The 70,485-nt window shown below is 40.1% G+C and overlaps 1 protein-coding gene across 1 annotated transcript; it reads left to right on the top strand.

Moving 5' to 3' along the window:
* Positions 1 to 11,506: 11,506 nt before the first annotated feature.
* Positions 11,507 to 56,171, top strand: emc2 (ER membrane protein complex subunit 2). The gene is made up of 11 exons (XM_041794338.1): positions 11,507 to 11,573; positions 12,385 to 12,498; positions 17,013 to 17,077; positions 22,134 to 22,219; positions 23,970 to 24,027; positions 30,001 to 30,086; positions 30,354 to 30,413; positions 38,389 to 38,470; positions 38,724 to 38,834; positions 43,798 to 43,902; positions 55,570 to 56,171. Exons 1-11 carry the CDS (start codon positions 11,534 to 11,536, stop codon positions 55,654 to 55,656), a joined length of 894 nt encoding a protein of 297 aa, XP_041650272.1. The 5' UTR covers positions 11,507 to 11,533; the 3' UTR covers positions 55,657 to 56,171.
* The last annotated feature ends 14,314 nt before the right edge of the window (positions 56,172 to 70,485 follow it).

Genomic DNA, 70,485 nt, shown 5'->3' with positions numbered 1-70,485 from the left:
AATGCAGGGGCAAATTGCCAGGTGGGGTTCAGGGAAATTTCCCCTCTTCTGCTTCTTGTATCCCCCCCTCTGATGACAAATTTTCATCTCTGGAATTGTTTCAGTTGCAGAGAATGCTGAAATTTGACCACCACTGTTAGAGAGTTGGATGCAATCAATTCGTGCAACAGTAGGGACGTTTTTTCGGATTATGGATCTGAAAATGGACCCAGTGTGACAAGGTCTTAAATCTGCTACCATATCATGGTAGTGTGTTTTATGCATCCTGCCTAACCTAGGATCCTTGCTGTCCACAGCTGAGAGGCAGAAAAGATGCAATGCATTGCATTTTGAAATCTCTACTCACAGTGGAGAAATATCTTGGATTCTGAATGTCTGATCATGTCAGTCATCAAAGATCTATTTTTGGCTAGTCTTAGTCTACTCTTTCTCATGGAACAAAGACTGTCAACCAACATTTTTAGTCATAGATTTTGTCCTCAAAATTGACACTGATTTAGCTGCCTGTCAATTTCCAATGAGGGCAGTATCATCAGCTAACAACAAAATGTGTTTAGATTAACTACTCAGTTATCGTCGTAGCGATGAGGGATGGGGAAATTCTCATTTATATCATGGGGCACTATGTTTGCCTTGCCCGAATTAAACCTAGCTACGATACTGGTTGAAGGTTTAAATCCAAAATTCAGTCACACATCGACCTTTTGATGTGTGAAACACATCCATCTGGCTTTCAGGTTAACATATTCGACTAAGAGGTGTAAAATTTGTTACATCAATGCATGCCAAATTCTCTTTAGGATCAATTCTCTTTAAAGACCCTTTAAAGTGAAATCCAAACATTTTTTTCTAAACACACTAGATATGTTGGAATATGGTAGCTGTAAACATGTGAAAACACTGAGATCTACATGTGACTGAATTTCGGATTTAGACCGTTAGAAAGTTGCTAACCTCTTTCCTGGCTGGGTTTAATTTGAGCAGGGCAAATATGTGGGCTGTGGGAAATAACCCCACCCTTTTAACACTACATTATCAAATCACAGAGCAGTTCATCTCAGTACAGTGTGTTGTTAGCTGATGTCGCTGCCTTTATTGAAATTTAACAGTCAGTTAAATGTCGTTTTATGTTCATTGTGAGGTAAATTTGCCAAATCTGTCAGCCACAGTGGTCTAAGGATCATTTCAAGAATCATAACGGAGATTTGAGCCAAAAAGCGGGCTTTGCCTCTTCTCTGGCACAGAGCCAGGCAGCTTTGTTCTGATCACAAGGATCAACGTAAGGTCAAGGGGCATGCTAATAGAGTGAGTGCTCTTCTCTATTCAGGCAGTTGCATTTTTTTAAATCTGAGAGGATCATATTTCTCCTGATTGGGCGTGGTTTCAGCTAATTCAACAGACACGCCCAACCCATGGCAGATTTTACTGCCTCATTTTTCATGATTTTGAGGGGTAATTTCATTAACTTAGAGATGTCCCATTTGACTGAAATTTGAACTAGGGGTTAATAACACATTAACCTGCCATACAACAGACTTAAAATAAACATTTATTTTCACTTTACTGGGTCTTTAATTAGGTTGGGTGATTGTTATATCAGATAAGGATGAAATGTTCTGGAGAAGCAGAGAAATGTGCTCAAGGTAGGAATCCAGTAAAGATATTAAACCTTACATGGACAAGTTTTTCTTCTTGAATTAACATCACTTAGCTACCATGTACAGTAGCTATACAGGCTGCACTCAACTTTTTTTTTTTTTAAAGGAATCTTTTGTCTGTCGTTGTAGATCCTTGTTTAAGTCAAATAAGAGCAGACTATGGCTATTAAAACCAATCTGGTAACACATAATATACTACATGTGGTAACACTCCAATCCACAATAAGCAATCAGGCTACTCTACGAGGTGTCGGGGGAGTAATCCATCGTACTGCATGCTTCATACTGTGTGAGTAACATCAATTACCAGCGTGGTGCTGCCCCGACATGAGGCTGAATATTGTTCTTGGCACGGGAGCCAAAAGAGAGAAGAGCAGGAGAGTGAGGAAGCCTAATTGTGATGTGCCATAATTTCCCGCTCCAGGCCTCTCACTCAGGATATGGGTGAGGTCAAAGGTGCAATAGACGAGTCCATCAGAAGCAAAGCGTGCTTGAGTCATCTGTACAGAGTTATTGGCGGTGAGGTGAAAGCAACTTGGTCAGACAGGGGACCTAATCAGATTTCAAAGTAAACACGGTGCCGTCGGCTCCAGAGGGCTGAGTCCAAACATTGTTGCTAATTGCATCTGTCTTCATTTTCCGCAACTCACCATACAACACCAACGAAAGAGAAAACTAGATGGAACAGAAACTATGTCAAAACCACAGAAAGCACCTCAACCTTACCTCAGTTTTTAGCCCATAACTGTTCATTTTAGGGATTGCCAACTCTGATTGCTTCTGTCAGAAATCAAAATATAATGCCTGTGAAGTGTTTCTACTGGAATATTTCTCTTTTTTTCAAACATGGAGAATGAAGGGGAAAATATATATACGCTTGTCCCATGTGCCATATGTGGGGGCTTCCAGAGCATGGAAACCTACGTAAGCACCAGTCAAGTAGCACAGTTTGGGTTTTCAGATGGCTGCAATAGATCTCACATATTGTGACATTTCTGTACAAGAGAGCCGCTCCAAGTTAAACAGGCGCCTCATGTCAAGAGACTTTTTTTCACCACCACCACATCCAGCTGCATCTCAAAGTTACAGACAGCTTGTTCACAGAGTGCTTTAACCATCATGTCCTGAAATCCCAGGAGTCACAGCTGCTGCGTGGTGTTTATTGCAGGTCACTGTTAGGGCTCTGGCCATCACTGGCACCTTGGCAGATGGGGGAAAGCCCTCTGCCCCAAAGGACAGTGTAGGATTGTTTTAATGTGGTTTCTTTGGTATTTTGTGCTCCGGCAAAAATCCAACCACATATCAACTGACTGCCATCTGCAGACTTGAAAATTACAAGTACACAGTTTGACTTAGCTAAGTGTAATCTAAACTGTACACAGTGTTGGTATTTGTTATTCTCTCATAGAGAAGATGGCATTTTATCGTTCCCTTGGGAACTCGATAATTACCTCCACCAAAGAGGTTATGTGATTGGGTGGGTTTGTTTGTTCGTTTGTTATTTTGTTCGTTTGTTAGCAACATAACTCCAAAAGTTATGGATGGATTTTCATGAAATTTTCATGAAATGTCAGAAATGGCATAAGGAAGAACTGATTAGATTTTGGGAGGGATCCAGATCATCGTCTGGATCCAGGAATTTGTTAAAGGATTCTGTGCTATTGGGAGATAGGGCTGCTCTGTTGCCACTTTACACCAGGAGATGGCAGACATAAGTAACTTATCCAAAGTTTTGGAGTTTATAGAGTTTGAAAGACGCACGCCCAGTCAAGGAGACGAGTCAGAGCGTAACAGAGAGAAAGACAACGAATTGCAGTGAGAATACTCACAATGCTTGGAGGAATAGAGGAATATTCACCCTCTGCCATGACTTTCAGTTGTCCAGTGAGACCGTGAGTGCTTCCACCATGACAGTCCACACGTAGCAAAGCCAATGCTTTGCCTCACCATATCTCCACCCCACCGGGGAGGGAGAAATCAGCGAATTACATTTTGGGAGTGATCCGGATCACCGTCTGGATCCAGGGATGTTTTTAAAAGGATTGTTCACTGATGGGAGATAGGGCTGATGGCGGAGGTCTGCACTCTCTGAGTGCTTTTCTAGTTATTAATGATACCAGGCTACAACCCAATATCCAAAAAAGTTGGGGCATTGTGTAAAATGTAAATGAAAACAATGCAATAATTTTCAGATCTCATAAACCCATATTTTATTCACAATAGAACATAAACAGTATATCAGATGTTGAAACTGAGACATTTTACCATTACATGAAAAATATCCCATCTTGAATTTGATGGCAGCATCACATCTCAAAAAAGTAGGAAAGGGGCCATGTTTACTATTGTGTGGAATCCCCTTTTTTTTAGCAACAGTCCATAAACATCTGCTAAGTGAGGAGACCAGTTACTGAAGCTTTGAGAGAGGAAGGTTGTCCCATTCTGATCTGAAGAAATTATTACGTTATTACCTCCGCCAAGGAGGTTATGTGATCGGGTTCGTTTGTTAGTTTGTTGACAACATAACTCAAAAAGTTGTGGACGGATTTTCAGGAAATTTTCAGGAAATGTCAGAAATAGCATAAGGAAGAAGTTATTAGATTTTGGGACTGATCTGGATCACCATCTAGATTCAGGATTGATTCTGGATTGCAGGCAGACTAGTTTACATTCAGATTCTTCTACCACAAAGCCATGCTGTTGTGATAGATGTGGTATGTGCTTTAGCATTGTCTTGCTGAAATATGCAAAGCCTTACCTGAAAGAGATGTTGTCTGGATGGGAGCATATGTTGCTCTGATACCTCTGTATAATTTTTCAGCATTGATAGTGCCTCTCCAGATCATAGACTGTAAAAAGAACTGGACAAAGCCTGTGTAATGATAGCCGTTTGATTACAATAGGTGGACTCAAACAGCTTTTGAAGCCAATCCGCGGTAGCTTCCATATTGAAATCGCTGTTTCAACTGAACTTTAGATCAACCTAATGGCCCGCCCACTAACTCGACTTCCTGTCAGCTGGCTAGCTAGCATTCTGGTTGACAGAAAGGTAGCTTACGCCTGTCAAGCTATCTGTCAATCAAATAAGAAGCGCCAATCAATGAGCAGTGAGGTTTTTCTTCAATATAATCGAAAAGACTGTGGTACAAAAAATTCACCCCCTGTACAGTTAGAGGACATGAAGACATTAGCTAATGACACATGTTTCATTCTTTGAACCAGACTGTAAACCTGTTTATTTCTAGTGTAAAAAAACAGTTTTTTACCATGTGTTTATGTACGTTACTTCCTGTGTTCCTGCAGCCAGCCTCAAGTGGACACTCACAGTATTGCAATTTTTTGCACTCCTGCATTGGAGGTTGCCACTTGGTCCAGATGTGTAAACTACCCACGCCTTAGGCATTTATGCAACCCCTTACCATCAGTGATGCAGGCTTTTGAACTGTGCACTGAGAACAAGCTGGATGGTCCTTCTCCTCCCAAGGCTACAGGACATGGCATTCATGGTTTCCACAAAGATTAAGTGAGTTGACCACAGAACAGTTTTCCATTTTGCCTCAGTCCATTTTAAATGACTTTTGGCCCGGAGAAACTGGGAATGTTTCTGGATCGTGTTCAGATATGGCTTCTTCTTTTCATGATTCAGCTTTAACTTGGATTTGTGGGTGGCATGGCAACTGTGTTAACAGAATGATTTCCTGAAATGCCCCTGAGCCCCGAATCATGCCTGTTTTAAATGCAGTGCTGCCTGAGGGTCAGAAGATCACGAGCATCCAGTATTTCCCTGTAGCCTTGTCCCTTGCTTATGGAGATTTCTCCAGATTCTTAGAATCTTTTAATGATATTATGTACTGTAGATGGTGAGATATTCAAAGTCTTCACAATTTTATGTTGAGGAACTTTTTTCTGAAATTGTTCCACAATTTTTAAATGTGATTTTCTGCAGACTGATGAGACTCTGCCCATCTTTACTTTCTCTAAAATGCCCCTTTCATTCCCAGTCATGTTATTGACCTCATGATAATTAACCAAATTACAAGTAAAATGCTCCTTCAGCTCTTTTTCATTAGTACCACTTATTTTTCCAGATTTTTGTTGCCCCATCCCTACTTTTTTGAGATGTGTTGCTGCATTCAAAAAGGGCTAATATGTTTCATTAAATGGTAAAATGTCTCAGTTTTAACATCTGATATCTCATTTTTTTGTGAATAAAATAAGGGTTTATGAGATTTTCAAATCATGGCATTCTGGTTTTATTTACATAGTACACAGCACCTAGACATTTTTGGATCAGAGGTTCACAGAGTTAAGTGAAAATCTTCTTTTTGGCCTTTAAATTAGAACATAAAAAACAACAACAAAGTATGCATAACAGTAGGTTATGTGCAGTGAGTGGCACTGGATATGACATCAGATATCTGAAATGTCTCGGCAAGCAAGTTTGTGCTGAGCCCACACCAACAAGTATGTAATGTGGTAAGAAAGAAATGTGTTAGCAAGCATACGCAGGGAGGGGATGAGATTCACAGAGGCTCCTGAGGGAAATCAGGATATAATGGTCAATGTGCTTGGAAAGCACATTTCCTATTTTCAGAGGAAACTGATAGATTCAACTGTCTGTCTTATACCCAATACTTAGAAGGAAAATAGATCAAAATGAATGAAAGTGGTGCATCAGGATGGCACCTAAGGATTGTAAATGTTTGCTGTAGCTTATGAGCCATCAGGATGAATTCTGCTGGATGCTGTTCAATGATATAGATGAAACTTCACACTACCATATTTACTGTGTTCCCAAGCCAGACCATGTTGAATTTTCATAAAAATAAGAACATTTTATGTATAATGTTATATCTAATATCGCTATGGCTGTAATATAGAATGATTTATTATGTGTTTGTTAGAAACTACATTAGATGAGGAAATTGTAATCACAATATTGTAAGAAAAAGATAAGGTGATTTGACTATTTTCAGCCCTAGTTTCCATAATTTTCCTGTCATCAACAATGTCACGATTTTGTTTTTCATTGTGAAATACACCTGACCAATAACCCTGATACAACACATAATCATTTTTGCATGAATTTTAATTCTTGATCAAGAGTGATGAGTGCAAAAGGGCCTTTAGTTTTAATTTGAATATTTTTATTTTGTTGTTTAATTAAGATGAGGCCAGTTAACCCAAGTTGGGTTTTTTTTATTTGTTGGCACCTGGAAATACCCAAGGGGGAGAGGTGGAGGGATGGGACTAGGCTGGGACTACAGAGAAGCCGGATGGTTGAGGAAAAGGATGTGAAGTTGTGGGCTCCTCTTTCATCTTCTTTAACCATGCTGGTTTCCCTTAACCTGATCTAGTGTCTAAATTTTGTACATTTTGATTGCTCCTGTCTTGTCTAAGAGACCCCCCCCCTGCTGTTTGATGGCGGATGAATCAGGACAGGTTTCCTGTTCCTGGATGCTAGTGGTGATCTGATTGGTGAGGAGGATGTTTCTCTCTCTCAACCTTGAGCTCAGCTGAGAGCTTCTTGGTAAGAGAGGTCTCCTTGTCAAGCTGAGCTTTTAGTTCCTCAAGCTCCTTCAAGTTACATGCCTCCTTCTCCAGCCCGACTTTGTTTGAGATGTCCAGTTCTTCTGCAATCTTCTGACACATGGTGTCCTGGTCATCCTTCGAGGAACTAATCTGGTCTATTTTTTGATTCACTTCTTCATCCTTCTCTGGGGGAATGACTTTGGAGTTCTTAATCTTTCTTATCTCTCCCTCCAAGAGCTGGTTTCTTTCTCTCTCCACTTTCAGTTCATCATCAAATCCTTCTGCATGGACTCCTGGAGCCCTTTCAGCTCCTTATTCTCTTCCTGCAGATCTTTCTGGAAGCTAACTTGAATCTTCAGCTCCTCAGTCTTCTTGGAGAGGGCTCTCTCCTCCCCAAAAGCTTCCTGCTGCAGAGTGTTGATCTCCAGCATCATTAAACAGAGGGCACCCTGTTCACCCATCTGGCTGAAGATGACCTGCTGGTACTCCCAACACTCTGTCAGCTTTGGACTTCATCTCCTTCTCCAGTTTGACATTTTGGAGATTGAGCTGTTGTTTCAGAGCTGGGACCTCAGTATCATACTTAGACGTCGCATTTTTATATGGTACTTTGAGGTCTTCTTGGAGATTTTGTAGCTCCGTAGCCACCTGACATTCACAAGGTAAAGGCCTCTCTCAGCCACTCAGTCAGTTGTATCTGGACTGGAGTTCACTATTGAGCTGATCCAGTGCCATCATCATGTTCGTTATGTCCTGCTGGTGTCCAGTCTCTGCCATGTTCTGTTGGAGGGCAGCATTTTCTTTGTCCTCCCCCACTTTGTTTGCCTTGGACTGCACTTCAAATCTCAACTCCTCCATTTGTTTTAAGAGCTCTTTCTTCTCTAAGTGGGTCTTATTTGAGATGTTGACTTTCTTAGTCATCTCCTGAGTGTGGTGTTTTCAGCCCTCAGGTTTGAGATGACTGATTCATCCTCCAACACTTTGTCTGCAGTAGACTTCATCTCAGATCTCTGCTCCTGCAGCTCCTTTAAGAGATCCCTCTCCTTTTCTGAGTGTCTTTTCTCTAAAGCTTCTTCTGTTTCAATGTGGTGCTCTGCCCAGATGTAAGCAACAATGATCTCGGAAGCTTGTCTTCCTTACATACCTGCCCAGAGAGTGAATACAGGAATTCAGATAATTCACTCTGTTTTGCTTCGATGAGCGTGGGGCTTATAGCATACAGCTGCTCAGCTACAACATGTGTTCTAACAGAGCACAGGATTGTTTTTTTTATGTTGTTGTTGTAGCCTACATTGAATCCTCCGAGGGCCCGTCCAGCCAGTGCTTTTTCTTCTAGCGGCGCATATTTTCAATTCAGAATTGTGCAATCCAACGTTATCAGCATCCTCGGTGAACAAAATGACCTTAATGTCAGCTGGTTTTGTCTCCATGCTTAAAGTGCTCTCATTTATAAGACCTCTCAGGCCTCCACAGTTGCATCCTTCACTGTAGGGCCTGGTGATGTGATGTCTGTTTCACACGTCTTGTATATTCCTAATATTAGTAGTGTTGTACTCTAGACCACACTATCAAAGACCAAGACTTGCCCGAGACCAGAGTACACCGAGACCAAGACAAGACCAAGACATTTGGGGGTCAAGACCGAGTCAAGACCAAGACCGAGACCGAGTCAAGACCAAGACCATAACAATCCATTTTAAATTACCATGACAATGTTGAACAGTTAAAGAGCATTCTCTCTTTAATTTTAGTTTTCTTTTGAATAAATTTGACATACAAAAACAAGGTGTCTGCATCTCTTTCAAAGCACACCATGCAAAAATCTCAAATCTTAACAAATTTGTTCAACTAACTTCTTGGAAAAAAAAAATCCTTGTATGTATTTAAAAGCCACTGACAAGTTTGGAATTATTTCAAATATCTGAAAATGAGATGTTTATCTACATTTGTCAGGTGAATGAGGCCAAATGTAAATGTTCAGAGGCATTTCTGACTAAAAATAAGATGGACTGATGTCCAGGTTTTTGCAGGTGTAACTATTTGTTGCTTTAGCAAGAGCTTCTCCTTGTTATCACATTAATGAAGTCCAAGAATAGTGGATCAGTGCTGGTCTCGACAGGCCTTTATGGAAAATCCCAAGTCTGGCCAGTCTAAGACCAAGACAAGACTGAGTAAGAATGCTCTTGAGACCGAGACAAGACCAAGACATTCAAAATGTACTCTTAGACCAGCCTTAAGACCAAGACTGTTCTGGAGCACTACAACACTAAACATAAGTAATAATCATGAAAGTAATAATAATAGATTTATTTATGTGATGCTTCAAAACAGTTCTAAAGTGCTTCACAGCATAAAAAAGCAGATGTACAATAATAATTAAGACAACCGAATTACGACAGTACATTAATAAAATTAACAAAACAATCAGTCAGGAAGATACAGGTTAAAACCCAGATGAAAAGTAAATTAAAACCTGTCAGACATGACAACAACTCAGTTAAAACTTAAACCTTGTGAAAATCAAAAAATGAGATTAAAAGCTCATTTATGCTCTTTGTTTGAACAGGTACGGACGGACCTTTCTGTCTGTACTCTGCATTCATATAGTCCATTTTTTTCTTCGTCCTCTCTCTTGGAGCTTACGGATACGGCACAAACGTTGCAATCCCAACTGCCAATCGTGGGACAATGTTGAGCAATGCAGCCAACAGTTGAACCCAGAGTACCAAGACACAACAAAGAAGAAACATTTAAAAGAACTTAATCAAGTTTTCTGTGGAAATATAAATGAATAATGGGTGTGTTATTAGAAAATACAGACATGCCAATGATGCTAGCTCACCTTGGCACAAAGACGGACAGCTACAAGAGCACAGCTGAGCTTTCCATGTCTTTCCATGTCCACTCTAACATAATAGATGAATGTCAGTATGAGGATATTGATGCTTGTAAAGGTCAAATGGCACAGATCTATTTCCATCCGTGTGTAGAGCATAAAAGGGCCTAAAGTCGGTTAAAACTCAGACCCAGGTAAAGCACACTTATAATAATATGTTTTTACCAAAGAATAGGGCCTGTCTGATCTACTAAGGAAGACTGTCGGAGCGGGGCCCTAACTGCAAAGACAGATCTCCCTTGGTCCTTAGCCTGGACGGTGTAACAGTCAGCAGGCTGTTGACTGAGGAGCTTAGGATTCGACCAGGCTCATAAGGGAAAAGATCAGCGATTTACGTGGGGGCCAGACCAGAGAGCGCTTTAAAACTTATCATTTAAATTTCAGAGTCAATTCTCAAATTAACTGGGAGCCAGTGAAGGCGGGGTACAATGGGAATGATATGTTTTGTCTTTCTTGTTTTTGTGAGGAGTCTGGCTTTTGCATTTTAGACTAACTGTAATTTATGCAGATTATATTTTGACAGGCAAGAGCACAGAGAATTATAGTATTCTAGTGAGAATGTAATGAAGGCATGAGTTATTGTTGAAAGGTGATTTCTGAGAAGCAAGTGACTCATTTTTGAAAGTTTCCTGGGCTGATAAAAACATGACTGTACAACTGAATTGATGTGCTTACTCAGATTGTGGTTATTATGAAAAATCACTCCAAGATTTTTGCAAATGTGGGAAACATTTGATGAAAGATAATCATGGTGCTAGGGTGTATGGACATTTGCAGTGCCTGGGTCTATATGGTAAATTCAGTTTAACTTCAGTTCATATTGAGCAGTAAAAAAAGATATGGGACATCTGGCTGGCTTAGAATGAAACTCTATGATTACTCTTGTGTTATTATTATTCTTTTTTTCTAGTTTTTCTTTTCTCTATTTCTTCAATTTGTCTTATTCTATTCCTTACTGTCTCTTGCTCTCTTTGTTTTTTATTAATCATTGCTGTCTGTCTATTCCTTTGTAAAGCACTTTGGGCTACATGTCTATGTATGAAAGGTGCTATACAAATAAATTTGAGTTGAGTTGAGTTGAGTTGAGTTGAGTTGAGTTGAGTTAGTCCACTTCATGAGTTGAAATAAACTTAGTGTGCCTTTGTTTTGTGCATTTTTGTAAGGTTTTTTTCCCACTTGCCCAATTCAAATCTCCAAATTTTAAGAATTTATAAATAAAATAAAACAGTTAAGGACTACTGTAAAACTCATTCTCCCCCTTCTTCCTTTTCTTACAATTATTATTGTAATTTTTATTATTATTATTATTATTATAAGTGAAGGTGTGGCAGTAGCCAAAATGAAGCATGGCATTTTAATTTATTTTTTTTTTTAAATAACTGACAGGCACGCTCACGGATGACAACTCTATGACGTAGGCACGGCGTATGTTGTCAAAAGAAAAAAGATGGCGTCGGTGTCAGAAATGTACGATGTTGGATGGGAAGGTAAGACTAAAGATAAAACAGGTTATCCACTCTTGTCATCGACATATGGCTCCAAAAACAATACTTCAGAGCTTCTCTGTGCCATGTCACTTGTGAAAGACTAAAAGGAAGTGTCGTCACCGGCCAAGACTGAAATAAGTCAGCGTGACAAAGAGTTAGCTAAGTCTGGTTAGCATGGTTAGCTCATCGTTAGCTGACTTAGCGAACTGCTCTGTAGTTCATTCATACGAGCCTCACGGCTTTGATGTCAACTTTGTATATAAGATGATTAAGTTACATTTGATTTTAAGCTCTTGTAATTTTGGTCTGGTTCAAGATAATCACTTAGCCGTTGCTTGTTAGCCAATAATAAAAGGCAATAGCGGCTTCGGCTAACGGTCGTCATATGTCTTCGCTGCAATGGATGAGCTGTTGAATTCACCTAATAACACTGTACTATATTATCATTGAGCTTTTAATATCACTGCTGTTTTTATTTCACTCGTGAGAGAATTAGCAGTAAAAACACCACTGTGTGGCTAGTTCGTATGCATGTGTAATATGGTAATCCAAAAACGTGAATTAAATACATTTAGCGCTACTTTAAGGATGTCTCATTAACACATATAACTACATTTAACCAGTCAGAAGGAGAGATTTTGGTTAGTTTAATTCAGCGTGTTTGAATAAGCTGCATGCATATTGTTTCACACTACCATGGCTAGATTCTGTATCGACAGTGAAGAGGACCAGATTCGTCAAATCATGTCCCCAGTGTTTGCTGGTACTCTAAAACACGCCCTCATGCTTTTTGTATGAACTCTGTCCACAGAAATGAGGGACAAGCTGCGCAAATGGAGAGAGGATAACTGCAGAAACAGTGAACAAATTGTGGATGTTGGTGAAGAACTCATCAGTGATCATGCATCTAAACTGGGAGATGACAGTAAGTGTGCCAAAACCACTAAAGCCTTTACAATGTACATGTTAGTTCTCAAAAAGTATTAAAAGTTGTTTAGTTAATTTAGCAAACATTAAAGAGAATAAGGCCCTACATTTTGTTATATTTGTAAAATAAGGTTGTGGGCTTTTGTTTTTATGGTTGTTTTTTAACACAAGTGAGATTCTGATAGAACTCCACCAGATCTGACGTCAGTCTGCACGCTTGTTTGCGGTCTGGCCTTCTGAGCTATCTGTGCATCCTTAAATCTCTACTTTGTCTCTAGCTAGCAAATTAACTGTTTGATCAAGTGATGTGTGCATGTAAGTGATAGGTTAGCAAGTTTTCTAAGAAGAGGTTAGAGTAGAAGGTGTTGCAGCTGAGACTAAGGCCGATAACTGTTAATATTTTATCTATAAGAAAACTCTATTTACATAACCACAGTAACAAATACTACCAGCATATCCTTGACTTTATTTTCTTTTATCTTACAATCTGTACAAAACACAAATGCAGTCATGTCACCAATACAACTGAGTCTTAAAATAGATTGAGAGGGTCTTGAATATGGCCGTAAAAGTTTTAGTTCTGATGTCAGATTTTCTGTGTATACCTTACCTACATTATTTTCTGCCTAAGTGCTCTTAGATAAACGTAGTCAAACTCACTTTTCAAGGTAAAGTATAAATTACTTTGATATGACAACAATGAGACAGCTCATATTACTGTAACATTATAAAAGCAAATGATAACAGCAAAGAGTTTCTGCTGTTTAACACCTAGTATCAAAAAAACCCCTCTGTATAATCAGTCAGACTGATGTTATTGACTGTGAGTTCATATGTACAACTATGAGAGATACGGCTGATCTAGGTGGGTGTTTTGCTTCCAGATACATTTTTCCCTCTCCTCCCGTCTGTGGTATATATTTTCCTTTTGGATACATGTCTGAACAGAATCTTAGGTTTCCTGTGATGTGGAAAAATGAGATGGACAGTCATGGCTACAAAGCTGAGAATACAAGATTGAATAAGTATAACATGTATTTAGAAGATTTCAGAAGGAAAGGTAAAATACTTAACTTGGTGAAACTTGGATGAGCATGAAAGGAAGCACTTTCATATTTTTTGGTTTGGTGTCCTAGATAGTTGGTAAGCAATGTCATGTGAAATAAACAAATGGAATATCAGTTAACGCTGCGAATATCTTTGAAACTTTGATTACATAATATCAGAACAGGGAGGGGAGTTTTGAATAATTTCAAACCTCAAAGAACAAAAGGGGCTTATTTGTCACAGTTTGTGATCAAGATGTTACATGATACACTGCTGTCCTGAAGGTTCAAAGAAACTTGGTTCTTCCACTGGGCTTTGCAGGACCACCTCCTCAGTCTTGTTTTTTGTCTTGAGCTTGTCAGTACCCTCTGTTCTGGTGGCATCAAAACAGTGCAGGTTTAACTGTCAGCAAATATGGTACTAAGAGATTGCTGGTTGTCTGTAACTGTTGTTTTTGTCCTTTATTTGATGTCCAAAAATTAAGTAGTAATCTTAACTGGTTTATGATTTGTGTCGTTTCATCTGCTTTGCTGTAATACTCCCAAACATCACTTAACTGATGTGCTTCTTAGTTACCATTCTGTTATCAAAGTAGGTCAAATAATGTTGACAAAAAGGGTAACCTGTTTGCAGTCACATGATCCTGATGATGCACAAAAGAGAAATGGGGAGGACAAGAAGTGAAGTGAAGAACACCAGTTTATAGTCAGTGGAAATGGAGGAACTTGTGTTAAAAGCTCTAAATTGACCTGCATGCTGCTGTTGTCATCAGAAAATTTCTCTATAAAAGGATGCACAATATTGGAGTTTTGCTGATATCTGCTTGTATTTCTAAACTCAATTAAGCTGATCCCAATACAGACACATACACACATTTTTTAGACGTTAAAAAAAAACCTCAAGTGTCTCCTGTGCAAAGAGAGGCTGAGTCAAGCAGAACTGAGGAGAGCGGGGAATTAGACTGTCTGGTCGTTGTATTATGTTTGGGTTTTCTGGCAAAATTTTAAGAGTTAATGGTGGGCCTCCTTTAGAGTGTGGTGCCCTAGCAGCCACCTATACCTGATGGTACAGCTGTACATTTGCTAGTATCTAAGGCTAATTTATGATTTATACTTAAGATATTTGAAGCTAAAAGATTGGCTGTAAATAGCAGAATTTTTCATATATGGTGGTACTGATATTTGACTAACTAATCTAGTATCTGCAAAAAATTGATATCATAGCAACAATATTGTGCATTTCGATCGAGATCACAGCTGACTTAGTCCTGCAGACCTCGTACTACTCGGCTAGCCAGATGAAAGAAGATGAGAGTTGTACTGAGTTCAGAAGCTAGCTTCCTCCATTTAATGGCTTTTCTCCCTCATTTTATCCAAATGGTGATGTAGGCCTACTATCAAGCCAGTCAGTAAGCTGCTGAGTAATGATGTGTCTTTCATGAACAGGCCAATTCAGTGAAACTGCTTTTATATGAACCCTAGGAGTTGGCTCCCGTTTGAAAGCTGGTCTACTTTTATCATTACACATTTGAAAATCTGAACTGGTTGCTCTTATTACTGGGTTGAGCCAAATGATGATTTCTAAAAAGCGATGGAATTCCCATCCAAACAAGTGGGGTTGGTCAGACATCGGCTTAAGAGACACAAGTACGATCAGGGTTTACTGTGTTAAACTGTGTTCAACTGTACTAAACCAAGCCCACATCTATTTTAGGAATATTCTGAATAGGTATGCAGTTACTGTCAAGTAAAATTCTAAGCTTTGTCACTTACCTTGATTGGATTGTTTTATATATTATATCATGACTGCTCTGTCCTGCTGGATTAACACATTAAACCCGTCCCGTGTGTCATTATCATTCATAAAGTCTTCAAAAAGAGGGAAAACACTTTGCATGCCATGATTTTATTGAAACCAGCTATTAAATTGGCTGTGAAATGAAAAGAAAATTATCAAAACATGCCTTGAAATCATTAAAGTCAAAGAAAACTAAAGCCATTTGTTTGTTTTGGCACCACTACCCAGTTTTTGGGTGGAGCTGGTTTGTAAAATTATCCTCAATTAACGAGGGTTGTTCATTTGGCGGAACATGTCCCATTGGATTGTCCAAACTGTCTATCAAGTTTGTTGTATTTACTCAAATAATTGACTTCCGCAGCCAGGTGATTAGTCAGTATGTTATAATGTTACAGTTGACTTAGTGTAAAAACATTTATGTTTTTTTTTAGCCAACCACCAAGTGAAACGTTTTAGAGGTTACTCTTGGTAATGATGGTGCTCAACATGCCAGTTTCTAAAAGTGGTGTTCGTGGACAGACAAGGTCGAAAATATTCAGACTAACTTTATATTTTAATCAATAAAATACTCACAACAATGATAATAACAATAATAGTAACTCAGGAAACTAGACGGTCATCATGGACAGTTTGATACGAATACAACACCACCCACAAATTTCAAATCAAATTTTAAAGAACTGACTGATTTTTGGAGGACTCTGTGGATTGAAAATGTAAGCAACTTCTAAAAAAATCCCTTTAATTTAAACACAAATCAACAATTCTGATTTATTAAAGCTGTTCCGAACCTCTGTGTAACCACATCTGTATTGCTTTAACATGACTCACTGGTCTAATTAATGTGATATATTGCTTATCTTGGAATTGATGTATGCATATGGTTTTGTTTTCGGTGAAAACAGACACATTGTGTTGTTAACACGACCACATTTAGCTGTTAAATCTTTGTCCAGCATGTGAACTAGAGTAACTGTCAACATAGTCACACTATGCTGAGTGAGAAACAGCATGACATGTCCAGAAATGTTTGTTCAGAGAATTTAGTTTTGTTTATTTGAAGACTTTGCAATAAAGTTAGAAACATTTATTTTACTAATAAGTAGGTTTCCTCTCATTTAACTGTCCAACCTGTGACTCTTATGTTTTTCCCTCCTTCAGAAATCACCTTTTCCATGTCTCAGTTGTGATTTTAAAACATACTTTCCTATATAATGTTACATTTAACTTCCACAAACTAACATTATTACTGAGATTGAATCAGTAATTTATGACCTTCTTTCTCTGAAGAAATGAATAACATGACCATAAAGCCTTTCGCAAGGGTGTTTACATGCGGCATTTATGATCGTTGTATTACTGTAGTGCTTTTTAAGTTCCAAATTTATGTATGGTTTTAACAAGAAAATTATTGAATCACATTTTCCATTCATAAATTGGTCAATGCAGCATACCATAATTTGATAAAAACAGAAAGTTCCTGAATGAAGTCCTGAGCTGTTTAAGCACATAGTGGAAGTTTTTGAGTAAAAGTGCAGATGTCGGGGACACACTGTAAGCCTGTATGTCAGCTGTACAGATCAATATATCATTTTTTCATGTTGTAGCTGACAGTTAAATGGAAACCGTGGTAACACAGTCCTCTTTGTCTGTGTCTCCTCTGCCCAGTATGGATTATTTATGAGCAGGTGATGATCGCAGCGCTGGACTGCAGTCGGGATGACTTGGCTCGGGTGAGTTTTTACCGCTCTTCCTCACACACCCAAAAGCTTCAAAAGCCATCCTTCACTCTCTCAGCCATTCCTACTTTGCTTCACCTCTTCTGCCAAATGTGAAAATCTGATTTTTATTTTGCCAAATGGTATAAGTCTGTCTGTACTTCGGAAAAACAATTTGCTGAAAGTTGGAATTAGACAGTGCAGCAAACGAGTGAAGAAGCATGCTTCAAGTGTTAGCTGAACTTGGCCCTCTGTTATGGAGTTAAACTGCTTTTTCCCTCAGAGTTTATTTGCCATGCTCAAACTTAATTTGATGTTTCTGGGTTTGTGTTGAAATATTCACGCTCTAAAAATGGTCTGATCTGCAAGGGATGAAAAAGTCAAGAAATCATGGCAATTGAAAAGGTACGTCTTTAATCAGTATGGATGAAATGACTCCCTTGGCAAAAAAGAATGACTCATTGATTACAGAAAAGGCAGAACTCAGTCATTACAATTAGCTGTCTGCTGGCTATCCTTTCAGCACCGCTGCCAGGCTTAAAAAAGCAGAAGGACCAGACTCCAGCTGATGGATAGTGCAAACGATACAAACCACACTGCAGACTTTACCCATCTTTTTCAGACTAATACTGAATGTGACTGTAACCATTCCCCACCTCTTTCCTGGGTTCAAGCTAATACCAGTGCAGTTTAATGCTGAAAGAGGCAGCTGTTTACAGCCAAAAGTATCCTGTTACTGCAGTAAGGACTGAGGTACAGTATTATCAGCAAATACTCAAATTTAAGGCCACATTTACCAGACAACTTCAGCCAAACATGGTAAAGCTTGGTTGCATTTTGGCTGTTGATTTACACAACAGCAGTGTTTTTGGTGCTTGAAGATGACATTTAAAAAAAAAATAGTTCTTGGGTGCTAGGGTAGGAAATACGTCCACTACAGCTTAAAATGCAACTATTGATTTCGGCTAGTACATGTTTATTGACCAATCCGATAGTGTTTGGTTGAACTTTATATTTTGCTTCATTTAGCCATGCTAAATATTAGTGCTATAAATGGAAATCAATTCTTCTTTGCTGCCAGAAAACACTGCATGCACAAGCTATCATTTTTAGAGCAGCAAAGAAGAACCAAAGGACCCACTGCAGCAGCAAAGAATGGTGGCTGTGTGATATTTTTTCTCTGAGAGTGATAGTTAAAAAGCTTTTCAGACCGGTGCGGTCGTACACAACAAAAAGTTTTTCAAAAGTTAAATATCTTTTGAACCATAAATATTGACACTATTGATGCCTTTGAGTTCCTTGTGGCAGCCTTTTCAGTGAGCCTGGAACTCGTGTGACTTTTCAGGACTTTAATGATTAAATCCTAGTTGTGTAAACATAAACCAATATCAGAGTTTCCCCTACCATTCTATTAGTGGGGGCGCCCCACCCCCCAGCGGCACCCCCCCACCCCCATGGCATGTCTAATCAATTTTATTTAATTGTATTTTCTATATAGTACCAGATCACAACAGAAGTCATTTAAGGACATCTCCCATATAGAGCAGGTCTCTTCTTTCTTAAACAAACTAAATAGCCTTATTTTATTTATGGTTTCCATGAATCTGTTTAATTTCTGAGTCCTGGTTTTCTGCTCATTCTGACTCCATGACCATAGCTGAGCAAACCCACACCCTCACTAACCAGAGAGCCCTGCCCCCTCCTCTCCATGTCAGAGCTGAGGTCTAATGTTTGCTAGAATGCTTTGACTCCGTATCATGAGAGAGTTTTCCAGTGCATCTGTTTTATCCTCTAAAGTTGTGTATGAACTGATGCTCCGCTTGTTTTACGTCTGAGAGGGTTAAATGAGCACTGGATTTCGGCGTAAGATTGCAGCAATTGCGCACAATTTATGCAGGAAAATCCTGCAATCCCCCCGTATAAAACGCTGCAAACAGACTGGGGCTGGGTATTGTTAAGAACCTCACGATTCGATTCGATTTCAATTTGCTTCGGTATTGATTTAAATGCTTTGATGTCGGTTGAGTAAGAAGTAGAAATACACAAGTAACCCACTGACAATTTTTTAAGAATTATTTTCATGCCCATGTGAACATATGTAGTAAGTCATCTGACATTTTTGAGCAATAAAACATCTAAAAATAAATATTTGACCAAAACAATAACTTATTTTTGCATATAGAGTACAAAAGTACAAAACATGACAGTTCTGTATAAACACTGAAAAAGTAAAGGGCATGTAAACTTAAATAATATTTCTTTCATCTTGGAAACTGTGATAAACCTCACATAACATGGTTATGGTATGTTGTTGTTTGGTCGAGTGCGGCCTCCGTCCATACAGTGCGAATCACATGCACAGCAACCCCCACTGGCCAGGAGGTGAATCGATTCAGAGGATTTACTGAATCGATATTGAATGGGGGGGGGGGATATTGCAATGCATCGATTAATCAATATTTTTACCCACCCCTAAAATGGACAAACCAGTGGGAAACGTGGTTAAAATCAGGGACAGTTGGGCTCATGTCTGCACCAGCTCCCTCTTGATCTTCTCACCACAGCAGGCAGAAATACGTACGGTCCCTTCACAGGTGTGTGGGGGCAGGTGTGCTGTGAATATTGAAGGGGGTAGATCCTGTAAAGACTATGACTGAGCGGCTTCTCCGTGGGTCACCTGACGATCATTTTAAAACTCATTCATCTGGGATCAATAAACTGGTGGACGATCCTTTTGTCATTTTTTTCCTCGTGTGCATGTTTCTCATAGTGCTTTACGCTATTGGTGATATTTTTAATCGTTATTTATACTCTTAAATTAACCTCGTTGACATGCAGATAACGACAGAAACTCTTCAAATTTTATAAACAAAGGAGTGTTGACAAAAGATCACAAAGGCATAGAGACAACAGGAGGAGACGGAGACATGCAATGTGTGGATAATAATAGTGAAGAGAGAGAAAAAGAGTAGATAAAGTCAGTGGAGGACAGTCAGCCATCATAAAGAACATTTACCAAAATACATAATCTTACCTATTATAAAATGTTATATGTTGAAATAAACGGTTTCCTAAATAATTTGTTGGTTATTTATTTGTTAAACCTTTCAGATGTCGGACTCATTTGCATGTGCCTTTTTGACCGCATAGGTAAAGTTTACTCTTAATATTGGTATGAAACAGTCCTAAAGTTACTCCTGATGTGGCAGGAAGGCAAAAAAGTTGATTTCCAACCCCGTCATTCATACATGCATAAATAAATAATTAATAATCAACTATTATCACATAGGATCTGGGAATGTGAAGCAATGTTCCATGTGCAGATAAAGACTGGACTTAAATATTAGGCTATTTATTTTGGCATTGTGCTTCAATGGTGAGCTCTTTTGCTGAAAGGTTCACGTAATGGGGAGTGTATAAAAAGTTACAAAAAACTTCAGTGCCTAAAATAAACAACAAGCATTGATTAACCTCATTTACATTTCAATCAAAACCAGTAAAGATAAGTTTAAATGTTTTTAAAAACCCTCAATGGTTTTAATTGTGCCTGGTGTGGCTGCTGCAGGTATGCTTATGAATACACTTCATAATTTCTCATTATTGATCTACAGAAAGAAGAAAGAAGGATTAAAGTGTTTTTAAACTCAAGTTGTGGAGGATCAAATGACAGCTAGCCACGGTGTGAAAGTCTTTATGCCTCAGCACATATGTGTGTTCGTCTATTGCCAAATTGGCCTGACATCATTAACGTGAGTTTTTTCATCACCTTTAAAGCGTCTTCACACACAGGCAGTGGTGCTGCCTGAAAGACAAAGGCCCGTTACACAGCACTGTCATCATGACGGTAGTTAAAGCAGTCCTATAGCTGTTTTTTAATACCCTGGGATATGGTATTACCATTTTACCGCCCATTTCTATGAACTACTGATGGTGATTTCGGGCAGGATTTAGATTTAGATAAGTCTTTAAAAGGAGACCAAACAACTCAGAAGTGGTAGCATGATGTTTTTCTAATCACTTGACTATCTCAACATGTCCTGCAATGTGACTAGTCATTTCAAAGTCATACTGCCAACTACTGGCTTGGTGTGTGTAATGACTTGTCATTAGTCTACTTTTTTACCTCCGCCAAGGAGGTTATGTGATCAGCAGGGTTTGTTAGTTATTTAGTTAGTTTGTTTGTTAGTTTGTTTGTTAGCAACATAACTCAAAAAGTCATTCATGGATTTTGATGACATTTTCAGAAAATGTCAGAAGTTGCATAAGGAAGAACTGATTAGATTTTGGGAGTGATCCGGATCACCATCTGGATCCAGGAATTTTTTAAAGGAATCTTTACCTTTGGGAGACAGGGCTAATGACGGAGGTCTGTGCTCTCTGAGTTCTTTTGTAGTTATGTCTATGTCATGAGCAGTGTTTAAAAAAACAGATATATTGTTCAAAGCAGTGTTTACCAACCATTTTTCCTTAGAGCCCCCCCCCCCCAACTACATGTACCTAAGAAAAGTGACACCTACCCCAGGACCCAAGATAAAACTCTAAAACAGGCCTATGCATGCTTTTCTTAACAAAATACCTTTGTATAAACTACTTAATAACTGCTTTATCGTTGTTTTAGTCAATATTAACAAATCTAGTTTGGGCAGCCTCAGAGCAGACAGAACCTCGCGCCCCCCCCTAAGATCTTTGGCACATGGGGGGTCCTGGGCCCCAGGTTGGGAACCAATGGTTTAAAGCATGTGGTGTCAAAAAGTATCAAAGTATTTTAAATTTCAACAACCTTAGTGTGCATTACGCTTGTAATCAAAATGACCTTATCTGAACACAATACTTTTCTGTAAATGGAAGAAAATTCAATTTTTTTGTTAACATGGCCAACAGTGAAACTAGTCTTGTGACAACTTTTAAGTCAGCGCTGACAATTTGTTTAGATAAAATCCTGATGAAATCTGAGATTTTTTGAGACAGGTGGTTTATATCTGGGGAAGTATTTGTGTCAGAGCAAGAATGTATCAACGTTACGTTACAGCCAACTGTAATTGGTCTCTCTTCTCTACCCACATCCTTGCAGATCTGTCTACAGGAACTGAAGAAGCAGTTTCCAGATAGCCACAGAGTGAAGCGATTAACGGGCATGAGGCTGGAAGCTTTGGAAAGGTAAGCAGATGGTTCCAGAAGCCCCTGAAGCAGAGGAGTCAAAAAACAGTTCAGCCTGAAAGTCATGCACTCTCTGTGTCATTCTTTTTGGCTTAGGGGGTATAAACTGTTAGCACATCCTCAGCGATAATGGTCTGGGTGTGTAAGTACAGCTGTGTGGGGTAGGTTCTGTTTATGTGAGATCACCCTGGAATCCTTTGGGGAGAAGAGGAACGGGGAGAAGAAAAGTTCATTGCTGGGTAGCCTGTGGCCCTTCAGCCTGAGTTAGGGATTCCCAAGGAGGAAGTGGTCAGAACCCACTGTTATTCTGGGGGTCCCTCAATCTTCTCTGGTTTTTCTTCCTCCCTTGTTTCCTCATTTTGCTACTCTTCATCCCTCCGCTGTGCTTTCCTCTCTTTGCCCTTCCTATTTTGATGCATTCTTTTCCATGGTACAGAGACCAAAGCAGGAGTGGGATAATGCCTCAGTGCTGTAAATATTGACATGTCACCACAGTGCCAACATATTTTCCACCACTTTTTAGTGATGGGTTTACTTTTGGACCTGCTGTTTTTAAAAAAAGCAAGAAAAAGGCAGAAAGAAAAACAAACATGGAGGATTTTAACCTCCCCTAAACTAAAATAAGAGTGCTTCAATCTGTTTACTATCTCACTTACATTCCCCACCCGGCTCACCATTACTGGTTTATCGGTTATGTCAGAGTTTATGTGATAATGAGAGTGATTGCTTCGGCACTGTCAGATTAAATAAACGACACACAGGGATCTAATTGGCAGCAGACAGAGCTACACTTGAATGACACAGCTTCAAACAGCCTGGCCCTTCCCCTCCACATACACACCAACAAACACCCCCACACTTGGTTCTTAAATAAATAAAGTGAATCAAAGTGGCTCGTGAGTGCTCGCCTGGTGCCATCTGAAATCTCCCCTAAAGTGTGGCTGAGTAATAAAGTGAATGTGAGGGAAGCAGCGGTGCTGGAAGTGGGGCTTCTCAGAGCTAATGGGAACCAGAGTTGCTTCTGTCTGTTGCAGAATGTGGGTGGAACACTTTCTGATCACTGATCCCCGCCTTTGGCTGCTGAAACGTCAGTGTTGCAGATTGCCGCTAATAGAAAAAAGTTCTGAACTCATTCTTCAGCGCCTGATTTGACATGACAAGTGAAGTGCACATGCCTCCTATTCCCAGATTTCTTTACCGGATGATTTGATATTTACAGCTCATAAATTCTCCCTTTAAACAGAATCATGTGGGCACAACCCGGCAGTTTGAGGCGCGCCGCTCTGGATATTGTTGCTTATCAGGTTCATATGTCTGTATTGTGGTATCATGTACGAGCCAAGAGACAGACAACTGAACCAGCATTTTAGCTTCAGATCTGGACAGATGAAACAGCAGCAATTAAATTTTGTTTAAAGGTGAATCAAACTAGATACAATCAAAAGAAAATACAATCTTCAAAATAGTGGGCTTTGTTTGTATTGATTTCATGACTCATTGTGAAGTGATTTAAGTGTCTCACAATGTCTGCGTGTGACCAGTAACCTTGACTTAAATGAGTGTTTATTTCTTCCGTCAGATCACCGCTGATTTCTGTACAGCTTCACTGTAATCACAGGAACCTGCCATGCTGTATACACAAACTTGATTACCTTGAACTTTGTTTGATTTCCCCACCACCTAATTTCACTCGACTTGAGACTGGGATTGGTTAAAAAACAAATGTTTTCTCTTTTCTCTCTTTCCAAAGGTATGACGAGGCCAACAAGCACTATGATGCCATTCTCCAGGACGACCCAACCAATACGGTAAGACTGAGGAGTGGGGAAACAAAGGGGAAAGCCCCTCTGCTTAGCAGCCGCGGTGCTTAACTTTGTGGTCTCAGCATTTCGGAGGGCCTTAAATCTACAGAGACACTTTGGTGTTAGCAGTGTGAGTTTGCTCAGTTTAACTCCTTTTGGCCTCTCTGACCTTAACCACAGTGCTGATCAACCTATCACCCACACAGCTGAAAGGAGGGGAGAGGGCTGGGCAGCTGGGGGTGATTTATGGTCTTAGTCAGTGGCAGGCATGTTTGGGGGAAGTAAAGTGTAAATAAAGGTCTGGCCTTTGAAGAGGTGATTTACTGGACCTATCAGACCCTCACCCTTAGTGAACAGTGCTCTACTCCTGATCCACCTTAACTTAGCTGTCTTTGGCTTTAGGTGCAGACAATGCTGTGTGTTTTATGCTGTTAATATACACACTAGAGCTCTCTCGTTGCTATCTTCTCTTCAGTTCACTCTTCATCCCTGCAAAATGACTTGCAAAAGCATGTATCGCTAGTGTTCTGCCAATCCCACACCACCAACCCAAAACATAATGTACCTGCTGTTAATTGTTTCCATAAGGACTTGCAGCCATTCAAGAAAATAAATCTTGTTAAGGGCATTCAAAAGAAACCCTCACCTTATTTATTTTGGCTGTTCCCTTCACCCCTCACCCCAAAGATGTTCAACAAGTTTGATGTGCCGAGCGAACACATGGGTTGCTTTAGATGAACCAAACATTTTGTTTCAGTGGAAAAGAGAGAGAGAGAACACATTTATGTTTCTGAGGCCACGTAGATAATCTTCACGCTGTAGTTTACCTGTTTTCAACAGCTCACTGCAAACCTGTGTTTGCAAGTTAGTCTTTAAAACAAGTCACATCACTGTTTTAATCTGGAGATCCCCTTAGTATTTTTTATCAGTTCAGGCTCAAAGTCTCAGTCATATATTCCATCTAAACAGTAACTCGCAATTCCCACATTTAACACCTGTGCCGCACTCCGCAGCGCCATTCTTTTGCTCCTACCAAAGGCGAGTAACCTTGCACACTGGAACCTTACAGCCAGTGCAGACTATGGATGTTCCTAAGCATCTATTTCCCTATTTGGCTAAACACTCATTTAAATTTCATTTAACGAAGAGTCTAAATAGGAGAAAATCCTTAGAAAACTGTCAAATTCCTCACAGGGTCATTGAGTCAGCAGGTGTGATGTTAGCCTAATATACTCTCTACAGCGTGGCTAGCATTAAATGCTAGTGCTGCCCGCCTTCATTCCTCTTTGCAGATTAATATCGTGCTTTGATATTTGGCCTCTTTTCACTTTTTTTTTTTTTTTCACTTATGAGTAGTTATACGTAAGCTTAACCTTCAACAGCCCACCTACCACTTTATTTCCATTTACTACTACTGTCGTACCGCGATCTTCCTACTACACGCTAACCGCTTAGCCACTGCTGAGCTTCTCATGTTTTTATCCGGTGAAGTGCCAGAAAGGAAGGCAGCAGCCATTAAAGGTGCAGTGCGTAGAAGTGAATGGGATATAATGTTTATGTGAAGCACGTTAAAATAAGTGCACAATCATCCCCTTAAAACTTTCGTTTTCTTTTTACAAAATTAGAAAAAAGCTTTCTAAATTTACAGTACCGTGGGTCGCGCTCACAGAGGCTGACATAACCAACCGCCATGTTGTCTACGAAAACGTTTTGGGGACAGAAAGAGCGAAATGCGATTTTTAGATATGAACCTGCCCGCCGGTCCTGAAATCTACCTGGAAGGCAGGTGGAGAAGAAGACTGACCTTTAATCTATAAAAATAATGGTTACAAAAATGGATGAATAAACCCTCACCTTGTCACTGCTGTAAATGATGTCCAGCTCATCAATGGTTTGCTGTTGTAGCTCTGTGACCCACTGACCTCCCGCTGGCCTCTTGCTTGTGCTGCAGGATGAAATACAGTATTGATAAAGTGATGATTTACTATCTGGAGTCTGTGCACTATGGGGGGGTTTGCTTGGCAGTACAATTTGGCAGCTGATCGCAGCTTGACCGTTGTATGTACTCTGCAATAGCATAAAGTCACCGGTACCGCTGCTAAAGCTAAGTTAAATCAGTGCTACAAAAGATACTCTCTCACACACACACAGTTTAAGTCTGTAGTTGTTGTTTTCCCTGCTTATTGTTATTGAATTTTTTTATCTTTTCGTGAGCAGTAGGACACAACTCAATAAAAGAGGAATTAAACTTATAACTAATGAAGTGAACACAGAGCCCTTGTCCTGTGATCTTATGCTCAGACATTACTTTAGTATGCAATCACAGGTTTGTTTTAGGAGGAGAAGACGGTTATAACACCCGGATGTGCATTTAAATGCATGATCACTTTCAGTTGTCTAATACCATGATAAAATACTGTTGAAGGGCAAAAAATACAGTGATGTGATAATTAGCCATATCGCCCAGGCCCATCCTTCATATTTTTTTGTCTTTTTGTATCATGCTAGTTTCAGAGTTTCTGGCTACATTGTCCAGTGTGTGCATTTCAAGGACTATAATGTTGAAGATACGGTTGAAACCGTCCTTACGTCTGTGGTCTGCCATGTTTTTGAAACGAGTCAGTATTTGAAAATAATCTGGTGGGTAGCCAGCCTAATTCAACATATTTCAGCTAGAATGGCAATTTAGAGACAGTGCACCAGAGCACATGTAGAATTTATCCCACTGTGTCTTTACACTAAAAATGCTGATGCAGCCATACAAATGCTCCAGGAAAAAAACCTGAAGATTTGCTAACTGGCTTCATTGTAGTTTCTCGGTGTAATGATATTTGCACAAAAGCCAACAACCTCAGAAACATTTGTGTGAACTTGAACTTTACTCAAAATGCAGCAGGCTGATTCATGCCATGTCTGATGAGGAAATATCACTGATGATTACAGTGAATTTTCACAAAAGATTTGTCCAAGTCTCGCTGTCCAAGACAAGATTAAAGAAAACCCACAAATCACAATATTTCCTTGTTTACTGCTGTTTTATAAACAAAACAGATGTCTCCTCAGCAAGTTTGTTATTTTGATTTGCATAATCCCTAGCAAAATTTTTGTCTTCGGGATGAAGGGAATTTTATATCAGTGTATCCCAAGGCACCTCCCCACCATGGCACAAATCTTCTGGGGATTCAAGGGCCATCCTGGGAAAGGGAACGGTCAGTTTCCTGATCTCTACATCTCTACATGCTGGATCCCGCCACCCTACCACCCATAGGCTGTCAGTCAAACCAAGGGCCGGGACTGGAACAGAAAATAAAACACAAAAACAAAGACAGGTCCTGTGTCCGTTGGATGTTAACCTTAAACCCTTTTCCCACAATACGTGTCCTGAGTTGCTTGGGTGTAGCTGCAGAGGGTGGAGTGGTGACATGGTGACATCATTCAGGTCACCTGTCTTGAATTGAGAGCCTTCTCCTCTTTACCAGCATACTCTAAAGAATCAAGCAGGGGATGGCTTGAGAAATGGCGGAAAATTGGCGACCACAAGGAAGACTTGCGAGGCATCCCAGCATGCGAAGCAGAGATTGGAAACTGAGCTGTTGTAATTACAGGCTGTGGAATAGATGTGGTACCCATTAACCAAAATTGTTGAATCAACAAAAATTGCTCAAGGATTTTTTTTCACCACGGCGGTGTCCAAAAAATGTTTCAAACTCTTAGCCCTTCCATTGCTTGTTATGTTCCAATACCTACAGCAATGATCTGGCAAAATTCTTGTCTGTGTGCGTAAAGGCATTTTTCTTTCCACCTTTAGATTTCATCTTGTGAATTGATTTGACTATGACATGCCAAAAACACTTGCATATAGTGTATTACCAACAAGTCCTTATCACAGCAGCAGGCTGATTCGGTAATATGAAATACCAGCAATCTCATTTTACCCTAATTGTTTATTATAAAAAACCACATATTTCTCAAATAAGCCGCTGGGGTCATGTAGACAGCCCCTGAGGTTGACCCACGATCAAAAGCAATTACAGACTAGATTATATTTGTGCAGCTAATTCATCTGAAACATAAGCCCCAGTGCAGGTTTTTGACCACATAAAAATTAAGTATATTCTCCATTTAAAACATTCAACGCCATTAGACATCAGTTTGCATTGTAAAAAAGAAAGAATAAGGTCTGTTTCATAACAGAAGACCATTGAAATGTTCACTCTCATGAATACTTTACAGATGTAAAACAAACCTTAAAAGTGTCAAAAGTTTGATAGTTGTCAGTGCTGTCTTTTGCTCTTCCTCCTGTCTTTCTGTTTTTCTTCCAATGCATTTTCAGAGTAATAAGGTATACTTTCCTTGAAGCAATGTTTCATATTATAAAGGAAGGTTGTGGTCATAACCAAAGGCCAAGGGTGATGTAAATAATCCAGTCCTCACTTTTGAGGTCTCCTCACAGCGCTAATTAAAAAAGAATCACGACAACAGAGGGATCAGACCCACTGCCAGGTTTTTCTGGCTCATTAGTCAGAGAAAGGAGGAGGTTTGGAATTGCTTCTTGTTTAATAAAGTGCTGTTTGACTCTCCGGGCTACCAACTTCCATATGTTCCTCTCAGCCCCAAGTGTTCTTTATCTGGGAGAGAAAGTAAGAAAAGCTGGGAGAGAAAAGAGGTGGGTGTGGCGATGGCAGGAGTGCACAAGTGCAAAAACCCGAATTCAACATCACTGAAGGGTTTAAGGTTTTTTCTGTTTCCCTTTTTGTATTGGATGAGAAAGTTTCCCACATGCTTGTAATTTAGTCTAATGTGAGGATAGATTCCTGAATCTCACATAGCATCAGTTTCTGGTGAGATGCAAAGTGGTGGGACCTTTTAAAGCCAGAGGAAATAATGAGTTGACCTTTCACTGCTCCTTGTTGTCTGATAACTTGACATAATTTTTAATAATTTTCCTAGGTGGCTGTTAACACTCCTGCCTTTTAATGTTTGGGAATAAGATTCATTTTGGGATTGAATAGAATTTGCTGTTAAAGATCTAGTCATGCTACTGTCTTCCTCCAGGAGGCTAAAATATTGCATGTCAGTTGAGTCTGCAGAGCCTCTGCAGGTCCCTGTCCCAGCATGATGGATAAGTGGATTTCTTCTTATGGTGGTGTCAGAAGAGGCCCCAATTTACAGCCCCTTAGACATGACTCATACACAGCCCTCAATGGCTTTGGTTAGACGTGCAGTAGAGGAAGCCCCACTCAATCAAGTGCCAGTCCATAAATAAAATAGACTGTGGCAGGGCAGTGCACGTCTAATGGAGCGGCAGCCTCCTGTTAGGGTTTTCACTTACTACCAGGAGGAGGAGGAGGGCTGGCGGGAGTAAAACATTTGGAAAAGTCAGAGAAGCAGGAGTAATACTTTCTAATTCAGATTGATGAGAATCTAATCCACCTTAAGGTCACTTCAACATCAAAACGAAGCGGAAAGCAATTTTCAGCTGATGTAAGATGGGATGGTGCAGTGCTAAATGCGTGCTTTGCCGGCAGGAAGACAGGCATCTGGGGTTTGGGGGAGTGTGCCATTTTCCCCACTTGGTAAGGGGATGACTCACCATTTTATCTCAGCCACTGAGCTCATTCAAGCTCTCAAACATTGACTCATAATGTGTGTCCATCTCCTGTTGGACTTTAGCCACTAACTATTTCCAATTATGTCTTTTTTGGCTCATTTCATTAAAATGTCCCAGGAATGATACAAATAATCTTCAGGAAGTTAAAGTTGGTCCCTTAAGTGCTGCTTTCTTTGCTTTTCTTTTGATTGATTTTTATCATAATGCATCAAAGTGATGATAAATCTCAAATAGATAAATCATATTGTGTTGCACATTAAAGACACTGATGTGGACTCTTTAACTCAGAACTCTTACGCCTCCCACCTGCTTTCAGGAGAATATTCAATGAGCTGAGTTCTTAATCCTGTTTACTTTCTGCTCCACAGGCTGCAAGAAAGCGAAAGATCTCCATCCTTAAGGCCCAGGGAAAAAGCACCGAAGCCATCCGGGAGCTCAACGAGTATCTTGAGCAGTAAGTTTTTTTTAGGAGTGGGAGTGGGTCAGACTCCTCCTCTTCCCCCCATACCCTGGCATTTATTTTAATTAAAATCTAAGTTTGCTTTCAGTCAACTGGCAAAACTTGTCCATAAAGTTCCAGTAAAAACTTTCTCCTACTTGACATGGCAGCCACTGTTTTTGCAGTAGATTATTCTGTCATGGTGCTAATGCTTTTTATGTTTAAAAAAAAAAGTTTTTAAATATTTGAGGATGAAAATTGACTTTAAGTCTGTGTTTACAGGTTTGTTGGGGACCAAGAAGCGTGGCATGAGCTGTCGGAGCTTTACATCAACGAACATGAGTAAATACATTAATCTATTTACTTTCTTCTAAAACCCCTCACAGTGTGAAACTTTTTTCACTTTGCAAAGCTGACACATAAGCCAGATTCCAACTCTGTCATCAGGCAGATCCATCTTGCAAAGCTTCAACGTTACGATAGTACAAGGTCTAAGAACAGACTGGTCCAATCAGTGCCATTTGAAGAAAACGTGGCAGTACCTGTGGGCGGGTTTAAGTACATTGCTAGCTGGTAGCAATAGCTGCTACCAGTGGTTTAATATATTCAAATACACTCCTGATCAAAATTTTAAGACCAGTTGAAAAATTGCAAGAATTTACGTTTTGCACTGTTGGATCTCAAGAAGGTTCCAAGTAGAGCTTCAAAATGCAAAAAGAAGAAATGTGAGTGAGACAAAAAAATATTTGAGAAAGCAATTTATTGAAAACAACAACTAAACTGAAATATACTGTTCGTCAGCTGATCAAAAGTTTAAGACCATAGCTAAAAAAAACCCTGAAAATCCTGTCTGGAACTGATGTCCATTTTTGTAAACCTCCCTTGCCATCCATCCCCAAATGTTCTCAATTGGATTTAGATCAGGTGAACACGCAGGATGGTCCAAAAGAGTGACGTTTTCCTCCTGAGAAATCCTTTGTCAGGCGAGCATCGTGAGCTACATTGTTGTCCTGTTGAAAAACCCAGTCATTACCACACAGACGAGGGCCCTCAGTCTTGAGGGATGCCTGTTGCAACATCTTCACGTAGCCAGCTGCCGTTTGACGCCCCTGCACAACCTGAAGCTCCACTGTTCCATTGAAGGAAAAAGCACCCCAGATCATGATGGCGCCCCCTCTACTGTGCTGCATAGAAAACATCTCGAGTGTGATCTCCTTGCCATGCCAGTAACATTGGAAGCCATCAGGACCGTCAAGGTTACATTTTTTCTCATGAGAGAATAAAACTTTCTTCCACCTTTCAGTGTCCCATGTTTGGTGCTCCCTTGCAAAGTCCAAACGGGCAATTTTGCGGCATTGAAGGAGACGAGGACTTTGAAGATATTTTTTGTTTTTTAAGCCCTTCCCTTGCAGATGCAGTCTGATCATTATTGGGCTGCAGTCTGCACCAGTAACGGCCTTAATGTGGTTCGAGGATCGTCCCGTGTCTTGACGGACAGCCAATCGGATCCTTGCTGGTGCAATTTTTTTGGGTCTACCACTTCACTCTTTTGTTCCATAACCCTCAGGATCTTTTAAGAAATTCAAAATAACTGTCTCACTGCCTCCAACCTCAGCAGTGATGGCGCGTTGCAAGAGGCCTTGCTTATGCAGCTCAAGAATCCGACCACGTTCAAAGACAGAAAGCTTTTTTGCCTTTGCCATAAGGAGGTCATGACAGTGTGACTAACTGACAGAAAATGACATTGAATCCACATTTTTTGCGCAGATTTTTGGCTTTTGGCTTGGTTTTAGACTATTGATCAGCTGATGAATAGCCTATTTCAGTTTAATTGTTGTTTTCAATAAATTGCTTTCTCAATATTTTTTGTCTCACTCCCATTTCTTCTTTCTGCATTTTAAAGCTCTACTTGGAACCTTCTTATGATCCAACAGTACAAAATGCAAATTCCTGCAATTTTTCAACTGGTCTTAAAATTTTGATCAGGAGTGTGCATGTCCATACCTCACTTGGTGTCCGTGTAAGTATGACATCACATCGTAGTCTCTCGGTGTCATTTTGGCTTGCCTTCTACTTCCGATCTTATTATATTGACTCTTACAAAAAAACACAAAATACTGGACAGCTCACTGTGTTGCTTTCTGGTCATACTGGGCACCTTCTTATGAAACACTTATATGAACACCAAAGCAAAGGCAGAAATCCCAAGATGGCATAAATCAGTTAATGCTTCATTGTTTATGTGGTGAAAAGGCTGGCAGAAGGAGATGGATTTTCGAACTGGCCAATACATGAGCCATTTTCGTCAGCTTTCTTGTATATTATTTCCTTCATTATTCTTTGTTGGGGACAATAGCATCATAAAACGGACAGTAACTACTTGACGTTGTCCAGCAGGTTTTGTTTTTTAAACCAAATGCAGCGTGGAAGCAAATCAAACCACATAAAAAATTCAGCCCCAAACTGAACCAAGTCCTCTGGACTGTCAGGTGTGACAATAACCTTAAACCTTATAGTTTTACATTTATGATAATAATGGTGATTTATATTTTCTCTATTGTTGTTTCTCTGGTAAAAACAGTACTGTAGGGCACATATAAAGACCCTGTTTTAACATGAGACATCACACCTAAGTTGGTGCATCTACAGATGGGATATGCTGGTGGGTGTCTTTCACATGAGCAGATGGTGGCTAGAGCTAAAAGTTCTATACAAACATACTTAGGTGACCCACCCACTATATATATTTTTTCAAGATTTATTTGAGCTTTTTTGCCTATATTTTAGAGAAAGCACAGTGGATAGAGTCAGAAACAGGAATGTGAAAGTACAGAATGACATGCAGCAAGAGAGCCACAGGCCAGACTTGAACCCAGGCCACCTGTGAACACGGGTGCAACCTAACCAGTAGGCCATCTGCACCTAGACCTCTGTGTTTTCTATGTGTGGGACACACTGATAGAATGACACTACCTTGCACACACTGTGCTTTGCAGATTGCAATTGCAGATGGTTGGATTGGTGACTACAACCTACTGATAAAATATTTTATATTAAAATCCCAAATCAGGGATTGGTCTTCTCTAGAACAGATGCAAATCTAAGTTTGTACATCTTTGTGGTAAACTTGAAAAAGTGAAATGACCTAAAATCCTACAACAAATCGTGTACCTTCTAAGAAGAGAATTTAAGGTGCATCAGCTATTTGCCAAGTTATTACAGTGTTACCGCTTCCATTAATGGTAGATGTTTGTGAAAAAAAGTAGAAAACCAGTTCTTGTGTCCACTAAGGCAGCTGCACGTAAAAGTTTGTCAGTTTATCAGTGCTTTTTGTATGAGACTGATGGCTTGATCTCCACGGCCCTGCTGGATGGCCACAATGGAGGCAGTGAGATACCTAACTCAGTCAGTAGTCTGAATGGAGCCCTGTCAATGTTTGTCACATAAGAGTTGTTTAATAGGATTTTAGTCTTAAGCCTCCTCTCCTACATTTGAGAGCAGAAAGAGCCGCTAGCTTCCCACTGATATCTCAGTTGCCACGGAGAACCAACAGACAGACAAGAGCAGTGTTAGAAAAAATAATATTGTTTGTGTCACCCGTTATCCCTCCTTAATTGTCTAGGGCTCAAGAGTTAGTGAAGCAGTCTGCTGTAGGTGTGATGTGCATGTCTATGTGGGCACAGAGACCCTAAGGCTCCTTGGTTGCTCTGGTACAAGCCCAGTGGCATCAGGAATGTGTGGCGCGGTGAGAAGGCTACTTATTGGATATTTCTCGCTTTTGTCCTGGAGGCTTTATTGCTGTAGTAGCCAGAGGAAATCCAGGGGTGAGCGGATTATCTCCCAGCTTATCCCAACACTTCTAATATCACACCATTCACTCCCACAGCCCCTTATCTACAGGCGTGTCAATTTCTTTTCTTTGTTTTCTTTATTTTGGGTTACAAACTCCCTGTTTCCCCACCTCCTCCTCTTCCGGGCGGCGCGGCATTATCACCACGCTTTTCCAGAGAGGATGGAGCTCAGGGGCAGAGGGAGAGAGCACTTGCTGTGAAATTCCCAGGAGAAGGTGGTGGCACCCCCCCAGCCAGTGAAAACAGAGGGTGATGGAGAAGTGAGGAAGACAAATAAACTCTCCTCCCCTCACTGCACAACACCCTGGGAGCTAAAAATAAACAAAGCAGTGTGTCTCTCTGCAAAGGCTGCTGCAGGCATCAGTGTTAACACATTAAAAAGGTAATTAATGACCTCTGAGTTGACACTGTTAAAACAATCCTAATGCTAGTCCTGTTTAGATAAGAGACTATTTTGCCTGTGTGTGAGTATTGCTCATAGCCACTGTAGGAATGTGCTGCTGGCCCTTGTTCTGCTCTGGCTTATGAGACAGTTCTACAAAATTGGACCGGTCATCCAGAATTACAGGATAAATAGTAAAAAAAAAAAATTTCAAACATACTTTTGCACAGTCTGAATCCATTTTTGTCTTATATGCAGTCAGAATGTGGTATTAAAATGGGATAAAGCCACTGCTGATGGTTTTACTAACCTCCAAAAGAAACAATTCTAACAGTCTCAGTATAATCGCATCTACAGCCTCACTCTAGCACTGTGGTGAAGAGTCAGCTTGGTGCTCTTTCACTTTAGCTCGGTGATGGCCGGGTGAGATGGGATAGAGGAAGAGTAGTAGAGGTAAGGGTCTGGCTCTGATACAAGACTGATGGAGCAGACTCTGTTGCAGGCCACGGCCACTGCTCAAGCACATCTGAAAGTCTTTATACAGAGGAAGTAGTAATTGTAAGCAGCCCCCCAACCTTCCAAGCCCTCTGATCTCCTCCTCAACTCAGCCCCTTCCCCCTGTTTATTTCTTACTTTCTGTCCCCACCTTTCTTTCTTCCTCCTGTGCTGTTAATCTTGTAGCTAGTTATCATGGCAGACTTGAAACAAATTCATCTTCGTGTTGTGGTGGGCAACAGTTGGGATTTTTTTATTCCTGCAAAAACTCTGCAACAAGAAGTAAACTTCTACTCAGTCTGTTGTTTAGAAGGCCTTAGACTCAGCAATGGTCCTTTGCTTTTTCTTAAACTTATAAAAGTCAGTGATGCTCAGATTATTAGTGCACAATGCAGTAATTTCACATTGGTTTTAGTAAGTATCACCCAGTTTGACATGTAGAGCTCAGTTGCAGATGTTTATCTGTCATATTGAAATGCAGCACACCTGACAGCTGATTTAGAGAAGAGATTTATTATTGGGCAGCAAATGTGAGTTGTTGGACAAACCAATCATTTCTTGTGGTCAAAGAGGAGAGAATGATGGCATTTTGGGAGTCTCAAACCAAAACAAGCAGTTAAAAACATTGTTATCAGGTAAATTGCTATATAAAACACTGATATTGGCCCTGGTTTTACAATCAGAGTAGCTGATCCAAATTCTTAAGCTCTGCTAAAGATCTTATACCTTTGCTTTGTGAAATTCAGTAGGAAGAATAGTGGAGCAACGAGACCCACAAGCTTTTTATCCATCTCGTTAACTTCTCCGTGTTGTTTTTGAAAAAGCCTCTGGATGTGTAAGCAGACAGCGTTGAAGAAATTAACAATGCTTATACATTTTAAAAGCTACATGCAGATTTGAAAGTAGAGAACAGTTTAGGCTCCATTACAACATCCCATCCTGTGTTTACATAAGCTAGTCTGAGGTTCTTCACTGATGCACATGAATGTTGATTTTGCATGAGTAATATCTGCACCAGGTATCTATTTAGGACTGTGATTTATTCAAGGCACTTGTCTTGAATCATACATATGAGGCATTCTTAAAAAAATCACTTTTTGAATTTGCAGTTTTTTGGAGTATTTATTTTATCATTGCAAATAGAGCTGCAACAAATGATTATTTCAATCATCGATGAATCGGATGTCATTTCTGTTAAATTAAATAACGTGAACATTCTATAAACACAAAAAAATGATAATAAATGATTTAAAAAATGAAAATGATATTTTTTATTTTTTTGCCTCCCTCCTTACAAACATACATAAACACTTTAAGATAATACTAATGACAACAGCCTGGGGATATGATTTGAAAGAAAAGCTCATATAGCGGGATACTGCTTTTATTAGTCTTTTGCAATTATTTTATCCCAGAGGAGCCACAGGTCAGCCCTAGCCTCTTAAAGTTATTTATATGATGATAACACAAACATTTGTCATTCACTCATTCAACAAGCTCACGTTAGTTCTCTCCTCTCTGTCACACATACAAAGACACACACAACCAACTGCTCCCCTTGCCCTGTGACTGCAGCTCATGCTTTTTCTTCCCCTCTTCTGTTAAAATTTTAGTGGACATTTAGGACACAATCATGGATTACATGAACACTGGACAGTCCAGCGCTAATGTTTTAATCCAGTCTCGTATCGTTGCAAAGTTTCGTCAGAGTTTTTAAGACAACAAGCTATTTTTAGATCGCTAGTGTCTCATCTCCATCATGAAACGTGGTTGATGATGAATATATCTACTTCATTTTTCTGTTAATCATCAGATTATAATCAGAGGAGTACTAAACTAAGTGAAAGTAAAGTTTATCAGCCGCCTGCTTGTGACATAAACAAGTGCCACGCCAAGTGACGCCATAATCGCGCGACACAACAAATCGATACATAAATTTGTTGCCAACACTTTTAATTATCAATTTTTATCGATTTTATCGATTCGTTGCTGCAGCCCTAATTTCAAATCAGAAGGTATAAGGCTATTAATTTCTATGTTGCTTCTTACTTTGCTTCATCTTTTGTTTTTCCTTTTTTCTGTCCTTTGTCTAATACACCACAGGCTGCTCCAGCTGTAACAGGTGGTTCTAAGCGACAATAAAGGGAGCAAACAATAAGCTGCACATTTGTCAGTTAAAAGTAATAACTTAGGGAAACTTAGAATTTATGATTTTTTTTAGCCACAATGAACAAACCAATTCGACTTTAAACTGAAATACAAATTGAACCATGACCTCTGCAAATTGTGTAAATCTGTGTTCCACTTGTAATAGCATATCAACCTCTGCTGTGACTGTGGCCCTTGTTTACAAACAGCACTGTATGAGAACACCTCAAGTCACGTACTCCTCTTTTGTCCATGGCATTTTCATATTTGTATCGGTATCTCTCAAAACGTCATACAATTAAGTAAACAGATAAAACATTACTATGGTGAAGCTGATACATTTTTCATACACTCTCTTAGAGATCAGACAGAGGTCCTACAGAAACTGTTCACATTGGTGACCAGTAGATTGTAGCTTTCTGTTGTCCTCATCTTTGCTGCACAGCTGACAGCATTAGCTGCTTTGCTTTGTTTAGTTTTGTCCCTTTTCTCTGTTTGTTTACACTTGTGGTTATACCACCATCCCTCAAAACACGAGCTGTGCAGAAATTCCTCATAGTGCTAATGAGCTTGAAATACATCCAGACTGCCTAACCTTTGTCTTTATATTTCTCTATGCTATGCACAGATCTGAGGACAAATATGCTGGACACAAACATGCTTGATTATTGTCACTTATACCACATCTAGCTGTTTGCGCCAGAATTAAACTGATATCCTGTACTAGGACTGGATCAGCACATCCCTAGTAAAACAGCTCTAGAGAGTGATCTTAACTGTCTCTTACTGTGTACTGTGCTCTTAGACTGTGTGGCCTAATTTCATCTTGGTAGATTTCTGTGTGTTTTGGCCTCTGTTTTGCTAGGTGCACAGATGTTTTATGGCTTTGCGTTCAATGATATACTGTATCTTAGCTCTTCTTGGATTTGGTCTGTGAAAGGGAAACTGTGCATTAGAATTGGAGTGGCAGCAGATTAGTGTGAGGTCAACAGCTCAGCAGTCTGCTGCTGAGAAGTGATCTCATCTGAGTATAGGCACAGTTTGCCAGCTCTTTCTGTAGTGCTGACCTCAGGAAGGTAGTTAACTACACATTAAAGGCTGAAAAAACACACAGACAGACAAGATTGATCTTCAGTGTCCCCAAAGGAGGGAGAAGAACCACAGAAGATAGCCTTTTACCTTTGCCAGCTGTCTGGGCTGACTAACCTTTACTGTAATGTAGTAAATAAACTTTATGTAATGTGATGAATCTTTACAGATCTCAGGAAACCATGCATGTAATCGCATGTAAACTGACCTGCACCCTGAGGAGTCGTCAATACTAATTCATACCTGCAAATTTATTGGGCATGGATGTTGCGCTTCACAGTTGAGCAAGCTAAAGGATGACACGACCACAGCTGTATCAATCTGCTTACTGTTTTCTTTGTCGTTTCCACAGCTATGGAAAAGCTGCGTTTTGTCTGGAGGAGCTGATGATGACCAATCCTCACAATCACTTGTACTGTGAGCAGTACGCTGAGGTAGGTACCCGCCTGGATGTCAGTCATCAAGCATGGGGGCAAACTGTGGAATAAATGTTAGCTCTATGTGAATGGTGCCTCTCTTTAACACTGAGAGACACCGACACGAACCAAACGTCATTGGGAATACAGGCTCATGAAAGGAGATGTGTTTACATAGGCTTGTCATGTACTGCTTATTCAGATGTCTTACTGTCATTGCAGAGCTGCCCTTTAGCACAGCTTATTGGCCGTGTTTAATGCCTCCTCACAGGTGAAATACACCCAGGGGGGGCTGGAAAACCTGGAGCTGTCCAGAAAGTATTTTGCCCAGGCGCTGAGGCTGAACAACCGAAACATGAGGGCATTGTTTGGTCTGTACATGGTGAGTATTGCTGTGCATGGAGAGAAAGTGGGAAAGACAGAGGGAAAGAGGGGGAAAAAACAAAAACAGAAGAACCTTTTTTGTAACCCTGTGGTTTGTCAAGGTTGAGGCTGGCCACTGAGTGTGTCAAGGAAGACTGTACTCTCTCCCTTTCTCTCCCTCTCTCTCTGTGTATGTGTAATTGTGCTTTTGGGGGGAGAGGAGAAGGGGCTCTCAGACAGGTCAGCTCACTGCTGACTCAGACGGTGAACTCCAGTATAGGAAAAGTCTGCCCCTAAGGAGCTCTTTATTTTCATAATAATACCCCTTTGGTGAGACTTTTTTATGTTTATGACTAAAATAAATAAAGAAGTCACGGAGCGAAAAGGAGAAAAGCGCGAGAGTGCAGTTCAACTGCTGCAAGCATTTTGTCACTGGTAAATTATCCAACCAGGTGCCAGTTTGATTGTAGTCTTGGCCCAGCAGGACTTTCATCTCCATATTTGTTTAAACAGGATGTTGTCTGCTAGTGCCAATGCATCATATGTAAGTGAGACTTGACATAAAAACACAAACGAAGTGGTGCAGGGAATGAAATGTGGAGAGTGGAAGCAGGTCTAACACAGAGAGCCCCAGTGTTTTCCTGTGAGCTGCACTGGGAATTTTCAGGTAGTCCAGACACCTCAGAGCAGCTCTGAAAAGGCCCTGAGGTGTGTGCAGAGTAGGGCTGGGTAATATACAGTTTAAAGATATATTGATTATTTTCAATACAAGATATAGAGAAAGACAGTGTTGTTTATATAAATGTCATTTAAATGTTTTGTAACAAAAGGAGATACCAGGCCTAATGCTTAGCAAAAAGATTGTTTACAGTAAAACCACTAACAGTGATATGCTTATTAACTGCAAGATAATCTATTTAAATGTTTGGACTGAGTGGGGAAATATCACTTTATCTTTTAGTTTGATTGAAGAAGGGTTTACATTATTGATTAAAATCAAATGATATTTACAGTGCTTAACAAATTTATTAGACCACCTGTCATATTTGTCTCTAAGACCATCCAGCATCATGAAGTGCTATAATGCGGACTCTTTCATATTCAGTCTGCTCTCCACGTTTTACCCTTTAAACAGGAATGAGGGATTTCAAACTGAATTCACCCAAATTTGAGCCGGCTCACTGGGCTTCTCTGAGAAGTCAGAAATGAATCAAGCATAACATTCAACCACTAAAACTCATTTTTCTATTCAGGAATGCAAGTAAATAACTATAATTTGACATATTAATCAAGAAATATTTATGTCTTTTACTGATTTTTCAGTTTTTTTGTAAATCAGTAAACTTGAAAATTCATGGATAACATTATTAATTATATTTTAGCATTAAAATATCATTTGGGTTAAAGAGCTTCTACATATTGGTGTATTAACCATTGCAGAAACATAAAAAATGATTTTGGTAGTTACCAATGCTGTAAATTTAGGGCAGCTGTGGCATAAACCTTACTTTGGTTAGGGTTAGGGTGGTCTAATTAATTTGTTAAGCACTGTATATCTCTAGAGATCATGGCTAGAGCTGAAACTGTCAATTCATTTAATAATAAACTTGGCACAAAAATTAAGGGAATTTGTGTTTGGTAGATTATTTCTTTGTTGTAATAATGCTTCTTGGCAATAAATCTTATACCGTTGGAAAGCCTGTTTATTTCCCTTTTAAATGGTGCTGCATTTGTAAGGAACATGCATTTGTGGGATGAGCAGCAGAGCTGAGTATGTTGGTTGCACCCATGAAAAATTTGCTAAATCTTCTCTGCCAATGCTGTACAGCTTATTTTGCTGTTGCCATTGACTCTTGTTTTGAGCTTCTGGTGCCCCCAGGTGCTGCCAATCAGGTGCCAATCAGGCACAAAGAATCGGCATGCCACGTTTGACTGATATGGATAGAGCCAGTGCGATAGGGCAACTTCAAGCTGGTGTTCCGCAAAACCAAGTTGTGGCATTGTTTGGAGTGAGCCCTAGTACCCAAGGCCAAGTTCCATATAACAGGGGATGTCAGAGACAGGCTGCGAAGTGGGTGTCCCAAGAGGACGACACCCCAAGAAGACCGTTACCTCACCCTGTCAGCACTTGGGTACCTTAGGCTGTCTTCTACAGATTTGCAGTCAAGGTTTGCAGGATGATATGGCCAATGGCTCTCTGCCCAGACAATCCGGAACAGACTGCACGCAGCCAATCTCCGGTCTCACAGGGCTGCCAGGAGGCCTGCCATAGCTGCTGTTCACCGTCAAGCCCGTTTGCCCTAGTATCGACAACACGTGCACTGGAACCTGAACATGTGGAGGAACGTTATGTTCAGCGATGGGTCCAGATTCTACCTACGGCAGTTGGATCGTAGGGTCAAAGTGTGGAGAAGACGTGGAGAACGCCATGCTGATTGCTGCACCGATAGAGTAACATCTTTTGGTGGAGGCAGTGATGGTGTGGGGCGGCATCTCCCTCACTGGAAAAACGAGGCTTATCATCATTGCAGGCAATCTTAATGCAGAGAGATATCGAGATGAGATTCTGCAACCAGTGGCAATCCCATAACTCCACAGTCTAGGACCAATCTCTGTCCTCCAAGATGACAATGCTAAACCCCACAGAGCGGCATTTATCAGAGACTACCTCCATAATTTGGGAGTGGAGAGGATGGAATATCCTGCCAGAAGGCCTGACCTCAACCCCATTAAACACTTTTGGGATCAGCTTGGGCGTGCTGTTCGTGCCAGAGTGACCGACACGACCACGTTGGCTGACTTGCGACAAATTCTGGTTGAAGAATGGGATGCCATCCTACAGCGGTGTGTGACCAGGCTGGTGACCAGCATGAGGAGGAGGAGCCAGGCTGTTGTGACTGTGTATGGTTCTTCCACACACTACTGAGGCTCTTGTTTGTTAAATGAATAAATTGTTAAATTACCAATATGTCTTGTTTCTTCAGACTTCAATCATCCAATCCACCAAACACCAAACAAGAGTCAATGGCAGGATAAGCTGTTTGGCATTGGCAGAGATCTGGCAAATTTTTCATGGGCACAACCCACATACTCAGCTCTGCTGCTCATCCCACAAAGGCATGTTCCTTACAAATGTGGCACCATTTAAAAGGGAAATGAACAGGTTTTCCAACAGTATAAGAATTATTGCTGAGAAGCATTGTTACAACAACGAAATAATCTACCAAACACCAATTTCCTTAATTTTTGTGCGAAGTTTAGATTAATAGGCCGATAGATGGATGGATAGACAGACCGACTTTACTGATCCCAGAGTGGGATACTGCAGTGTTATAGCATCTAGTTATCAATGTGCATCTTGTCATAGCATCTAGTTATCAATGTGCACCAAATACGTGCTAACGAGCATGTATTTGGTGGTGGGACAGATCCGGAGTACCCAGAGATAACCCATGTATGCACGGGAAGAGCATGCAAACTCCACACAGAAAGGCGAACCAGGAACTTTCTTGCTGTGAGGCAACAGCACTAACTCCTGCACCACCATGCAGTCCCGGCAAAGAACATATGCACCATAAATAAGCATTTGAAATTAAGTATAACATATTTACACGCAGTAAGTTAAGAATAAAAAAAGTTAGTACTCAAAAACTGGGCTTCTTGCAGTAAGTTTAAAAGACTGTAAACATGTATCGCTTGGAGGTAGAGGCTTAAATGTGCAAGAATATTTGACACTTGACACAGTAGTGGATGTGTCTTTACATAAATCATTACTGAAAACTTTTTTTTGCATTGCAGTGATTAGGCATTTACAGTGCAAGTACAGTGTGGGGTGAAATATTAACAACTTTTTAAAAATGACTGACTCACTAATATCATTTGATTTTTACTTTAACTTTATCGAAGTTTTACATCCAACCGTCCATATCACCCAGCCCTAGTGCAGAGTGAAGGATGAGCAGGGCAGGGTCAGACCGAGACATCGGTTTCTGTTAATGCTCACGTTTGTCTGGAGAGAAAGCAGACCCTCTACTGTTTCCTGACAAGTCATCTGCTGACACTCAGGTCTTTAATGAATTTTTCAGGAGGGACTTTATTCTTCATCATTCACAGGTTCTCATAAGAGGGTCTTTTGCAGATTTTAAGTTGGTCTCAATGATCCAGACCTTGAAAGGTGTGAGAAGTTCAGTGAAAGGGCAGGAAACTTTCACCATTTTCTGCCATCTGAGTCAGTTCAATGGAAGACCTGGTAGCACTGACCACAATGGGGTTGTGGGTTAGTTACTCACAACACTTGAGTGGGGATTCCCCTCCATAACTGGGCACACTGTAATTCGGGGATAGCCTGCTTGGGTTGTCATAATCTAAATTAAGGTTTTTTCCTGAGTTAAAAACGAAATAAGAAAATGCTTACTAAATAAAGCAGAAGCCAAGCCATGTGATAGAAAAAACAGGGTCAGGTTGATTGGTGTGTAGTTAAAGTTTCAGCGCGCTGGTACGGAGGGCTTTGAAGTGCAGGCAGTGTAAGCCCTCTGGGGTTTGCTGTGTGGAGATGATGGCAGGAACATGGGAAAGACATGGGATTTGTGGTTTGAAGGGGAGCTGTCAGGGCAGGCAGAGAGCGTGATTCACACAGTGCTGTGCTCACTGCGCGTCGGCTTTTTTCAGGAACACATACAAGGTCCTTTCATCGCCGAGAATCAATGGTGTTGGAGAAATTAGGCCCCGTTAAGTGACAATTTACGTATGAAGCATTAAAAGGTTCACTTTTTCCTTCCTATAAATGATTTCTCCTGTGTCATCAGGCCAAGGTCTGTTTTTTCTCTTCATTCTGCCACAATGACTAGTGGAGTGGTAGATGGTAAGAGTGGTTGCACATTCATCTCAATTACACTTTTATTGCTGTTTCACCAAGTTTTGATATAAGAACTTCCCTTGTGCTCTTCTTTGCTTCTTCTTTCCGTTTTCTGTTTTTCCTCTAGTCTGCAAGTCACATTGCAGCAAGTCCAAAAGTCAGTGCCAAGGTGAAGAAGGACAACATAAAGTATGCTGCTTGGGCTGCCACACAGATAAATAGAGCCTATAAGGTCAGTGACATGTAGATATTCCCCATGCTTAATAATCTCCCTTCATGTTATATTTAATGTATTATTCTTGTCCCGTTTCTAGCTTTAAGAGAGAAACATCTTTTTACTCTTTCCCACATCTCACTTCATTTCAACTGACAATGAAAACCACACATTATGTTATCTTATGACTCTTCTGTTGTGCTTTAGCTTTCATGGTGTATTTGCACACAATATCCCAGAAATCCCCTCATTTGCATAGTTTGTGCAAACTTTTCACCACCAAATGACCCCTGAATGCACAGCAATCCTGAAGGATGCTTTCGACTTAACAGCATTGTAATAACAACCCCAGTGTCTTTCCCTGTGTCTGGGTACATTTACTTTTAATGTGTTGACTTAAGGCCACAATGTCTGCTAAGACTTTATTCCACACCCTGGCTTCCCATGGAGCCACAAGCTGATTCTCAGTGGACAGAAATCACGCTAGACTGTAACAGAGAAATTTCATGTTCAGTCATAGTTGTTCACAGATCCTTGTGTGTGTTTGCACAGTTACATGTAAAATGTAAAATATATATGTAAAATATATTGATATTCCAGCCAGGGCACTTTGAATCAAAACAGAAACAAAAGCTGATGTTGAGGGTAGAAGGGAATTATGGGCAGACTTATGCCTGAACCTGCTCTGTTAATGGTGAAGGTTAAACTGAATGGTTCAGTCCATAAGTCATGAATGAGAACCTGAATGTAGTAGTTCCCTCTGGAGACAAGGAACCATCATTTATGCTGCCTGAGGTACAGAAACTTAAAAATACCGCTGTGTGACAGAGTTTTTCCAGTCCAGTTAATCGTGGAATATAATTGCATTTAGCCATCTAGTAAGAAGTCAAATAAAAACATTCTGTAAACCAACTTTACAATGCAACGGTAAAAAAAAAGTCACACCATAATGAGTTTTTGCTAGATTTTATTTTTCGTGTCCTGCCAAAATGGCTGGCAGTCCTCAAGAATTTTGGTCATTTAAAAAAACTACAGGCTATGCACTTTAGATAGCCATGTGACCATTAACCAAGACATCTAAAAACAGTTACACTGGGTGTGTTACACAGCTCTGCACTGTTGCGGTACTGGGAACACATTTGTATTTTCAACCCTGACCTAGTCGAGTCAGTAGAAACTGAGCTTTTATTTAAATATTCAGTGGAACACAGATCATAGAGATCAATCTTTTCCTCCTCTGACTTTTTTATGCACGGTTTCAGGATCATTATGCTAGTTAAAGACATGCTTTAATGTAAGACTCATACCTTCCAGAGGTTGATTGGTCGATTCGCTCAAATCTAAGAGCCTGCCAGTCGGTTGGTTGCGCACATGTGTCAGAACAAAACATTAGGCGTACAGCTGATTGAGAGATGCGCAGCAGGAGAGAGGGGATCAATGCAGCACTGGACAATTCAGTTAGAGAGGCCCACAAAGTGACTCATAGCATGTTGTGTTTTTATTATTTCACTGCGGTTATGCAGTAAATATCTTGGAAACAACATATTTTAAATTTGAAAAAAAGGTAGATGTTTGTATTGACGTGACACTGCTGAGTGTCTCTGCTGCCTTCCCTCAAATTATTAACTTGCGCAGCTTGTTTAATTCACTGGTCAGTAGATACGAATATTAAGTCCCTTTATCATCTCATTAAAATGTAGACATCAGTGTTAATTCCTGTCGGCTCGGACTACAGGAATTCAGCCAGGTTTTGGCCAATTGCAATGTTGCAGCTCATCGCTAAACCTCTGGCCCGATTTTGCAAGTTGGAAATGGCAAACACTCAAACAATATGCGTCCAATACACCCTGCAACCACGATTCATCAAGACTAGCATGTCAGAACTCGTCATGCATTCATTCATGTCGTCTAGTTTGACACCCTGACCTGACATCAACGAATCCTTGTTCTCCCTCTTGGAAATTGTGTTAATTTTATTTACATAATCACATGCATATCTTGATTTCTATCTGGAGGAGAACCAGTCCATATTGTCCTCCTCTTGTTAAATCCATAATTGTTATCTATAATCCATAATCCATAATTGTTTCTTGTTCGTTATTTTCTCCCTTTACAAGCAAAAGGCCACTTCAGTCACATAGAGCGCTTCAGAGGTAGAGTGTCTGACAGTCTTTGACCCGCCCCATGACAACCTGTGAACTTGCACACAGTGGTGGAGAGAGTGGTGATGTCAGCATACGATGAGTGGTCAGGATCACTCTTTTTATTGTGGCCAGTCTGCCGGCTAAGACAGGACAAGGTTTTTGTTGCATAGTCTGACATGGTACAGTCGTGAACAACAGAAAAAAAAAAATGTGTAGCCTGAGCTACAGTCTTACAGACAGAGAGCAGAAGAGAGAAAAGACAATGTCTTCTGGTCATGAAATCCTGACCAGTGGACTTTTATTTTTTTCACTTCACCTCAGTAAATAAATGCTGCATACTGTATGATATACGCTCATAAACTACACAGTCTGGGCTTAAACAAGTGATCCTGTTAATAGTTATCATTGTGAATTATTACAATGATCTGAGGATAATTTGTAGGCCATATGAAGCTACAGTGCTATGATAACTGAAAATATTTGATTTAAAGACGTGGTGCAGTGAGAAACCTGTCACAGATTTTGAGTTAGGTGAAGTTACTTCATCTCTCTCTCTCTCTCTCTTTCTCTCTCTTTCTCTCTCTCTCGCTCTCTCGCTCTCTCACTCTCTTTAATTTCATTTACTTGAAAGAATAATTGATTGACCAAGTTTTTCTTTAGTTGAATACAGGCCTTCTTGAATGTGAATAAAATGTTGATAAAAATGTTAGATTTTGATGTTTCTTCAGTTGCAGCATTTCCTAAATAGTTATGCATACTGTAGAAGAATCCTCATGTAAACAAATTCTTCCAGATTACTGTCATTAATTTGGAATGGGGACCAACAAGCTCATTTTTGTCGACACCATAATGATTTTATAAGGTATGCATGTAATGCTGGCTGTTGCAGCCAGAAAGAAGAAAAAAGCTATAGTGTTAAAAAGGTGGAAATTTGTGTACATTCATGCTCATAAGATAAAGGCACACATAAAAAGTAAGGAATGAAAAGCTAATAGCTGTTCAGATGGTATCACTAAAATTGTTTATGCCAGTGTCATGGAAACCCCAAAAATATAAAGACATACTTAAATGCCATCCTCTTTGCCATATGTGTTGCTTATTTGGGCAGCAACAGTTAAACTTGTAATAAGTGGTTTCTAGCTCAACATGTGTGGGTCCTGTTGAGAGAGAGAGAGAGGGGCTCCCTGCTGAGCCTCTAAAGACCTCGTCTCACCGCACACTCGGCTCTCCTCGCCTTATAGACACATTTAACATGTCAAGCACTCAGACGAGTGTGTCGGCTCTGTTGGAAAAAATGTGCATGAGAGTAACGTCACTGTGAATGGTGGTTCTATTTGTCAGTCTTTTATACATGCCATGGAAGAGCCTAAAACACAGTCATTTTAGGTTTAAGTCAGTGTCAAACGAAACATCATAACCAGAGGCATAGAGCTTGTTTTGTTTTGGTCAGCACTTGGTATCTATGTAGATATGGATCTCCTGGAAATATAGAAAAATGTAGAGTTGGGCTGGTCAACACAATCAATCAATCAAATGTCTCAATTGATGTCGAGTCCACACTACTTGTTACTTTGATCAGTCTGCTGGCAGGCCTCACCTCCCTGCCTTAGGGAGTCTTTGATCCTAGCAGGGGACAAGACGAATATTTGAAACTGTTATCATAAATCTGAGGCAAAACAGAAGGAGAAAGACAAAGTGTTTAGAAAGAGAGTGATATTTGGAGAGAATCTGGTGTGCAAATACCTGAAAGAGTTTTAAGGTATCAGATTCACATAGGAAGGTTGTTTTAGAGTTAAACGACAGTAAAAGTGCTTACAGCCAGGTTATTCATATTTGAGATGGCAAAATCCATTTCTTTTTTGACAGTCCAGTTAAAATCTGTATATGAGACAGCCACACTGACATTATATTACACTAATTTTTTTTTTTTTTTTTTACATCACTTCCATGGATGGACACAACGTACTGCCTAAACCAAACTAGCTTTAAAACAGACCTATTATAGGAGTACATCTGATACTTATTACAGGGATTGAACAGTAGCATAACCAGTAGTGCAGCACATGTTTTCCTTGCTTAAATATTTTCTTATTGCCAAGGAGGTGTGGGAGAGGGTTTTACCCACAGACAGACGCACATCTGTGTTTAGTGAAGTTGGCTGTAATGAATCAAGTAGACAGCTCTTTGCTTCCCAAACACTGCTCTAAATAAGGCTGAACATTTCTGATGATTCTTTTACTAACAGATGAAAAAGATCAATATTTCTTCAAAGCATCTTTTGTTATATCTGTTGAAACTTTCTTTATATCCCAAAACATTTCTAAATTACTTTCTATGACAAAAAAATATATGTAACAGGGCAGGCAGGATTAATTGCAAGTAATCAGTGTGTTCACAATCCAAAGTTTGTGTCTTAACATACTAACTATGTTGGAATAAGGTTGCTGTAAACATGTGAAAACCCTGAGATCTATGTGTGACTACATTTTTAAATTTAGACCATTAAAAAGTTATTTACCTCTTTCCTGGCTTGTTTTTATTTGAGTAGGGCAAAAATCTGAGCCCATGTTATCACCAGTCTTGATGGGGAATTAAACCATTACTGCCTCATTTTTCATGATTTTGGAGCTTAATTTTATAAACTTAGAGATGTTATTCATGACTAAATTTTGGCCTGCTGGTCCATAACACAGTGGTTTGTAATACAGCAAACCTAAAATACATATTGTCTTTTTTTAAACACTTTACAGGGACTTCAACGTCTCATTTCAGTTGTTAAAACTTCACAGATATGGAGTGAAATCAGTGTCAGAAAGAATTAGACAAAACTTTTTCAGTATCAAAAAAAAGACTGTTGACTATTACGCAAATTGTTCATCATTCAGCAGTTATTTATTATATCTGAAAATAAGAGAAAACATAAATTTAAAAAATAGTACAGACATTGGAAAACGTGACCTCACAGGGAAGCAAACCCAGGTCCACTGACTGACAGTCATCTGGTTCACCGCTGAGCTATCCGATTGGCTGATAACATAGGTCCAGTTTTCGTACAAAGCGAGCATGACTCCTGAAGCACCTGAGAAAAATACTGCAAACAAAACATCAGGTACAGCATAGATAACATGCATGTTTAATCAATAGTTACACTTAAAGCATAAATAATTCAGTCAAACTGAAGCAAAAATGATGGTCCGCTGGTTTCCTTCTTGGACCAGGCGTTATCTGAACAACATCTTCCTGAGTTTCTGGAGTGATTGAGCTGTCATTTATAAACTGGCTGGCCAATATGGGTGCACCCCAGAAAAGCCCGCCCACATGACATTTGTGTCAGAACAGAAGCAAAAACTCAAGAAACGCAAACAAAGGATCAGGCAGTACAAATGCAAAACTGAAGAGTGAGAACAAAAGTCAGATCACTGAGAGAGAAACAAACAGGAACTATAAACAAAAATTTAAAGACTACTAATTTGTTCACAATTTCTAAATTTTACTCTTGATGTGAACTTTTTGTTTGTTTTTTTCTCAAATGCTTAGTTTTGTTTGATACTGAAGAAGTTTTGTTTGAATCTTTCAGACACAAAATTTCTTCCATACACAGACAACTCAGTGGACAAGTCAGAAGTGATCTACACCTTCTGTTATCAAAGATGTACATTTTTTCTGTTTATTTCCTTTTCAATTCATGACAATTCATAACCACCTTTTCTGCGGTTAAGTTCATGCTAAAATCTTCAATTTGCCTATAAAAGAGGGTCTGTATTCAAACAATCAATTAAAGATGAAGTAAAGTACATTACAAAATATAGGTTTTTGGATGTCTAGAATCAATTTAGAATGGTAGGACCCATATTCACAATTCTGAAGTAGATGTATTTTTTTCAGTACCTCCACTATTTAATGTAAAAATAATAGATATGGCATTGTTTAAGGCAGTAGATTTCGAGCTTTATTTGCCCAAGGCACACCGTATTGCAGCATGAGTGACAGCATATTTAGTTGTTGTATAGCTGTAGTAATTTTCTACTCAATTCAAGCAACTTTATAAAGCTCATCATTTAATATAGCTATACAAATTCCCTGGGCACTCTGAGACTTGTCTCAGGGTGCACAATTTGAAATCCACTGGTATAAAGCATGTGGTTTCTAAAAGGTATAACTGTGTCAAATCTTTTGACAACCTTATGTGGATGTATGTCCGCTTAGGGCTTCCATACTGTCACAGAATAATCAGCCTTTAAGTTTTCTGTATGAAGGACATTTTTCCCTACTTTCCTAATTGAACTGAAGTGAAGTGTTGTTTTTGAATTAACAACAGAGTAACGTAAGATTTAATCAGTGCCATGCAGGCCAGAGGAAAATAAATTCAGCAGTTTTCATCCTGACTAAATTTTGAAAGGGCAGTGAACAAAATGTGTTTTTTATAAAGTCCTGACTGAATGTAGTTTGGCCCCTGCTGCTGATAATGAGACACCTCAGACAGTCCGACCTTTGTCCTCCTTGGAACATGATTTAGATGCTCCTGGACCCTTTTTTAACCTTTTGGTTTTGTTGTAGTTACCTGGTAAAATTGCAGTCTGAACTGGGATTTCATCTAAGCTGTGCGTGTGCGCTGGCACCTTGCACATGTTGGCTTTAAATGTTTTTCTGGTTGCTGTGAGAGACGAGTTAAATGACAAGGTGTAAGGCTACCTCCTTTATTTTCTCACTCCCCACCTCCAGTTAAATGACTTCTGAGCTCTTTAAGAGGGAGCAGTGGTGTGGGCCTCCGTCAGACAGCTGCAGGCTGCTGTGGACTTGTGCGCGCTGATTGATGGCCCCTTTAAAGCGTTGCTCGTGTCAGTCGTCCACTTTTATTAGACCTCGGTACCTGGTGATTGTCATACCTCAGTGAGAGAAAAAGGTGGGCAGGTGAGTGCAAGTGGGAGCAGACGTCAGCGAGAGGTCACAACTGACTTAAAAAAAAAAAAGTAATTACCTCAGTATGGTGGGTTGACATGTAAAAGACTTGGAGATGTGTGGGATATAGGTGCAGGGGGCTTCAAAGCAGCGCTGCATGGCCTGCCCTTTTGCCCTACCTCTCTAAACAGATTCTCTGATTAGCTCCTCTGTCACGGACCACATCCTCCCGCTGCGTCACGACTCTATTATCAGAAGCTCTAAATAGATGTGGATCTGTCTGGTCTGCTCCTGCTGTTGTAGAACAGGGCAGGAGTTAATGTGGTGGTCTCACCTCAGGCAGAGGAGATAATTGACTACCGGGCCCGGGGTAATGGTGCATTAGGCAGCAAGGCAATGAAATGCACTGATCATTATAGCTACCCCAACCACACACACACACACCCTAAATCTAGAAGAATGACTCACACTTGGAAATTACGTAGCCAATTGAACACCTTAGCCAACTTCCTTCTCCTTGTTAGAGTTTGGCTAAAGAGGAAGGAAAATAGCTTTTGCCATGGAAATAAAGTTTAGGCAGCAATTAGGCTGCAGTTAGTTCCTGTTTGTAGACGCAAGCAAGGCCAAAAGTTGAACGCCTCAGTGTCACAGGCTGAGCTTTATGTTGAATATAAGGCTGAGCATTGTATGTTTTCTGTTAGTCCATAAATAGTTTAACGTACATGAAGGGCCCTGTGTGTTCTGAGCGAAATCCAAGACGATCTTGGTGAGGGCTAACATCTCAGGAGCCAGCTGTTTATGTTTCAGTTACAGAAATTAAGTCCACAGTGGAGGTGTGTACACGTGCTTCTGTCAGTGTGTTGATCTCTAACCAGTGAGGATGGTGCAGAATGTGGTCTTTAGTCCAGAGCAGCGTTGAAACTGAATTCTCTGCCTGTTTGACTCCATATTAAGATGTTTTAATAATGATTTAATGAAAGAACCTTGAAGTAACGTTGCCTCCAGATTGTCTTTTCAGCCAACATATAAGCAAAGCTTTTTTTTTTTTTTTTTTTTTTTTTTTTTCTAAGTCACATTTGATCTTCTATATGTGATGCATTTGATGCACATTCTCTTTGGGATTTTAATTATTCTGTTTTAGAAAAAAAGCAGCATGAAGTGCTTACATCCTCTGTCCTTTATAATCTCAAAAGGGATTGAAGTTGAACCGTTTGAACTCACTTTTTTAGCTCTAAAAGGTTAGTCATATTTTAAAACATTTTGCTTGTTTAATCTCATCTTTTCAGAGTGTTTGAAGTTTGAAGTTTTCTCCCTTGATCAGTTCTATTAACTTTGTTCTGACTTTGCATTGAGTACCATCATTGGGTTAAAATATGTATTTGCTTCTACAGGTGTTTTTTAAAAAATAACTGCAAAACAGTCCCGTCTGCCTAGGCTAATTGTGATCAGCAACATGTTGCTCTTACATAAATTTATGGTGGTAAATAGGATAGGTATTTTGGGTGCCATTTTAAACTCCTTCGAGTTGAAGGTCTGAGTTACAATGTTATCACCTTAATGCTATGTAGCATTGCATTGCTATGATAGCTGTTATAACAAGCCTTAAAAATCACAATTAAACAAACCCATGCATACAGTTAGCTGTCTAATAATGGTAGAAATGCCCAGACCTATTGTGACATTATCATTTTTGGCTGATTTTTATCAAAAATATATGATCAGTGTTTCAGAATAAATGATTTAAGTCACTCATCCAGTCACCCAAAGTTAATAATCTGGTGACTGAAAGTGTGTGCTAGGGATTTTATAGTAGTTTCAGTACTTCAGTACTTTCTAATCATAATTACTGTAAAGAAACAAACATGTTGCACATGGCCTGCTAGTTTTTCTGTGGTGTTTTTGCTCATCAGTACTTAAAATACTGAATGAATTGACAAGAGATAAAAATGCTCCCCTATACCCTCTCCTCTTGCTGGTCTGCTTTCATATTTGTAACACTGTTTCATGCCAGAGCACACATGTATTCTGTGTGATACAGCAGACGGTGGTATGCTAGAGTTGGTTTGCAAATCTGCCAAGAGGAAGAAAAAAGAGACAGCCATGTCAACAACGTGGGTCGATATTTGTTAATTCTCTGTATGGACAGTGGAGTCCATCCTACAGGCTACTATGGACATATTTAAAAAACAAACAAACAACTACCTTCTTCCTACTTCCACATTAACTGTGCAGGATGAAATTGGTCCATGCTGCACAATACAACAGTTTATTTTTTAGAGACAAAAGACGTGTAGTATTAGCATTACAGCTCTACTTGCTGAAAAGTGAAGAGTGCCTAGAAGGGGTGTAATGGTTACCAGAGGTCACATATTGATCCATACCTCTGTTTTGGAGTCACAGTTGGGTGCAAGTTTGTTTTATTGGTTAAAGGAATATAAGGTCTCGAATTTATAGGCGTAATGCCATTGTGATATTCCTTAATAACAGCTTTAAACATTGTATTTCACAGAATATGCAATTTGAAGCTGCCTCCCACATCTAAATCATGGTTTCAGACCACATTCATGTAGCAGCGCAGCATTCATTCAAATAATACATTTGAAAGCCAGCATCATAAAATACATCTCGACTTCATTTGATTCATTTGAAGACACTGGTAAGAATTGCAGCACACTGTTTATATTGAGTTCAATTCTATAAAATATGTTTCAATAAAATAATACAATGTAAAATATGCAACTACGATAAACCACAAACTTAGAGGCTCAGTGGATTCCCTGATTTTTCCCTCATGTATTACTTTTAAGTTGACAGTAGCTTACAGTTTCATCCTACTCATTATATTGAGGACCACCTGTGATAGCTGGTACAGCCTGTGTTGTATTAAATATAAAAAAGAGGATAAACATTAAAGAAATTCAAAAGGGGGCAAAATATAAAGCAACCTGAAGAGAATAGTCTAATATTTCCTACAAAGGATGAAATTAATAAAACATAATGATGAAGCTAAGTGTATTTTTCAGCCTTTTTAAGGTGTCATATTTATGAGTTATGTAATGTGCCATGACGCTGTCACATAGTTGTTAGTAAAAAGGCTATACAGGGTCCTGTTGAGGAGAACACTGGTTGAAGAGTGTATTACTTGCGCAAAATCATGACTTGCATTCATGAGGGAAGGACTGCAGAATAGCTCATGTAAACACAGGACAGGACGTAGAAACAGAGTCTAAGCAGAGCGCCTAAATGCACACTAGTAGCTGCTGTTTTGTACTTCTGTTTATCTGTTTACTATGTATTTTTCAACTAACACAAGCAAAAATCATTAGAAATCATCAATCATTAGAAACGTGGAGTGAAGAATTGTGAAAAATTATTCAATTGCAATGATTCTGACTCATATTGCAAATGAAATATGAATTGCAGCATTGAAGGGAATGCTCATTTTTATTTTTTTTTTCATGAAAAATTGACAAAAAACAAGGAAAGTTTTTTTTTTTTTTTTTAAATAAGTTTTGGAAATTAACACTGTTATGTGTAGAGCGTAATACTTCTGCTGGAAAAAATACATTAAACTGGAATTTTGACACATTTCAGGTTAAATAAAAACAGCACCTTCTACATTTTTAAGACTTGTGGTTACTTGCTAAGTTTGATTAATTGCTTATCTCTACTCAGTACATTGAAACTAAATCAAGCCCTTTTAGGCTTTGAGATTGATTCTGAACTTATGTGGACAGGTTCTGTGGACTATTTTAACCAAATACAACTAATGGAAAGCATGTACTTTACTATATCTGTGTTAGAAAATATTTTTACATAGCAGGGCCTCCAGTAATTAAAAAAGACAAGGCTAACTGACCAATAAAAGCGAAATAAACCCAAACATTTAACGGATTAACAGTTTGCCTGACTTTCTGAAGATGGTGCACATTTGAGCATACTGCGAGTATTACTACTCTTATTCTTTCTGAACTTCTCACCACATCAAGGTTACTTTTTATTTCTTTAAAAGGGATTTCATAATTGTTTTTGTTCATCTCTAAATGTGGGTAAAGTGAGGTTAATTAAACTGACTCTTATTATATCCCTGGTCCCCTGCCCTGGGTGAAGGAAGTTGCCTTTCTCCTTGGTATTTTTGGAGGGGATGCCTTTTCTGTTGCGTTTTAATTGGGCTCTAAAAGTGTGCGTCTGCATGTGCACGCATGAGTAATGCTGGATGTGTTTGTGGCTCATAATTTGCGGCACTTCCTGTGAAAGCCTTTGGACACAGAGCAGAAATTAGAGAGGAGTGTTACATACTCCTGTACTAGAGGCCATGGAAATTGACTAATCATGTGGGCATCCTGTCTTGGAGCTCTCATACACAAAAAGAACTAAAATGGGACTTATTCAACAGTTGAGGAAAAACCCTCCGATTAGAGGTATCATTTTACTTTTCATGACCGGTTCACCAAGACGATCTAATGACCACTGATGTCTCTCTGATTATTTTAGCTTCTGGCTTGCAATAAGAGTGTTTTGTGCATTTAAGTGTGTTTGGCTACATTTCCCAAGTTTTTGAAAAGACCTAACAAGTTGATGATCTCTTTTCCCCTCTTTTTTTCCACTCTTTCTCTCTTCACCTTCTCTGTCTACTGTGCAGCTCGCCGGTCGTGGAACGAAGGAGAACAAATGCTCGGTGAAGGCCGTGGAGGAGATGCTTGAGTCCATGCAGATCACCATGTCCTAGATGTCCATGCCTTTCTACCCATGTACGCTCAAACAACTCAGAGCAACACGGCAGCTCAAATAGCCTCGCAATGTGACCAGAACTGCATCTATAGTTGTCTTTTAATCCCTTCAAGTTTGGTCCTCTAATTGACTAAACTTGACATGGACATTTGGGATACATTACTTTCTCCTATGTGCAAATGTTCCCCCAACCATCTGGAACCTTCAACAGCAAATTCCTGCTTATTTGAACAACTTTTTCACAGCATTAACCCAGCTGTGATTTCCCCCAGCCTGGATTATACCTTCTCTCCATCACAGGCTGTCTCTCAAGGTAACCTTGAACTGGTATTGCTTATTAGCACGTCCACATCAAGGCTTTAACTGTGAGCAGGAAAGATAACAAGCTGTACAGTAGATGCTATTTATAAAGACTGTGGAGAGCCCACCTGTCTGCACTGAGGTCCTTAACTGTATCTGTACTGTCTGTAAATTAAACATCTTTCTCTAATAAAACTTCCTTCTTTTCTCTGATCTTCACAAATGTGTTTATAAAAGGAAGTCTGTTTGCCAAGTTGAAAATAAATTTTCTTCAGAGGTAGTTGTCACTTTGTTAAGTATTTCCATGTCTCTCAGTGGTCATGTTGTACCCGGCAGTGTAATTCTGGAGAAGCATGAGAGACATTTGTCATTCTGAAGGCCGCAGCGGCAGAAAAGAGGGACTCCTCTTTGTAGCTGGGAAATGCCTTTCAATTAGGCCTGACAGCAGCTGAACTGGCTTCAGCACATTAAGAACACCTCTGTCATTTCAGTTTAGAGCGCCTCGGAGAAGGCTGCCAGTAATTAACACGCCACAAGTTTGAGAGGAAAGAAAATTGTATTCATGAATGTTGGAACTTCTATGACAGGCGGAGAGGAAAGACATCTCTGAGCTGTGAGAGGCTGGTTTCCTCTGCTGTTAGAGCGCTACGCTCAGTTCACTCAGTTTTAGCATCAAATATAAATTGATCCAAATGATCGTCTTAACTTAGCACTGACCCGTGCAAACTCAGCTGTTACTTCCATCTTTTTGGTTGAAGTCGTGGCAGTAGTAATTTCACTCTTCGGCTGATGGAAATCCTACGTGTTGAGTTTATGCTCTTTTCTGGACTGTCTCAAGAGATCACCCGCTCATAGATAGGGTGGTGAAAAGCGGTTTTCTTGAGTGTTTTAGTTCTCTCTGGCTTGGTCAGTGGATAATTGTGTCTGCATTTGATTTGCCTTGCCAATCTGGTGGAACCAATGAAAGCCAGGGAACGTCTGAGTGTAAACTGACGAGTTATTTTTTACAGGAAAAGGGCTGCGGCTAAATGAAGCTCCTTTTGAAGAGTTACAAGGTGAGGGCTGTTTGATTTAAAGGAGAACGGTTCCTTTTTGTTGAAGCTTCACATGTCAATACTGCTGTACTAGCAGAGGTTTATGAACTTGTAAAAGGGGAATAAAGGTTATCAATCAGTTTGATGAGCCATCAATGTGAGATAGGTTCATCCAGTGCCAAACATACTGAGGCAATAGTGCCATCTGTAGTCTGGATAAAGAACTCATGACTGGGAAAAACAGCAATGTGTCACAGTAAGCGAGGCTTTCACCTTCGTACAATAAACACCTTAGCTGAACATATATATAGTGTTGCTTCCTGCATCTTTGAGTGAGGTAAAAAATAAGCTGCACACAATTTATTAGTCATAATTCTGATACATTTTTCCTTGTTTTTAGCTCAGCTATTCAAACAGATCCTTGCACAGTCAAGAAAATTAGAACTGCAGTGTCTTAATAAATGCCTCTCTCTTCTTAAACTGCAGACAGCCTTCACAACCTTTGTCCCAGTAGTTCAGACCTCTCCAGCATCTCACCAGTCCATACCTGGACAGCAGAGCCAGACCAAAATGCGAAGAGAGGCGAGGAGAGAACCTTGTAACCCTGCTAAGCCTTTGGCTCAGTTTAGTGTGTGTAAGGGATTCACTATTAGCGCTGCCCGTAATCCTGGATTCCCCGGGAGATTAGCTTCAAGAGAGGGTTTGCTTGTCCTCTTCTGCTCGACGCTGGCCAGGTTAGCAGAACAGGATGAATTCTGGGATGATAAGCTTACACCAGGATTGAGCCGTGCCTGATCAGCCTATTCATCAAAAGCCGGGGTATTGGCGGTGCTTTACAGCTGGTTCAGATTTTCAATGGTGGATACGGTTCAATATTTACCAGTGTGGAGGTTATTTTTATACTGGGATCTGTCTTTCAATGTAAAAGGGCAATACATTTTTTCTTTCTTTTTTTTTTTTTTTTTTTTGGCAACATGACTTCATATATCTTCTAGCAGACATTTCATCAACACAAATTAAAAAGTTGGAAAGCATTTCCAAAAAAAAATAACCAAAATGCCTTATTTAAAAAGACAAATATTAAATGACCAAATAATAGAACATTAATTAAGCAAATACACAGGTTAATGGGAACCAAACATTAATTGAATATGTAAACCAGTTAAAATGTGTAAGAGTGCATGGCAATGGCTAAGAAAAGCCACTCAAAAAAGTGAGTTTTAGGAAGAGAGGAGAAAGAGGGAGCTGCGTTTGTCTGCCTTAAGGCAACGAGTTCCACAGTGGGGCTGTATCTGCTTATGCTCAGCCACCTTATGTTACCAATCATTTAAGAACCACTTGTAGAGCCCTACTGAAGGATCTTCAATAGTGGTCAGGATCATAGAGATTTAGCAAATAGCAACAAGAGATAAAATCAATTCTTAGTTCCTCAGTTACCATCTTGCTAGGAGAAACCACAGCTAGAAAAGAAGGATAATATTTTAGTCAGGAACACTCTCGCCATACAACCATTTAACCATTTTATTGCATAACAGACAGTTTTACTTGGCTGCTCCCTGGGTTAGTTAACCAGCATTCTTTGACGTTCCAGGGAACGCATAGCTAGAAACCCCCATATGGATGGATACATTTATAACAATGCATGTTGAGTACAGTAAAATTCAATCAGAATCAATTATTCCCTTGTAGCATGAATCTGAATATGAGGGTGCAACAAGCTTTATGATATAAAGGAGGAGGCTGGGGTGGAGGAGGTTAAGCTTTGCCAGCAGCAGTGTGGTGCACCCACATTAATGTAAACAGGGAATAGTGAGAAGTGTGTCGTGTTTAAATTGACCGCTGTGTTGAGAGAAAGAGCTGTGATTAGCTGTGGGAGCTGGGAGGTACTAATTGGGATCAGCTGGTAGTCAGCTGGTCACAGCTGGGTGTATGACTACTGTGTCCTGTATGACCTAACTCTAGGCCACATGAGGTATCTCTTTACGTAACAAAGCCACATAAATGCTGACTACATGGCACACCAAAATGTGTTATACAGAGTTACAATAGATAGTCTCCACTTTTAAACAGTTACAATGCTGCAACATAAGGTGTAATTTATAAAGATAATGTATGCTCATGATGCCTCATTCCCACTTGTGTACAGGTGCATCTCAGAAAATTAGAACATCATGTGAAAGTTCATTTTTCTTGTGGTTCAAAAAGTTAAATTTCTATATATTCTACATTTATACAAAGCGAAATATTTCAAGACATTTCTTGTATTGATGATTACAACAGCCTTGATTCTCTCATTCAATCATAGGGAAGACTGCTGACCTAAAAGTTGTCCTGAAGACAATCATCGTCACCCTTCACAAGAAAGGTAAGCCACATAAGGTCACTGCTGAAAGGACAGGGTGTTCTCAGAGGCTGTATCAAAGCAAGGAGCACAAGCAACAGGGATAAGCTCAGCCTTCAGAGGATTGTTTAACAAAGATTCAAGAACAAAGGCTCAAGAGACGCCACACAGACTGATCCAGGAAATGGACTATACGTTTACTGTTCTTAGTGTGGATTCACTCTTGAACCACAGATGCTACAAGCTTCTCACCTTGACTAAGGATGTTGCTCAAAGGTCCCGGACTCTGGAGGAAGATCAGAGAGGCACAGAACTCAAGGTGCCTGAAGTCCATTGTGTTTTTTTAGTTTCCACGGTTGGTAATGGTTTGGGGGTGCAATGTCATCTGCTTCTGTTGGTCCACTGTGCTTTATCAAGTCCAGAGTAAATGCTGTCAGCCGTCTACCAGGAGATTTAGGAGCACTTCATGCTTCCATCTGCTCTGAAGCTTTATGGAGATACTGATTTCCTTTTCTAGAAGGACTTGGCACCTGTGCACAGTGAAGCCAAAACTACCAGAAACTGGTTTTGCTGACCATGGTGTTTGATTGGCCAGCCAACTGGCCTGACCTGAACCCCATAGAGAATCTATGGAGCAGTGGTTCCCAAACTTTTTCTACTGGGCCCTCGGGGCCCCCGTTTCACAGATGAAAATATTTTCAGCCTGATTGCCTGACTGTGGGAGCTGTAAGTAAAATCCTAATCAGTAAGATTAAATCAAAAAAGTCTTGAAATATTTCACACTGTATGAGATTAATCTACAATAAATGAAAGTTTTTTCATGATATTCTAGTTTTGTATGTATTGTAGGCTATATGAAAACAATGATGTCTTTTCCTTGTTCTCATCAGAATTGTGAGTTAAAGAGTCTTATAGACCCACTAGAGCAGTCTCATGAACATGAATTACTACTTTTGCAGCATCATCTTCAGACATTATGAGCCTGATTCTTACAGTTGCATGACATCAGTTCTATGTGGGAGTTAGACATATCCTGATGTTAGCTATTGAAAGCCAGACAAATGGGCTGCAGAAGTGGGAGGAACAAGGTTTAGAGGGATCAAAGTGAAAGTAGAGGTTGAGGTTAGAGGGGTTAGAGAATCAGTGAGAGAACAAGGTGAAAAACTGTGAGACAGAAGGAGGCGCAAAGTGCTCTAAGATGCTCAGGAAGGGAGCAGGGAAACTTTCCAAAGGTGAGGGAGTGAGTGGAAAAGGAGATCAGGACTGGAGCTGGCTCATCCATCTCTGTCCATTTTAGGGGGAGAGGCAGAGAAAGCTAAAGATGGATGAGGCATGCAGGGCTAAATCCTGCCCTGTCCAGTCACACAAGCAGGCCTGGTGATGAAATAGTGTTTTGGCTACGAGTCGGGGCGGCCCGACTCACTCCCTTTATTCGGGGAATGCACATGCTGGAGAAGTGGAGTTGGACCAATAAGGATGGATCAGTCAAACAACACCTGACATGCAGAGGAGAGGAGAGCTGGAGAGATAGTTGCTTCCATCCAGAACTCACTGAAAAAAAGTCACAATTATTTGAAAGCATTAAGCTCTTCCAGATTTTGATCGGTTTCAATTATCTTTTGAATATAGGAACACATAATAAAACCACATTTTTTCACTGTGGTGTATTTGCACAGATTTGCTTGGCTTGTCATGCTAAATTAACTGTGTTTTTATGATGAAATTCATTTTGTGGAAAATAATGTTTGACAAGCATGCATTCATCACAGAAGAGTTATAGAGGGATACAGCTCCGAGAGTCGACCACATCTTAATCATGGATCTTACACGGCACAGTCGGGGCGTCGGGCTGCCTCACTACACACTGAGAAGAGGGTGGGATGTTTGTATTGCATAATAAAATACAATCATTGCATATGAAGCAGCAAGGTCATCTGGCATAGGGACTTTTTCTTGTCATTGCACAATATCTCTGGAGTTGTGTTTACCCAACACAATTGCACCAGCATGTATGCAACTTAATTTTTCCTCCAAGGGCATCAGTGCTGGGAAATAGTTTCCTCTCAATGTGTGTGAGAAAAGCATCTATGTTTGTGTGTGCATTTGACAAAGAGAGAGGCAGAGAATGTGCGGTTATGAACGTGTGATTATGAATGTGCAAACATTGTGCAGGCATGCCTCTGTGTCAGCTCCACTTTGTGTTCACATGTGAGAAAGACTGTGTGTGAGACTTTGCGGTAATTTCAGGAATATGAAGAGCTTGTGCCATTGGAATTAAAACTATTGGCTTCAGGCAGTGCTTGTACTTCTAAGCCTCTTGACCAGGAGGCTCCAGACTGCTGCAATCTTCTTCCAGGGGAGATTCTGTGGCCTCCACTGGCCGTTATGGTTGTTGCGCTGGCTCTGTAGCTCCAGGCTCTCTGGCAGAAGCATCAGCCGTGCACATGCCGAGGCTGCATCCTGTCTGCAAACTCTGTCACAGTGTAGGGCATGTGTCAAATCAGGAAGGGGCAAGTTGCTGGCTCGAACAGACAGTTGTTCTTTCCAGCCCAAGCTTCCCAAACCGCAAATCCCCCCTCTGTGTGTCTTCTCAGCCAGAATGCATGGGCTTACCCCACACACGGCCCAGGGCCTAATTACAAAAAGGAGGGAAAACCAGAATTGGCTACTGATTGAGCTTCCTGGGTGAACGTTAATGACAACCGCAGAGGGATATTTTATACCCTGAGAGGGATGCAGCGGAGACTGGGAGTAAGTGGAAGTATGGGAGGTTTGGGATCACTCACACAAAGCTTTACATGCTCTTATGAATACAAACAAGCTATAACATGTTCTTTTATTCCATAAGCATCGAGAGACATCCCATCTGTCCACGCAGACATGATTCATCCAGAAATAGAAAACAGTGTTTAACTTTGGTGCTAGAGTCATAGGAGTTTGAGGGCATCACGCCAAACCTCATTCCAACTGGGAACAATGGGACACATATTCTTCCATGTTGCAGCATTCATGCGGTGTGATCGCTTCCTTCTATCTATTTTCACGACCCACACACCACACTGTCTATAGCCGAATGCTTCCACGTAAAATAGTTCCAGTTGTGAGGTAAAACTGCTGAACTTGCATTTTATTTTGATTTAAATGTACAGTACATCAGTGTTTTCTGACAAAATGTTATCAGACTATGACGAGGGGACTCTGAACTGTCTAAGGGGACCCAGGGTCATGCTCCCTCCGGAGAAAAATGTGTGCACTTTAAAAATAAATGCATCAGTCTTGTATCCTGATTTGCAAGATACACTGTTTCATATTGCAATGACATATCTCACATTCATCTGGAAAACCTCTCATACAAAGTGTCTGGGAAGGGCAGGAATTTTAAAAAGATTCCGAGAAGGTGACTGGATAAATGTTCTGTCTGTCACATTCATTTCAAGCCAATCAGAGTGACACGACAAAATGAGGAAACAGACATGCACAGCTCCGTTCATTAACATATGCTCAGCAATAAAGCGCTGTCTTGGTTTTCCAACGGTGCACTTAGTTGTTGGATAAAACTCAAACTGAGACCAGTAGAGAGAAGAGCAAAAACATCATCACTGCCAAGAAAAGCTTTCAGCGTGGCTTTTTTGCGCTTCCCTCAGTAAATACATGCAGTCCAGATCTGAGAAAAATTGTTGCTTAAGCTACATCCGAGCAAATACTACTGGCTTGCAATACAACTAAGCCCTGCCTGCAACTATCGCAGACTCATGCCGAAGCAGGTCAAGAGGAGAGTGAACACATCTTTTCTTTTGTGAAAGGCTTTTCTGTGTGTTTCTTTGGGCATTTTTGCTCTTGTTTTATTAAAGAAAAGTGGTCCAGTTCTGATAAAACTGCTGCTATACTATAGCTACATCTGAGCTAATTGCTACACCGATGGCAGGCGTTCTTGCCAGTTTCCAGTACAATGAAACCTTATCCATAGCTATCACAATATTCTCCTCAAATGATGCTCATTGGTCAGCTCCATTCTCAGACTGGGTACAGATATTTCAGATTGAAGCTTTGCAAGATGGATCTGTCTGATGATGGACAGGGAATCTGGCCAATCCATCAGCTTTACAAAGTTATCAATCTTGTGCACTTTGAGAGTGAAATTAAGAGGATATATCTATGAAAACTGTTCTCTTTAAATGTGTCAGTTCAAGTAACTAAACTTGCTGAAATTACTCCTGTCCTACATGGGAATGGTGATCAATGACTTTATTGATCTAACACCCTTATTTAATACAAGTCCTTATCAATACTACTGATGCTTTTCGATTGTTTTGGAAGACAAAAGACAATACATTTTTGACAAAACTGGTAAAAGAGCTTGAGTCAAAAGCTAAAAATAGTCATGATTTCATCTGGTATGTCGTTTATTGTTGGGTAAAATCTTTCTTGTCCTCACAACTGTTTTTCTTGATGTTGCCTTTGAACACCAACCTCGCAAAGCAGATGGATACGCCAGTTTGTGTGTTTCTCACCGGCAAATCCATCTTGCAAATCTCCCGACTGAACCTTTTGGGCCCGGTTAGAAAGTGACAGGACCAATCAGTGACAAGGGGCAGTAATTTCAGGCGTGGCAGAGTCGTGACGTAAACAAACAGCAACAAGAGACCGGTGCAATTATGGAGGAAGAGATTAGCATGGATGCTGCTAAAGCACCAGTTTTATCAGAACTTGACAACATTTCTTTGTTAAAAGAAGAACAAAGAATAGCAGTGAGTTGTTTTCTTTTCAAAACGACAAAAGTCGTGTACTGACATGTCTACAGTCGCCATGGTTTGCATTATTCCTCGGTAGCTATACAGGTGCACCTCGGTCACGGCCACGTCACGTGTTTTGTTGCTCTGATTGGCCCGTAAAGATGTGACAGACAGAACGTTCATCCAATCACACTCCGAGTTTTTTTTTAATCCTGTGCCCTTTCCCAAACGCTTAGTATTGAAGGTTTTCCAGATGGATGTGTGACACAAATCCATCTGGCGTGTCAGGTTATTTGAACACATTATTAGATTTTCATCTCAGTAAGCCAGGTAACTGTCCAGCAGCAGGTTAGGCTAGTGTTATGAGCAGATGCTGCTCCCAGGGAAGCAGACTTTTGGTTTTATTCATGCTGACAATCATAGGAACTGCATTTTAGTGTAATTCAACACACAGCACTAATGTACTAAATTTTGCAGACTACAGTTTAAAATCAGATCAAAGGTAAATCCTAGAAGATGGTGCAAAGAGCATTTTTCTTTTTCTTTCTTTTTTTTAACAAACTTAGCTCACATTGATGCAACAACAAATCATGCAATGTTGAACAAATGAAGGTTGTGCATCACATCCTTCAAGATTAAGAGAGGTGAAAGGCAGTTTGTAGTACAAGATAAGCATTGGCTTATTTCTGCTTCTTTTCAAACATATCCTTTTTTGTTCCGTGGGAACGTTTTATGTTGTTTTTCCTTTGCTATGAGTGTTAGTTTAACTGTTTGAAATGAAAATAAACTCACTCTCGATGCACTATGATACACACTGTTCAACATATGAAGATTTTCTTCTGTTGCCCTAAAGTCACCTGTATAACCCCATCCATCTTAACCCCGTAGGCCCGTAAACGTCTGTGGCCTTACTAGACATTCCCAAATGAAGTAGAGACTTACTGTCCAGCACCTCTGTGGCTTACCTGTTTTGAATTACAGTCTCTGTTCAATAAAAAGTGATGCCTGGACGCTGACTGATGATGAGAGAAGCCAGCTGGACTCCTTTGTGACGACTTCTCTTTGGTGGGTTTTATTGGCAAGACGGTTGCTGACATGCTTAGGACAGCAGGTAGGGGAAGAGTTAGCTGCTGGATATTGGAGCAGCAGCCAAACTTCTACGGCCATCTGGCACGCTTTCCTTGGCCTGATCCAGCTCACTGCATACTGGGTGCCCAGGACCTGGTGGGTTGGGAGTGGCCACATACGTCATGGAGGGGTCAGCTGGGAAAATACCTGAAGAGACGGGGCATGGGCCTGGTGCAGGCCTTGGTGATGATCATCAGGAGACCAGAGTAGTACAGGACCAAGGTTGATGTGCTAAGTGCCTGACCTGACCTGAGCTGATGTTATTTTTGTGGACTTAAGACCTGCTAATCTCAAGAAAATCAGTTTCTTTCTGAGCTTGTCACCATCAAAATGAGCCAAAGTGAAGCCACAGTATAATTTATCTTTGTTTGAACTGAGATTCAAGAGAATCAGATGAAACTTTGCTTACCAAGGGATTGTATCTGCCAAGAAATCACAATGCTTTTTTATTGAATAGTATTTCAAAAGCATCTGAGACAGGTGGAAAACTCTTGTTCTTGTTTTGACTGAAGGCCTCTAGCAGCAGAATTTGCTGACAAGGTTAGCTGAAAAATTGTACTAAAATGTCTTAAAGGATAAATCTAATTCCACCGTATTTTCCGTCAAATTTCCATGTTAAATCCCAGTGAGTGTTTACTGGGACCTGTTTAAGTATGGAACACCAGGCTGTGGTACCCAGTGTTTTCCATAAAACACTGCTCTATCTACAACATGTATTAGTTTCCAGTAATATCAACAATATCATTATTAATAACATCCATATGCCCTGCGCAGAGCTGCAGCCATGCATGGTTTCATTTATCAGCTGGCTGGTTCTTCTATCCTCATGGTAGCCATTTGTCTCCTCCTCTGTCTCTGGGGTGGCTGGTCACTGTTAATTTCCCCGTCTATGATAACTGGCAAACATGGACGGGTTTGGAGTAACCCAAGGATCCCCTGTGTAAAGCCTGGCACAGTCTGGTGTTGTTTCATACGTGTAAATTATAGCATCATTGAGAGATTCAAGCCTCCATCTGCAGAACACACTGACATGCAATGTGGTCTGCTGACTCGCTTTGACTGTATTCCTTCCCCCACTTTTCACGTGTCATCTCATTTTGCAGCATAGTACGGTTACTGTATTACATCCTCTCTTATATATATATATATATATATATATATATCCAGTCAAGACCATCACTCACTCCGCCGTGACATGATCTGTAATAGACACGAAAACTCACAGTGCACCCTCTGTTGTGGAAGATAAAAGGGAATTTTCAAGTCGTCTTCAGCGATGGATTGGAATGAACTCTACCGTGTTATTGCCACGTACGATTTTATATGTGGTCACGTAGACACGTACGCGCCAACGGATACTTGTGTCACACACGCACATTCTCAACGGTGTAAACTTGGCAGGCTAGCGATGCTACCATCTGCTTGTGGGGAGAGGATATGGCAGACGGACAACCACAAACAGCAAGGTAATGGTGATGGGTTCCACGCAGTCTCTATCTCTCAGACAGCAGAAGACTCCTCGTTCCACAGTGTTTGGGCCACGGCACAACGACAAAGTGCTTCTCCAGTTTGCTGGCAGCGTCTGTAACATTTTTCAGACAAGCAAACAGAATGTCTCATTCATACTGTTTTTAAATATTGCAGCTAGTTTCCGCTGACACTTCCAGGTAGGGATTTTTGAATAAACACTAATTGGCGAAGAGTTCTGGGTGTAGGGGGATATTTTGCTCCTAGAGACACATAAAATTAGGAACAAAAAACACGCGGAGGGCTTTGACTCCAAGGAGTGGCCAACAGACTTATAGAAAAACTGAATAACAACATTAAAAGACTTAGTTTACGAGTTGGGTCGTCTACCAAATGAAAAGCTGGATTCTGAGCCAGAGTATAAAAAGCTTAGGCTACAAATCCATTACCTGTGGCAGTGTTTTAATGGACACTTTGTTCATCTGGAAAGAAGACAGCAAAAACTCTTAATTGTGCATTTCAGGAGCACTAAAACTCCCAGAAAGTCATCGAGCCACTAATGATTCTTATTACATCTGGTTTTGAGTCATCATATTTACATTACAGGCCTTCTTCCAGAGTCATGTTTCTTTGATCGAACACACAGTAGGTGTAAATTCTCACATATAAATCATTACATTTCCTACATGAAATGACAGGCCTGATCAGTTCAATTGTGGTTGCCCCGGTGACCTTCCCTCAGTATTAGTGTTGGCGTGAGTTTGCACTTTGCCTGAGCCAAACCATCGAGTCTAATTTCACTGCATAGTCATCTTAGGTCAAAGTGGGATCTTTCACATGAAAACACATTTTAAAGGTGCTGCGTGGAGGATTTGGCAGTCGGGATCATTGTAGCTAATTGTAGTACATTCGACATTGAAGATTGTATTGCATTATGCAAACAGCATAATGCAATACAATCAATATTGGCAGTGATCCACTTTGTCCATTCTTAATTATTTATCAGCATCAAAAGCAGTACAGAGAAGGAATAATTATGTACACAGTGGAGGCAGACAGCAAGTATGATTCATGGTTTGTTTGAGATCATCAGGATACTTCTAAAGGTTATCTTGGAGACACAGTTCATCATGATGAAACGGGACTTTAAGAGATGGAAAAACAGAGTTATCCGCAGACTTTACAGGACATTAAAGCTTTACAGAGTTACATGGTAAACTAACCTCAATGTTTTACTGTTCATATGCAATTTCATAATATCAGTACAAGCTTATCCCTCACATGTGGTGTTTTTATACGTACAGAAAAAACTCCTGAAAAATTTTTAGGGTGTGCTGTATGGTTGATTTCTTTACTGCAACTTTACCTTGACTTTTTTCTGCTAGCCCCCTTGTAAAGTCTACCTACCCAGAAAGACTGCCACAAGGTGAGCCGAAACTAGGAATGTTCCTGTGTGTATATATACCCATTCAACTAATCATTCATTTAAATTGCATTTAGTCTGAATAGAAGGAAATACTTTGAAAACAGTCAAATTCATCACAGTATATCAGGCTCACATCACACTAGCATTAGCAGCTAGCTCCACCAGCCTTTGTTCCTCTTTGCAGATTAGTATCGTGCTTTGATATGTGGCCTTTTCACTTTGGTTGAGTAGTTATACGTTATTTAAATCATCAACAGCCTTCATTCCTCCTTTCATTTCCATTTATTACTTTAAAAAGTGTCATACTGCAACTGTTCCCACTACACGCTAGCTGCTAAACTTCTTTTTTCCTCTTTTTTTCTTGAACTTTATGCACATACAAACAAACCAGGCATTATCCAACAGCATGGATAATTTTCACATTCATGTTGGAACCTCCTGTAAAAAGCATTTGAAAGGGCAGATCTTCTCAAAAAAGTCTTGGAAGATGGTTGGAGGAATGTCTTGTCTGTCACATGCATATCGAGACAATCAGCATGACAAGACTAAGTGAGGCAGTAGACGTGCAGCTCCAGTTCTAACCTGAGCTGTACAGGCTAGGCCATAGATTATGAACAGTGGAGATTTTACATTGATTTGCAGTTTATTTTGATATGATTCCATGATCTTACTGCATGCTCCATGGGTGAGTACATTATGCAGTTAAAGGTTAATGTTTGCTACAAAGAATCTGTGGTTTCATGTCAAATTCTGTGGCTTTTTACCTCAAAACGTTACTTTTCTTAATCAATGTTATAGCTTTGTGACCCTCTTACCTCCTGATGACCTTTTGCTTGTGCTGCAGGATGGGACTTAATGTTGATATAGTGATGATTTACCATCTGGCATGTGCATTCTATTGTTGACCAGATACTTTGCACATTTTACCAGCCAATTAGATTCACGTGTATCGCCAATGAAATAGGGCAGAGTGGTGTTTCAGGGATGTGGCGGAGCCGGACTAGAGCATAGACAGTGGAACTACTCCGACTGACTAGAGAGGGAGTGAGTTGCTCTGCTGTATGATTAACTGGCAGATCATGGCGCTATCGTTGTCTGTGGAAACTTAAGGTAAGAGTTTTTGGTGTTGCTCTTTGCTCTTGTTTTCACAAAGAAATATGGTCAAGGTCTGATTAAATTGCTGCTTTTCCATTGCTACAGCCATGCTACTCACTACACAGCTGGCAGCCTTTGCCATTGGCTTCTACTACAACTAAACCCCACCTGTAGTTACGACCTTGTTCTCCCAAAATGACGCTGATTGGTCAGAACTGTTTTTCAGGCCTGGTGCAGATAGGTTGGAGCTTTGCAAAATGGATTCAATTGCTTTTTCAAGGATACTCAATGCATTCTTGAAGTGTTGTGTGCTCAAGGTTTGAGGTTACAGTGACTGGCTTGCACCCTTGAAATCCAATCAGTTCATCCTTGAGAATGATTGGACAATTGTGCAAAGTTTGCCCTGACAGACATACAAACATGTGCACAGACAACTCAAAAAAAATAATGCCTCCAGCTTGAGTGTTACTCATATGGAGGTATAAAAACAGAACTTTAAGAATTCAATAAGCGTTTTTTAGTTAAAGCCTAAAAAAAGATACTGTAGGAGGTTCTTGTTGTGTTTCTGATGGGTGACTGGCTTAACAGATTTATCATAATTCTGCAAACCGCATTTTTTGACATTGTGAGGAATCTGCCCCATAGAGAGGGGTAGTAATTCTTTGAATTAAGGGGTAACGGTTACATGGTTTGAACAGTCTCCCCTGGAAGGTGTACTTGGCATTACACTTGGTGGTACAAAACTGTAGACTCCATTCCAACATGGAAAACACTGGAGCAAAAGATTAGATTACAAGTTTGAACCTTTAATAAACACTTGTGTTAAAGCAAACCTGGCACTTGAAGAAATGGGACACAAAAAAGTTTGTTGTACATGCAATAGATGTTTAATTCCAGGTTAACCAGTTACATCTGCCAAGGATTAAATGGGTGTTTGGGTGGAAAAACCCTATCTACCACTGATAGGGTCATTAAATAGTAATAAATATTCTACTGATGTTGAATATGTAACAACATCCAACAAATAGGCATTTTCTGCTCATCTATGATACTTATGATAATATAGTGATGATCCAACTTGCATGTTTATTTTGGTTAAATACTATACTTTACCTGGTTGCATTATTTCTAAGTACTCCTTCCATCTTTGAACGACAGTAAAAAGACTCAAGGCTGCATCCCTGACTAATATTATACCACGGCTTTGGGTAGAATTTCTTAAATGATGCTGGTGTGGATATTGTAGCTGTGTATCAGCACATCCAGAGAAAGCATCTGCACAGAGAGAAGATCAGATTCTTCT

Source organism: Cheilinus undulatus, linkage group 8 (genome assembly GCF_018320785.1).
Source record: "Cheilinus undulatus linkage group 8, ASM1832078v1, whole genome shotgun sequence".
NCBI classification, from domain to species: Eukaryota; Metazoa; Chordata; class Actinopteri; order Labriformes; family Labridae; genus Cheilinus; species Cheilinus undulatus.
Note: the sequence above shows the minus strand (reverse complement) of the source record. Positions and strands in the feature narration are given on the sequence as shown.

What these genes read in the sequence shown, in the direction of transcription:
- emc2 (XM_041794338.1), top strand. Translation starts at nt 11,534, where the DNA reads ATGGCGTCGGTGTCAGAAATGTACGATGTTGGATGGGAAG. An exon ending in ATCTAAACTGGGAGATGACA is followed by an intron (nt 12,499 to 17,012) that starts GTAAGTGTGCCA and finishes TCCTCTGCCCAG; the next exon opens with TATGGATTATTTATGAGCAG. An exon ending in CATTGTTTGGTCTGTACATG is followed by an intron (nt 38,835 to 43,797) that starts GTGAGTATTGCT and finishes TTTTTCCTCTAG; the next exon opens with TCTGCAAGTCACATTGCAGC.